This window comes from Oncorhynchus nerka, unplaced genomic scaffold (genome assembly GCF_034236695.1).
Source record: "Oncorhynchus nerka isolate Pitt River unplaced genomic scaffold, Oner_Uvic_2.0 unplaced_scaffold_1226, whole genome shotgun sequence".
Lineage (NCBI taxonomy): Eukaryota > Metazoa > Chordata > Actinopteri > Salmoniformes > Salmonidae > Oncorhynchus > Oncorhynchus nerka.
In genome coordinates, this window is record NW_027040108.1 from 1 (window position 1) to 70,382 (window position 70,382).

Below are 70,382 nucleotides of genomic sequence, written 5' to 3' on the forward strand. Positions count from 1 at the left end.
ACCTGTCCCATCCTGACTGGTAGAGACTGGTCACCTGTCCCATCCTGACTGGTAGAACTAGTCACCTGTCCCATCCTGACTGGTAGAACTAGTCACCTGTCCCATCCTGACTGGTAGAACTAGTCACCTGTCCCATCCTGACCGGTAGAACTAGTCACCTGTACCATCCTGACTAGTAGAACTAGTCACCTGACCTCTTAAGTGTTTAAAACCACACCCCTGAGTCTTCACTGGGTTAATTGGTGTTTAAAAACCACACCCCCTGGAGGTCTTCACTGGGTTAATTGGTGTTTAAAAACCACACCCCCTGGAGGTCTTCACTGGGTTAATTGGTGTTTAAAAACCACACACCCTGGAGGTCTTCACTGGGTTAATTGGTGTTTAAAACCACACCCCCTGGAGGTCTTCACTGGGTTAATTGGTGTTTAAAACCACACCCCTGGAGGTCTTCACTGGGTTAATTGGTGTTTAAAAACCACACCCCCCTGGAGGTCTTCACTGGAGTTAATTGGTGTTTAAAAGCCACACACCCCTGGAGGTCTTCACTGGGTTGGTGGTGTTTAAAAACCACACCCCTGGAGGGTCTTCACTGGGTTGGTGGTGTTTAAAAACCACACCCCTGGAGGTCTTCACTGGGTTAATTGGTGTTTAAAACCACACCCCCTGGAGGTCTTCACTGGGTTAGTGGTGTTTAAAACCACACACCCCTGGAGAGGTCTTCACTGGGTTAATTGGTGTTTAAAAACCACACCCCCTGGAGGTCTTCACCGGGTTAATTGTTGCCGCTACAAATGAATTCAACAGCAGTTCTTGTCTCTGTCGTGATTCATCTTGTTTTTAAGTGTTTCCCCTACCTCCTGTCAGGACCTGACCGAGTGGAAGCTCCGGCGGCACAGGTCTACCTGTGACCTGCGGAGGAAGATGCAGGAGAGGGATAACATCGTCCTGATGGCCAACGCAGGGGTCGGTACAGTCGGGACGTTCAAGAGTCTGCAAGAGGACCGGTAAGGGGACGGACATGGAAGACAGACTTAAAGAGGGATAACATCGTCCTGATGGCCAACACTTCCCACACTGCCCCTACTCGGATGGTATCGCGCCGTCCCAACCTTCGCTCTCTCTCCCCCGCTACTCTCTCCTCTTCCATCCTATCATCTCTTCCCTCTGCTCAAACCTTCTCCAACCTATCTCCTGATTCTGCCTCCTCAACCCTCCTCTCCTCCCTTTCTGCATCCTTTGACTCTCTATGTCCCTATCCTCCAGGCCGGCTCGGTCCTCCCTCCCGCTCCGTGGCTCGACGACTCATTGCGAGCTCACAGAACAGGGCTCGGGCAGCCGAGCGGAAATGGAGGAAACCCCGCCCTCCCTGCGGACCTGGCATCCTTTCACTCCCTCCTCTCTACATTTTCCTCTTCTGTCTCTGCTGCTAAAGCCACTTTCTACCACTCTAAATTCCAAGCATCAGCCTCTAACCCTAGGAAGCTCTTTGCCACCTTCTCCTCACTCCTGAACCCCCCCCCCCTCTCTGCAGATGACTTCGTCAACCATTTTGAAAAGAAGGTCGACATCCGATCCTCGTTTGCTAAGTCCAAGCGACACCGCTGGTTCTGCTCACACTGCCCTACCCTGTGCTCTGACCTCTTTCTCCCCTCTCTCTCCAGATGAAATCTCGCGTCTTGTGACGGCCGACGCCCAACAACCTGCCCGCTTGACCCTATCCCCTCCTCTCTTCTCAGACCATTTCTGGAGACCTTCTCCCTTGCCTCACCTCGCTCATCAACTCATCCCTGACCGCTGGCTACGTCCCTTCCGTCTTCAAGAGAGCGAGAGTTGCACCCCTTCTGAAAAAAACCTACACTCGATCCTCCGATGTCAACAACTACAGACCAGTATCCTTCTTTCTTTTCTCTCCAAAACTCTTGAACGTGCCGTCCTTGGCCAGCTCTCCGCTATCTCTCAGAATGACCTTCTTGATCCAAATCAGTCAGGTTTCAAGACTAGTCATTCAACTGAGACTGCTTTCTTCTCTGTATCACGGAGGGCGCTCCGCACTGCTAAAGCTAACTCTCTCTCCTCTGCTCTCATCCTTCTAGACCTATCGGCTGCCTTCGATACTGTGAACCATCAGATCCTCCTCTCCACCCTCTCCAGTTGGGCATCTCCGGCGGCCCGGCCCACGCTTGGATTGCGTCCTACCTGACAGGTCGCTCCTACCAGGTGGCGTGGCGAGAATCTGTCTCCTCACCACGTGCTCTCACCACTGGCGTCCCCCAGGGCTCTGTTCTAGGCCCTCTCCTATTCTGCTATACACCAAGTCACTTGGCTCTGTCATAACCTCACATGGTCTCTCCTATCATTGCTATGCAGACGACACACAATTAATCTTCTCCTTTCCCCCTTCTGACGACCAGGTGGCGAATCGCATCTCTGCATGTCTGGCAGACATATCCAGTGTGGATGACGGATCACCACCTCAAGCTGAACCTCGGCAAGACGGAGCTGCTCTTCCTCCCGGGGAAGGACTGCCCGTTCCATGATCTCGCCATCACGGTTGACAACTCCATTGTGTCCTCCTCCCAGAGCGCTAAGAACCTTGGCGTGATCCTGGACAACACCCTGTTGTTCTCAAATAACATCAAAGACGGTGGCCCGTTCCTGTAGGTTCATGCTCTACAACATCCGCGGAAATGCATCCCTGCCTCACAGGAAGCGCGCAGGTCTAATCCAGGCACTTGTCATCTCCCGTCTGGATTACTGCAACTCGCTGTTGGCTGGGCTCCCTGCCTGTGCCATTAAACCCTACAACTCATCCAGAACGCCGCAGCCCGTCTGGTGTTCAACCTTCCCAAGTTCTCTCACGTCACCCCGCTCCTCCGCTCCCTCCACTGGCTTCCAGTTGAAGCTCGCATCCGCTACAAGACCATGGTGCTTGCCTACGGAGCTGTGGGGAACGGCACCTCAGTACCTCCAGGCTCTGATCAGGCCCTACACCCAAACAAGGGCACTGCGTTCATCCACCTCTGGCCTGCTCGCCTCCCTACCACTGAGGAAGTACAGTTCCCGCTCAGCCCAGTCAAAACTGTTCGCTGCTCTGGCCTTTAATGGTGGAACAAACTCCCTCACGACGCCAGGACAGCGGAGTCAATCACACCACCTTCCGGAGTACCTGAAACCCCACCTCTTTAAGGAATACCTAGGATAGGATAAAGTAATCCCTCTCACCCCCTCCCCTGAAAAGATTTAGATGCACTATTGTAAAGTGGCAGTTCCACTGGATGTCATAAGGTGAACGCACCAATTTGTAAGTCGCTCTGGATAAGAGCGTCTGCTAAATGACTTAAATGTAAATGTTAAATCACTTTATAGTAGTGTGTATGTGGGTGTGTGTGTGTGGGTGTATGTGGATGTGTGTGTGTGTGTGTGTGTGTGTGTGTGTGTGGATGCCCACCCATTCTGCTGTGACATGATCATCACTATTCATATGTTTCCTCTCTTCATCTGGTATCACAGGGAAGAGGATGAGGAGTCCCTATGCAGCAATGGCCACAAGGTCTCTCCGTCCAGCTCGTTCAAGGAGGGTTCCCTGGTGCTACGACCCCACACCAGAGCTCCGCTGGCCCTCAGCTCCTCCGTGGAGTCACCCTATAGCCCCGTAGCGTCGGAACCCTTCACCGCCCCCAGCGTAACCCTCCAGGGACCCCGGAGCCGTGCCCCAATCAGAGCCCCTCGTCCCTAGGGAGGAGTCACACCGTAGAGCCAGACGGAGCTGGAGGATTGGTCACTTTCCCCAACTCTGCCTCTCCCATCTCCTCCCAGACCAGACCATCTCTAGCCCAGCTCTCTTCATCTCCACTGGACGAGACCACAGCGTCTCCTTGCTCAAACGGGATCCCGACGACCCTCCCTGGATCTAGCTCCAGTCTTACTATTGGTACCAGTTCTTCTCTAACTACCTCTGACCTGGTGAACGGTACCGGCTCTAACTAACCAGCGGTACAGGCTCTAACCTAACCAGCGGTACCGGCTCTAACCCTAACCAGCGGAACCGGCCCCTGTGCCTCCATGGACATCCCAGACCCACCCTCCTCTCTACTGTAGGAGTCCCTGACCTCGGTGGGAGCCCGGGTCATGTCTCCAGCTCCCCAGCAGCAGAAGCTTCCCTCTACAGGTACAGCTCCAGGGCTCCGGGAGGAAGAGGAAGGGGAGGGGCATCCTCTCTCCCAGGGGATACCGCCGGTCTGAGGGCTCTTCGTCCTGCCTCTCTGCCGGCTTCACCCCCCCGCCGTTTGAGCCAAGTCCTCCAGAGTGTCCTCGCTACCCAGGCTCTACAATGTGAGGAATGCCTCTGGCCCCCACCCTCCCCGTCTCTCCCTCTTTCTGTCTCTGTGTGACTAATGCCCCCTTCATCTGTACAGTGTTTCAGTACCTCTGTCCCCCCTCCCTCTGTCCCCCCTCCCTCTGTCTCTGTGTGACTAATGCCCCCTCCCTCTGTCTCTCCCTCTCTCTCTGTGACTAATGCCCCCTTCATTTGTACAGTGTGTTTCAGTACCTCTGTCCCCCTCCCTCTGTCCCCCCTCCCTCTGTCTCTGTGTGACTAATGCCCCCTCCCTCTGTCTCTCCCTCCTCTGTCTCTGTGACCTAATGCCCCTTTAATTTGTACAGTGTGTTTCAGTACCTCTGTCCCTCCCTCCCTCTGTCCCTCCCTCCCTCTGTCTCTCTGTGATTAATGCCCCCTTCATTTGTACAGTGTGTTTCAGTACCTCTGTCCCCCCTCCCTCTGTCTCTCTGTGACTAATGCCCCCTCCCTCTGTCCCTCCCCTCCCTCTGTCCCCCTCCCTCTGTCTCTGTGACTAATGCCCCTTCATTTGTACAGTGTGTTTCAGTATTATTCAGTTCTTCTGCAGGTTGTACACTGCGTCTCTTGTGATTGGATGCTCCGTGTTCACTGTCTGTATCTAAATACTACTGCCTCCCTTCAATGTGTGCTTGGTGCCTGTAGTTCTCCTTGGTAGTAAGTGGAGGGAGGTGTTTGTGGTCTTTGTACTTGTAGTTCTCCCTGGTAGTGTGTGGGTGGTCTTGGTACTTGTAGTTCTTCTTGGTAGTAGGTGGAGGGGAGAATTGTGTGTGTCTTGGTACTTGTAGTTCTCCTTGGTAGTATGTAGAGGGAGAGGTGTGTGTGGTCTTGTTACCGTGTGCTTCCTGATCCTCTTCCATCTCCTATGAATAATGCAGTAGTATAACAGACTGCTGCCTGACTCACTGCCCAGCCCTGAGGCCCAATGGCACCTAATCCCTATAGGGGCGGCAGGTAGCCTAGTGGTTAGAGGGCGGCAGGTAGCCTAGTGGTTAGAGGGGCGGCAGGTGGCCTGGTGGTTGGGGCGGCAGGTAGCCTGAGTGGTTAGAGGGGCGGCAGGTAGCTGAGTGGTTGGGGGGCGGCGGTGCAACCCTAGTGGTTAGGGGGGGCGGCAGGTAGCCTGGTGGTTAGAGGGGGCGGCAGGGTAGCCTAGTGGTTGGGGGGCGGCAGGTAGCCTGTGGTTGGGGGGCGGCAGGTGGCCCTAGTGGTTAGAGCGTTGGGCCAGCAGCCTCTTTCCTGTATAGGGGCGGCAGGGTGGCCTAGTGGTTAGAGCGTTGGGCCTGCCCTGTTCCCTATATAGAGGCGGCAGGTAGCCTGAGTGGTTAGAGGGGGGCGGCAGGTAGCCTAGTGGTTAGGGGCGGCAGGTAGCCCTAGTGGTTAGAGGGGCGGCAGGTAGCCTGTTCCCTATATATGGGGACGCAGGTAGCCTAGTGGTTAGAGCGTTGGGCCTGCCCTGTTCCTATATAGGGCCGCAGGTAGCCTAGTGGTTAGAGGGGCCGGCAGGTAGCCTAGTGGTTAGAGGGCCGGCAGGTAGCCTAGCGGTTAGGGGGCGGCAGGTAGCCTGCGGTTAGAGGGGCCGGCAGGTAGCCTAGCGGTTAGGGGGGCCGGCAGGTAACCTAGCGGTTAGAGGGCAGGTAGCCTGCGCGGTTAGAGGGGGCCGCAGGTAGCCTAGCGGTTAGAGGGGACGCAGGTAGCCCTAAGCGGTTAGAGGGCCGCAGGTAGCCCTAGCGGTTAGAGGGGGCCGCAGGTAGCCTAGCGGTTAGAGGGCGCAGGTAGCCCTAGCGGTTAGAGAGCCGCAGGTAGCCTAGCGGTTAGAGGGGGCCGCCCAGGTAGCCTAGCGGTTAGGGGGCCGCAGGTAGCCTAGCGGTTAGAGGGCCGCAGGTAGCCTAGCGGTTAGAGGGGGCAGGTAGCCTAGCGGTTAGAGGGCCGCAGGTAGCCCTAGCGGTTAGAGGGGGCCGCAGGTAGCCTAGCGGTTAGAGGGGCGCAGGTAGCCTAGCGGTTAGAGGGGCGGCAGGTAGCCTAGCGGTTAGAGGGCGGCAGGTAGCCTAGCGGTTAGAGCGTTGGGCCCAGCACCCTGTTCCCTATATAGGGCGGCAGGTAGCCTAGCGGTTAGAGCGTTGGTCAGCACCCTGTTCCCTATATGGGCGGCAGGTAACCTAGTGGTTGGGCGTTGTGCTAGTGACAGGTAGCCCCTGATGGTTAGAGCGTTGGGCCAGCACCTGTTCCCTATAGGGCCGCAGGTAGCCTAGTGGTTAGAGCGTTGGGCCAGCAGCCTGTTCCCTATAGGGCGGCAGGTAGCCTGGTGGTTAGAGGCGGCAGGTAGCCTGGTGGTTAGAGCGTTGGGCCCAGCACCCTGTTCCCTATATAGGGCGAGCAGGCCTTCCTAGTGGTTAGAGCGTTGGGCCTGCAGCCTGTTTCCTATATAGGGCGGCAGGTAGCCTAGTGGTTAGAGGGGCGGCAGGTAGCCCTGGCGGTTAGGGGGCCGGCCAGGTAGCCCTAGCGGTTAGAGGGGGCCGGCAGGTAGCCACAAGCGGTTAGAGGGGCCGGCAGGTAGCCTAGCGGTTAGAGGGCCGGCAGGTAGCTAGCGGTTAGAGGGGGCCGGCAGGTAGCCTAGCGGTTAGAGGGGCCGACAGGTAGCCTAGCGGTTAGAGGGCGGCAGGTAGCCTAGCAGTTAGAGGGCGGCAGGTAGCCTAGCGGTTAGAGGGGGCGGCAGGTAGCCTAGCGGTTAGAGGGCGACAGGTAGCCTAGCGGTTAGAGGGGGCGGCAGGTAGCCTGGCGGTTAGAGCGTTGGGCCGGTAACCGAAGGTCGCTGGTGTAATACCCGAGCAGACCAGGTGAAAAACCTGTCAATGTGCCCTTGAGCAAAGCACTTCATCCTAATTTTCTCCAGGGACACAACACATTACACTGCACCTATCATACTACTATGACTGACCCCTGTAAAACAACACCTGTCATACTACTATGACTGACCCTGTAAAACAACACCCTATCGTACTACTGACTGACCCTGTAAAACTCTGCCCTGTCTTCTACCTACACAGTTGGAAGACTGCTCCCCTCCGCCCCCAGAAAATGGTCACTATCTCAGAGGTGTGTCAGGGCTCAGCCCTGGGCCACAGCCAATCAGAGCAGTGTGAACCAGGAAGTAGAGGACGGTGGGGGTCAGACCCAGCCCTCCATCCTGAAGAACAGAGGGTTCCTGGACCTGCCACCCACCCCAAACCCCTTACCCCCTTCTCTCCTGCCCAGCCTCCTGTCTCAGTCAGACAGAATGGCTCTGTCAGGTGAGCTCAACAGTCTGTTACCTGTGTAACACATCATCTGTACCTGCCCGTCTCTCTCTGAGCACGTCCTGTCATAATTAGGGCCAGAGTTTTACCCAACTTTTTATTTCACCTTTTATTTAACCCAGGTAGGGCCAGTTGAGAACAAGTTCTCATTTTACAACTGCGACCTGGTCAAGATAAAGAAAAGCAGTGCGATACAGAAGTAACACATTGAATAAACAAACGTAGTCAATAACACAATAGGAAAGTCAGTGTTTGCACATGAGGTAGGACAAGGGAGGAAGGCAATAAAAGAGGCCACTGTGGTGAAAAATTACAATATAGCAATTACACTGGGTGGTAGATGTTGCAGAAGATATATGTGCAAGTATTGAGATACTGGGGTGCAAAGGAGCATAATACAAATTTGGGGGATGAGGTAGTTGGTTGGGCTATTTACAGATTAGCTGTGTAGAGGTGAGCTGCTCTGACAGCTGATGCTTAAAGTTAGTGAGGGAGATATGAGTCTCCAGCTGCAGTGATTTTTTTGCAGTTCGTTCCAGTCATTGGCAGCAGAGAACTGGAAGGAAAGGCGGCCAAGGAGGAATTGGCTTTGGAGGTGACAGTGAGATATACCTGCTGGAGCGCGTGCTATGGTGACCAATGAGCTGAGATAAGGCGGGGCTTTACATAGCATGAACTTATAGATGACCTGGAGCCAGTGGGTTTGGTGACAAATATGTAGCGGGCCTGCCAGCGGGGCGTACAGGTCGCAGTGGTGTGTAGTATATGGGGCTTTGGTGACAAAACGGATGACATTGTGAAAGACTGCATCCAGTTTGCTGAGTAGAGTGTTGGAGGCTATTTTATAGATGACATCACCGAAGTCGAGGATCGGTAGGATGGTCAGTTGTACAAGGGTATGTTTGGCAGCATGAGTGTAGGATGCTTTGTTGCGAAATAGGAAGCCAATTCTAGATTTAATTTTGGATTGGAGATGTGTAAGATGTTTAATGTGAATCTGGAAGGAGAGTTTAGTCTAACCAGACATCTAGGTATTTGTAGTTGGTATTTGGTAGACATATATTTGTAGACATATTCTAAGTCCGAACGGTCCAGAGTAGTGATGCTAGACGGGCGGGCAGTGATCGGTTGAAGAGCATTCCCCTGAACTTTTTTTTTTTTTTTTCAGAGTTTGTGCTACAGGATGCTAATTTCTGTTAAAAGGCTAGCCTTTGCTTTCCTAACTGCCTGTGTATATTGGTTCCTAACTTCCCTGAAAAGTTGCATCTCGCGGGGGGCTATTCGATGCTAATGCAGTAAGCCACAGGATGTTTTTGTGCTGGTCGAGGGCAGTCAGGTCTGGAGTGAACCAAGGGCTATATCTGTTCCTAGTTTTACATTTTTTGAACGGGGCATGCTTATTTAAGTTGGTGAGTTAAGTATTTTAAAAGAATAACCAGGTATCCTCTATTGATGGGTTGAGGTCAATATCCTTACAGGAGACCCGGGCCAGGTCGATTAAAAAAACCTGCTCTCAGAAGTGTTTCAGAGTGTTTGACAGTGATGAGTGGAGGTCGCTTGACTGCAGACTCATTACGGATGCAGGCAATGAGGCAGTGGTCACGGAGATCCCTGGTTGAGTACAGTAGAGATGTATTTAGAGAGCAGGTTGGTCAGGATATCTATGAGGGTGCCCGTGTTTACGGTTTGGAGTTGCACCTTGTAGGGTAATTGATAATTTGTGTAAGATTGAAATTATCTAGTTTAGATTGCAGGACGTTCAGATTGTCCCAGTTTAGGTCACCTAACAGTACGAGCTCTGAAGATAGATGGGGAAATCAATTCACCTCTGGTGTCCAAAACAGCTGAGGCCCAGTTTAGGTCACCTAACAGTACGAGCTCTGAAGATAGATGGGGGAAATCAATTCACCTCTGGTGTCAGAGCACAGCTGGGGGCAGAAGGTGGTCTATATAGCAAGCAGCAACGGTGAGAGACTTTTTTTCTGAAAAGGTGGCGTTTTTAAAAGTAGAAGCTTGAATTGTTTGGGCACAGACCTGGATAGCATGACGGAACTCTAGGCTAGATCTGCAGTAGATTGCAACTCCGCCCCCTTTGGCAGTTCTATCTTGTTGGAAAATGTTGTTATAGTTAGGGATGGAAATTTCAGGGTTTTTGTCTTCCTAAGCCAGGATTGACACGGCTAGGACATCAGGGTGGGCAGAGTGTGCTGAAGCAGGGAATAAAACAAATTTAGGGGAGGAGGCTTCTGATGTTAACATGAACCAAAGGCTTTTACGGTTACAGAAGTTAACAGATGAGAGCACCTGGGGAATGGGAGTGGAGCTAGGGGCTGTAAGGCCTGGGTTAACCTCTACATCACTAGAGGAGGAGTAGGGTAAGGGTATGGCTAAAGGCTATAAGAACTGGTCGTCTAGTGTGTTCGGAACATAGTAAAAGGAGCAGGTTTCTGGGAGCTGAAGAATAGATTCAAGGCATAATATACAGACAAGGATGTTCAAGGATGTGAACACAATGGAGGTAAACCTAGGCATTGTGTGATGAGGTTTTGTCTCTAGAGACACCATTTAAACCAGGTGGGAGGTGGAACAGGGTTGAACCTGCCCGTGTGTAGTGCAGGGTTGAACCTGTGTGTGTGTGTGTGGGGGGGGTGCAGGGTTGAACCTGTGTGTGTGTGTGTGCAGGGTTGAACCTGTGTGTGTGTGTGTGTGTGTGGGGGGTGCAGGGTTGAACCTGTGTGTGCCAGGGGTGGGGGGTGGTCTGGTTTCGTGGCACATCGAATCTCCAGGTGTCACCTTCACCTTGTGTCTCCTCCTCAGGTACGTCACAGTGACAGAGTGGAGTCTCACCTTGAAGATTAACAGTCGACCACACTTTGGTTTCAACACTCACTGGGACTCGACAGGAGCAAGAGTCGGAGGCATCCAACCAGGTGAGAGTCCTCCTTCAGGGATGGATGGGGACACGTTATGTCCTGTGTACAGTGTTGTTGTTAGCATTAGTTGTAATCCAATAAGAGTTTAGTAGGTAAGATGTCAACAGAAATGTAGTTGTAATCCAATAAGAGCTTACCAAAGTAGGTAAGATGTCAAAAGAAATGTAGTTGTAATCCAATAAGAGCTTAGTAGGTAAGATGTCAACAGAAATGTAGTTGTAATCCAATAAGAGCTTAGTAGGTAAGATGTCAACAGAAATGTAGTTGTAATCCAATGAGAGCTTAGTAGGTAAGATGTCAACAGAAATGTAGTTGTAATCCAATAAGAGTTTAGTAGGTAAGATGTCAACAGAAATGTAGCAACAACAGTAAGTAATGGATGAATAGAAGTTTGAACAAACAGATTCATATTTATCTTTTGGGGGGGATATGTTTTAGTCTAAAGGTGTCTTGGTGCTAGAAACGGTTGAATTGACTGTGGCTGGGTCATTAGTGAGGACATAATGGTTGTTCCTTCGATGTCCATTACCTACAGTACAGGGAGATATTCATGAATGTTTAAACAGACCTGTGAGAGGTGTGACTTACCCTGCAACAGAGACCTAGTCAGAACCCCTCTGGATATCTGTAATCAGGAGATCTATAACCTTACTGTTCCTCGGTCAGGTGTGGCTGGAAATACCATCTACTACTGGCCTGTAGCTCCTCTCTCTCCTGCTGTCCTGTAGCTCCTCTCTCTCTCTACTACTGTCCTGTAGCTCCTCTCTCTCTACTGCTGTCCGGTAGCTCCTCTCTCTCTCCCTCTACTGCTGTCCTGTAGCTCCTCTCTCTCTCCCTCTGCTGCTGTCCTGTAGCCCCTCTCTCTCTCCTGCTGTCCTGTAGCTCCTCTCCCTCTCTCTACTGCTGTCCTGTAGCCCCTCTCTCTCTACTGCTGTCCTGTAGCTCCTCTCTCTCTCCCTCTACTGCTGTCCTGTAGCCCCTCTCTCTCTACTGCTGTCCTGTAGCTCCTCTCTCTCTCTCTCTCTCTCTCTCCTGTAGCTCCTCTCTCTCTCTCCTGCTGTCCTGTAGCTCCTCTCTCTCTACTGCTGTCCTGTAGCTCCTCTCTACTGCTGTCCTGTAGCTCCTCTCTACTGCTGTCCTGTAGCCCCTCTCTCTCTACTGCTGTCCTGTAGCTCCTCTCTCTCTCTCTCTCTCTCTCTCTCTCCTGTAGCTCCTCTCTCTCTCTCTCTCTCCTGCTGGCCTGTAGCTCCTCTCTCTCTCTCTCTACTGCTGTCGTGTAGCTCCTGCTGGCCTGTAGCTCCTCTCTCTACTACTGTCCTGTAGCTCCTCTCTCTCTCTCTACTGCTGTCCTGTAGCTCCTCTCTCTCTCTACTACTGTCTGTAGCTCTCTCTCTCTACTACTGTCCTGTAGCTCCTCTCTCTCTACTACTGTCCTGTAGCTCCTCTCTCTCTCTACTACTGTCCTGTAGCTCCTCTCTCTCTCTACTACTGTCCTGTAGCTCCTCTCTCTCTACTACTGTCCTGTAGCTCCTCTCTCTCTCTACTACTGTCCTGTCTCGTCCTGTAGCTCCTCTCTCTCTCTACTGCCGGTGCTCCTCTCTCTCTCTACTGCTGTCCTGTAGCTCCTCTCTCTCTCTCTACTGCTGTCCTGTAGCTCCTCTCTCTCTCTCTACTGCTGTCCTGTAGCTCCTCTCTCTCTCTCTACTGCTGTCCTGTAGCTCCTCTCTCTCTCTCTACTGCTGTCCTGTAGCTCCTCTCTCTCTCTCTACTGCTGTCCTGTAGCTCCTCTCTCTCTCTCTACTGCTGTCCTGTAGCTCCTCTCTCTCTCTACTGCTGTCCTGTAGCTCCTCTCTCTCTCTACTGCTGTCCTGTAGCTCCTCTCTCTCTCTACTGCTGTCCTGTAGCTCCTCTCTCTCTCTACTGCTGTCCTGTAGCTCCTCTCTCTCTCTCTACTGCTGTCCTGTAGCTCCTCTCTCTCTCTCTCTCCTGCTGGCCTGTAGCTCCTCTCTCTCTCCCTCTACTGCTGTCCTGTAGCTCCTCTCTCTCTCCCTCTACTGCTGTCCTGTAGCCCCTCTCTCTCTCCTGCTGTCCTGTAGCTCCTCTCCCTCTCTCTACTGCTGTCCTGTAGCTCCTCTCTCTCTCCCTTTACTGCTGTCCTGTAGCCCCTCTCTCTCTACTGCTGTCCTGTAGCTCCTCTCTCTCTCTCTCTCTCTCCTGTAGCTCCTCTCTCTCTCTCTCTCTCTCCTGCTGTCCTGTAGCTCCTCTCTCTACTGCTGTCCTGTAGCTCCTCTCTACTGCTGTCCTGTAGCTCCTCTCTCTCTCTCTCTCCTGCTGGCCTGCTCCTCTCTCTCTCTCTCTACTGCTGTCGTGTAGCTCCCCTGCTGCTGTAGCTCCTCTCTCTACTACTGTCCTGTAGCTCTCTCTCTCTCTCTCTCTACTGCTGTCCTGTAGCTCCTCTCTCTCTACTACTGTCCTGTAGCTCCTCTCTCTCTCTACTACTGTCCTGTAGCTCCTCTCTCTCTCTACTACTGTCCTGTAGCTCCTCTCTCTCTCTACTACTGTCCTGTAGCTCCTCTCTCTCTCTACTGCTGTCCGGTAGCTCCTCTCTCTCTCTACTGCTGTCCTGTAGCTCCTCTCTCTCTCTCTACTGCTGTCCTGTGGCTCTCTCTCTCTCTCTACTGCTGTCCTGTAGCTCCTCTCTCTCTCTCTACTGCTGTCCTGTAGCTCCTCTCTCTCTCTACTGCTGTCCTGTAGCTCCTCTCTCTCTCTACTGCTGTCCTGTAGCTCCTCTCTCTCTCTACTGCTGTCCTGTAGCTCCTCTCTCTCTCTACTGCTGTCCTGTAGCTCCTCTCTCTCTCTACTGCTGTCCTGTAGCTCCTCTCTCTCTCTCTCTACTGCTGTCCTGTAGCTCCTCTCTCTCTCTCTCTCTGCTGTCCCTGTGGCTCTCTCTCTCTCCCTCTACTGCTGTCCTGTAGCTCCTCTCTCTCTCCCTCTACTGCTGTCCTGTAGCCCCTCTCTCTCTCCTGCTGTCCTGTAGCTCCTCTCCCTCTCTACTGCTGTCCTGTAGCCCCTCTCTCTCTACTGCTGTCCTGTAGCTCCTCTCTCTCTCCTTTACTGCTGTCCTGTAGCCTCTCTCTCTACTGCTGTCCTGTGGCTCCTCTCTCTCTCTCTCTCTCTCTCTCTCTCTCCTGTAGCCTCTCTCTCTCTCTCTCTCTCCTGCTGTCCCTGTGGCTCCTCTCTCTCTACTGCTGTCCTGCAGCTCCCTCTCTCTCTCTCTCTCCTGCTGGCCTGTGGCTCCTCTCTCTCTCTACTGCTGTCGTGTAGCTCCTGCTGGCCTGTAGCTCCTCTCTCTACTGCTGTCCTGTGGCTCCTCTCTCTCTCTACTGCTGTCCTGTAGCTCTCTCTCTCTCTACTACTGTCACTGTGCTCCTCTCTCTCTCTCTACTGCTGTCCTGTAGCTCCTCTCTCTCTCTCTACTACTGTCCTGTAGCTCCTCTCTCTCTCTACTACTGTCCTGTAGCTCCTCTCTCTCTACTACTGTCCTGTAGCTCCTCTCTCTCTACTACTGTCCTGTGGCTCCTCTCTCTCTACTGCTGTCCCAGTAGCTCCTCTCTCTCTCCCTCTACTGCTGTCCTGTAGCTCCTCTCTCTCTCCCTCTGCTGCTGTCCTGTAGCCCCTCTCTCTCCTGCTGTCCTGTAGCTCACTCTCCCTCTCTCTACTGCTGTCCCACTGTAGCCCCTCTCTCTCTACTGCTGTCCTGTAGCTCCTCTCTCTCTCCCTCTACTGCTGTCCTGTAGCCCCTCTCTCTCTACTGCTGTCCTGTAGCTCCTCTCTCTCTCTCTCTCTCTCTCTCTCTCCTGTAGCTCCTCTCTCTCTCTCTCTCTCCTGCTGTCCTGTAGCTCCTCTCTCTCTACTGCTGTCCTGTAGCTCCTCTCTACTGCTGTCCTGTAGCTCCTCTCTACTGCTGTCCTGTAGCTCCTCTCTACTGCTGTCCTGTAGCTCCTCTCTACTGCTGTCCTGTAGCTCCTCTCTCTCTCTACTACTGTCCTGTAGCTCCTCTCTCTCTACTACTGTCCTGTAGCTCCTCTCTCTCTACTACTGTCCTGTAGCTCCTCTCTCTCTCTACTACTGTCCTGTAGCTCCTCTCTCTCTCTACTACTGTCCTGTAGCTCCTCTCTCTCTACTACTGTCCTGTAGCTCCTCTCTCTCTCTCTGCTGTCCTGTAGCTCCTCTCTCTCTACTACTGTCCTGTAGCTCCTCTCTCTCTCTACTACTGTCCTGTAGCTCCTCTCTCTCTCTACTGCTGTCCTGTAGCTCCTCTCTCTCTCTCTACTGCTGTCCTGTAGCTCCTCTCTCTCTCTCTCCTGCTGTCCTGTAGCTCCTCTCTCTCTCTCTCTACTGCTGTCCTGTAGCTCCTCTCTCTCTCTACTGCTGTCCTGTAGCTCCTCTCTCTCTCTCTACTGCTGTCCTGTGCTCCTCTCTCTCTCTACTGCTGTCCTGTAGCTCCTCTCTCTCTCTACTGCTGTCCTGTAGCTCCTCTCTCTCTCTACTGCTGTCCTGTAGCTCCTCTCTCTCTCCTGCTGTCCTGTAGCTCCTCTCTCTCTCTACTGCTGTCCTGTAGCTCCTCTCTCTCTCTCTCTACTGCTGTCCTGTAGCTCCTCTCTCTCTCTCTCTCTGCTGGCCTGTGGCTCCTCTCTCTCCCCTACTGCTGTCCTGTAGCTCTCTCTCTCCCTCTACTGCTGTCCTGTGGCCCTCTCTCTCTCTGCTGTCCTGTAGCTCTCTCCCTCTCTCTACTGCTGTCCTGTAGCCCCTCTCTCTCTGCTGCTGTCCTGTAGCTCCTCTCTCTCTCCTTTACTGCTGTCCTGTAGCCCCTCTCTACTGCTGTCCTGGTGGCTCCTCTCTCTCTCTCTCTCTCTCCTGCTGTCCTGTAGCTCCTCTCTCTCTCTCTCTCTCTGCTGTCCTGTAGCTCCTCTCTACTGCTGTCCTGTGGCTCCTCTCTCTCTCTCTCCTGCTGGCCTGTGGCTCCTCTCTCTCTCTCTCTCTGCTGTCCTGTAGCTCCTGCTGGCCTGTGGCTCCTCTCTCTACTACTGTCCTGTGGCCTCTCTCTCTCTCTCTACTGCTGTCCTGTGGCTCCTCTCTCTTTCTCTACTGTCCTGTAGCTCCTCTCTCTCTCTACTACTGTCCTGTAGCTCTCTCTCTCTCTACTACTGTCCTGTAGCTCCTCTCTCTCTACTACTGTCCTGTAGCTCCTCTCTCTCTCTACTACTGTCCTGTAGCTCCTCTCTCTCTACTACTGCTGTAGCTCCTCTCTCTCTCTACTACTGTCCTGTAGCTCCTCTCTCTCTACTACTGTCCTGTAGCTCCCTCTCTCTCTACTGCTGCCTGTAGCTCCTCTCTCTCTCTCTACTGCTGTCCTGTAGCTCCTCTCTCTCTCTCTACTGCTGTCCTGTAGCTCCTCTCTCTCTCTACTGCTGGCCTGTAGCTCCTCTCTCTCTCTCTACTGCTGTCCTGTAGCTCCTCTCTCTCTCTCTACTGCTGTCCTGTAGCTCCTCTCTCTCTCTACTGCTGTCCTGTAGCTCCTCTCTCTCTCTACTGCTGTCCTGTAGCTCCTCTCTCTCTCTACTGCTGTCCTGTAGCTCCTCTCTCTCTCTACTGCTGTCCTGTAGCTCCTCTCTCTCTCTACTGCTGTCCTGTAGCTCCTCTCTCTCTCTCTCTACTGCTGTCCTGTAGCTCCTCTCTCTCTCCCTCTACTGCTGTCCTGTAGCTCCTCTCTCTCTCCCTCTACTGCTGTCCTGTAGCCCCTCTCTCTCTCCTGCTGTCCTGTAGCTCCTCTCCCTCTCTACTGCTGTCCTGTAGCCCCTCTCTCTCTACTGCTGTCCTGTAGCTCCTCTCTCTCTCCCTTTACTGCTGTCCTGTAGCCCCTCTCTCTCTACTGCTGTCCTGTAGCTCCTCTCTCTCTCTCTCTCTCTCTCTCCTGTAGCTCCTCTCTCTCTCTCTCTCTCTCCTGCTGTCCTGTAGCTCCTCTCTCTCTACTGCTGTCCTGTAGCTCCTCTCTCTCTCTCTCTCCTGCTGGCCTGTAGCTCCTCTCTCTCTCTCTACTGCTGTCGTGTAGCTCCTGCTGGCCTGTAGCTCTCTCTCTACTGCTGTCCTGTAGCTCCTCTCTCTCTCTACTGCTGTCCTGTAGCTCCTCTCTCTCTCTACTGTCCTCTCCTCTCTCTCTCTACTGCTGGCCTGTAGCTCCTCTCTCTCTCTACTACTGTCCTGTAGCTCCTCTCTCTCTCTACTACTGTCCTGCTCCTCTCTCTCTCTACTGTCCTGTAGCTCCTCTCTCTCTACTACTGTCCTGTAGCTCCTCTCTCTCTCTCTACTACTGTCCTGTAGCTCCTCTCTCTCTCTCTACTACTGTCCTGTAGCTCCTCTCTCTCTCTCTACTACTGTCCTGTAGCTCCTCTCTCTCTCTCTCTACTGCCTCCTCTCTCTCTCTACTGCTGTCCCTCCTCTCTCTACTGCTGTCCTGTAGCTCCTCTCTCTCTCTCTACTGCTGTCCGGTAGCTCCTCTCTCTACTGCTGTCCTGTAGCTCCTCTCTCTCTCTCTACTGCTGTCCTGTAGCTCCTCTCTCTCTCGCTGTCCTGTAGCTCCTCTCTCTCTCGCTACTGCTGTCCTGTAGCTCCTCTCTCTCTCTCTACTGCTGTCCTGTAGCTCCTCTCTACTGCTGTCCTGTAGCTCCTCTCTACTGCTGTCCTGTAGCTCCTCTCTCTCTCTCTCTCCTGCTGTCGTGTAGCTCCTCTCTCTCTCTCTCTACTGCTGTCGTGTAGCTCCTGCTGGCCTGTAGCTCCTCTCTCTACTACTGTCCTGTAGCTCCTCTCTCTCTCTACTGCTGTCCTGTAGCTCCTCTCTCTCTCTACTACTGTCCTGTAGCTCCTCTCTCTCTCTACTACTGTCCTGTAGCTCCTCTCTCTCTCTACTACTGTCCTGTAGCTCCTCTCTCTCTACTACTGTCCTGTAGCTCCTCTCTCTCTACTACTGCTGTCCTGTAGCTCCTCTCTCTCTCTCTCTCCTGCTGTCGTGTAGCTCCTCTCTCTCTCTCTCTACTGCTGTCCTGTAGCTCCTGCTGGCTCTCCTCTCTACTGCTGTCCTGTAGCTCCTCTCTCTCTCTCTACTGCTGTCCTGTACTCCTCTCTCTCTCTACTGTCCTGTAGCTCCTCTCTCTCTCTACTCTGTCTGTGCTGTCCTGTAGCTCCTCTCTCTCTCTACTACTGTCCTGTAGCTCCTCTCTCTCTCTACTGCTGTCCTGTAGCTCCTCTCTCTCTCTACTACTGTCCTGTAGCTCCTCTCTCTCTACTACTGTCCTGTAGCTCCTCTCTCTCTCTACTCTGTAGCTCCTCTCTCTCTACTACTGTCCTGTAGCTCCTCTCTCTCTCTCTACTACTGTCCTGTAGCTCCTCTCTCTCTCTCTACTACTGTCCTGTAGCTCCTCTCTCTCTCTACTACTGTCCTGTAGCTCCTCTCTCTCTCTACTACTGGCCGGTAGCTCCTCTCTCTCTCTCTACTGCTGTCCGCTCCTCTCTCTACTGCTGTCCTGTAGCTCCTCTCTCTCTCTCTACTGCTGTCCGGTGGCTCCTCTCTCTGCTGTCCTGTAGCTCCTCTCTCTCTCTCTGCTGTCCTGTAGCTCCTCTCTCTCTCGCTGTCCTGTAGCTCCTCTCTCTCTCGCTACTGCTGTCCTGTAGCTCCTCTCTCTCTCGCTACTGCTGTCCTGTAGCTCCTCTCTCTCTCTCTACTGCTGTCCTGTAGCTCCTCTCTACTGCTGTCCTGTAGCTCCTCTCTACTGCTGTCCTGTAGCTCCTCTCTCTCTCTCCTGCTGTCCTGTAGCTCCTCTCTCTCTCTCTCTCTACTGCTGTCCTCCTGTAGCTCCTCTCTCTACTACTGTCCTGTAGCTCCTCTCTCTCTCTCTACTGCTGTCCTGTAGCTCCTCTCTCTCTCTACTACTGTCCTGTAGCTCCTCTCTCTCTCTACTACTGTCCTGTAGCTCCTCTCTCTCTCTACTACTGTCCTGTAGCTCCTCTCTCTCTCTACTACTGTCCTGTAGCTCCTCTCTCTCTACTACTGTCCTGTAGCTCCTCTCTCTCTCTACTACTGTCCTGTAGCTCCTCTCTCTCTACTACTGTCCTGTAGCTCCTCTCTCTCTCTCTACTACTGTCCTGTAGCTCCTCTCTCTCCCTCTACTGCTGTCCTGTAGCCCCTCTCTCTCTACTGCTGTCCTGTAGCTCCTCTCTCTCTCTACTGCTGTCCTGTAGCTCCTCTCTCTCTCTCTCTACTGCTGTCTCTCTCTAGCTCCTGTAGCTCCTCTCTCTCTCTACTGCTGTCCTGTAGCTCCTCTCTCTCTCTACTGCTGTCGTGTAGCTCCTGCTGGCCTGTAGCTTGCCGCAACATAGTGAAAGCCTCTCCTCTCCCTCCAGGTAGTCCTGCAGAGTTGTGCCAGCTCCGTGCAGGTGATAAGATCGTGTCTGTTGGTGGGCACAGGGTGGCAGAGATGAGCCACAGCCAGTGGAAGGGCATGATGACCTCTGCCCTGCAGAAAGGAAGTCTCACCATGGATGTACAGCGCTATGGTAACAACGGTGTGCGAAACAGACTCCCCCCTGACCTGCTGGGAGCTCTGTTTGTCCCTCACCACTTCCCCCCTGACCTGCTGGGAGCTCTGTTTGTCCCTCACCACTTCCCCCTGACCTGCTGGGAGCTCTGTTTGTCCCTCACCCCCACTCCCCCCTGACCTGCTGGGAGCTCTGTTTGTCTCTCACCACTTCCCCCCTGACTTGCTGGGAGCTCTGTTTGTCCCTCACCACTTCCCCCTGACCTGCTGGGAGCTCTGTTTGTCCCTCACCACTCCCCTGACCAGCTGGGAGCTCTGTTTGTCCCTCACCACTCCCCCCTGACCTGCTGGGAGCTCTGTTTGTCCCCCTGACCTGCTGGGAGGTCTCTTTGTCCCTCACCACTTCCCCCCCCGACCTGCTGGGAGGTCTCTGTCCTCACCACTTCCCCCCTGACCTGCTGGGAGGTCTCTTTGTCCCTCACCACTTCCCCCCTGACCTGCTGGGAGCTCTGTTTGTCTCTCACCACCCCCCGACCTGCTGGGAGCTCTGTCTGTCCCTCCCCACTCCCCCCGACCTGCTGGGAGCTCTGTTTGTCCCTCACCACTTCCCCCCTGACCTGCTGGGAGCTCTGTTTGTCCCTCACCCCCGACCTGCTGGGAGCTCTGTCTGTCCCCCCCCCGACCTGCTGGGAGCTCTGTTTGTCTCTCACCACTTCCCCCCTGACTTGCTGGGAACTCTGTTTGTCCCTCACCACTTCCCCCCTGACCAGCTGGGAGCTCTGTTTGTCCCTCACCACTCCCCCCTGACCTGCTGGGAGCTCTGTTTGTCCCTCACCCCCCCTGACCTGCTGGGAGGTCTTTGTCCCTCACCACTTCCCCCCCGACCTGCTGGGAGGTCTCTTTGTCCTCACCACTTCCCCCCTGACCTGCTGGGAGGTCTCTTTGTCCCTCACCACTCCCCCCTGACCTGCTGGGAGCTCTGTTTGTCTCTCACCACCCCCCGACCTGCTGGGAGCTCTGTTTGTCCCTCACCACTCCCCCCTGACCTGCTGGGAGCTCTGTTTGTCCCTCACCACTCCCCCCTGACCTGCTGGGAACTCTGTTTGTCCCTCACCACTCCCCCCTGACCTGCTGGGAGCTCTGTTTGTCCCTCACCACTTCCCCTGACCTGCTGGGAGCTCTGTTTGTCCCTCACCACTCCCCCCTGACCTGCTGGGAGCTCTGTTTGTCCCTCACCACTCCCCCTGACCTGCTGGGAACTCTGTTTGTCCCTCACCACTCCCCCCTGACCTGCTGGGAGCTCTGTTTGTCCCTCACCACTTCCCCCTGACCTGCTGGGAGCTCTGTTTGTCCCTCACCACTCCCCCTGACCTGCTGGGAGCTCTGTTTGTCCTCACCACTTCCCCCTGACCTGCTGGGAGCTCTGTTTGTCCCTCACCACCCCCCCCTGACCTGCTGGGAGCTCTGTTTGTCCCTCACCCTTTCCCCCCCTGACCTGCTGGGAGCTCTGTTTGTCCCTCACCACTTCCCCCTGACCTGCTGGGAGCTCTGTTTGTCCCTCACCACTCCCCCCTGACCTGCTGGGAGCTCTGTTTGTCCCTCACCACTTCCCCCCCCGACCTGCTGGGAGCTCTGTCTGTCCTCCCCACTCCCCCGACCTGCTGGGAGCTCTGTTTGTCCTCACCACTTCCCCCTGACCTGCTGGGAGCTCTGTTTGTCCCTCCACCCCCCGACCTGCTGGGAGCTCTGTCTGTCCTCCCCACTCCCCCCGACCTGCTGGGAGCTCTGTTTGTCCCTCACCCCCCCCGACCTGCTGGGAGCTCTGTCTGTCCCTCCCCCTCCCCCTGACCTGCTGGGAACTCTGTTTGTCCCTCACCACTTCCCCCGACCTGCTGGGAGCTCTGTTTGTCTCTCACCACTTCCCCCCTGACTTGCTGGGAACTCTGTTTGTCCCTCACCACTTCCCCCCTGACCAGCTGGGAGCTCTGTTTGTCCCTCACCACTCCCCCTGACCTGCTGGGAGCTCTGTTTGTCCCTCACCACTCCCCCTGACCTGCTGGGAGGTCTTTGTCCCTCACCACTTCCCCCCGACCTGCTGGGAGGTCTCTTTGTCCCTCACCACTTCCCCCCTGACCTGCTGGGAGGTCTCTTTGTCCCTCACCACTCCCCTGACCTGCTGGGAGCTCTGTTTGTCTCTCACCACCCCCCGACCTGCTGGGAGCTCTGTCTGTCCCTCCCCACTCCCCCCCGACCTGCTGGGAGCTCTGTTTGTCCCTCACCACTTCCCCCCTGACCTGCTGGGAGCTCTGTTTGTCCCTCACCACTCCCCCCTGACCTGCTGGGAACTCTGTTTGTCCCTCACCACTCCCCCCTGACCTGCTGGGAGCTCTGTTTGTCCCTCACCACTTCCCCCTGACCTGCTGGGAGCTCTGTTTGTCCCTCACCACTCCCCCCTGACCTGCTGGGAGCTCTGTTTGTCCCTCACCACTCCCCTGACCTGCTGGGAGCTCTGTTTGTCCCTCACCACTCCCCCCTGACCTGCTGGGAACTCTGTTTGTCCCTCACCCTCTCCCCCTGACCTGCTGGGAGCTCTGTTTGTCCCTCACCACTTCCCCCCTGACCTGCTGGGAGCTCTGTTTGTCCCTCACCACTCCCCCCTGACCTGCTGGGAGCTCTGTTTGTCCCTCACCACTTCCCCCTGACCTGCTGGGAGCTCTGTTTGTCCCTCACCACTTCCCCCCTGACCTGCTGGGAGCTCTGTTTGTCCCTCACCACTTCCCCCCTGACCTGCTGGGAGCTCTGTTTGTCCCTCACCACTTCCCCCTGACCTGCTGGGAGCTCTGTTTGTCCCTCACCACTTCCCCCCTGACCTGCTGGGAGCTCTGTTTGTCCCTCACCACTTCCCCCCTGACCTGCTGGGAGCTCTGTTTGTCCCTCACCACTCCCCCTGACCTGCTGGGAGCTCTGTTTGTCCCTCACCACTTCCCCCCTGACCTGCTGGGAGCTCTGTTTGTCCCTCACCACTCCCCCCTGACCTGCTGGGAGCTCTGTTTGTCCCTCACCACTTCCCCCCCTGACCTGCTGGGAGCTCTGTTTGTCCCTCACCACTTCCCCCTGACCTGCTGGGAGCTCTGTTTGTCCCTCACCACTTTCCCCCCTGACCTGCTGGGAGCTCTGTTTGTCCCTCACCACTTCCCCCCTGACCTGCTGGGAGCTCTGTTTGTCCTCACCACTTCCCCCCTGACCTGCTGGGAGCTCTGTTTGTCCCTCACCACTTGCCGTCCTGTAGTGTGTCTACTGATTTTGTGAATCAATGTTTGTAAACCCTTTGTGGGACCGGGGACCGTGTTGTGACGGACTGGGTCAGAGGCCCTGTGGGACCGGGCCTGTGTTGTGACGGACTGGGTCAGAGGCCCTGTGGGACCGGGGCCTGTGTTGTGACGGACTGGGTCAGAGGCCCTGTGGGACCGGGGCCTGTGTTGTGACGGACTGGGTCAGAGCCCTGTGGGACCGGGGCCCGTGTTGTGACGGACTGGGTCAGAGGCCCTGTGGGACCGGGCCTGTGTTGTGACGGACTGGGTCAGAGCCCTGTGGGACCGGGGACCGTGTTGTGACGGACTGGGTCAGAGGCCCTGTGGGACCGGGGACCGTGTTGTGACGGACTGGGTCAGAGCCCTGTGGGACCCGGGGCCTGTGTTGTGACGGACTGGGTCAGAGGCCCTGTGGGACCGGGGCCTGTGTTGTGACGGACTGGGTCAGAGGCCCTGTGGGACCGGGGCCTGTGTTGTGACGGACTGGGTCAGAGGCCCTGTGGGACCGGGGCCTGTGTTGTGACGGACTGGGTCAGAGGCCCTGTGGGACCGGGGCCCGATTTGTGACGGACTGGGTCAGAGGCCCTGTGGGACCGGGGCCTGTGTTGTGACGGACTGGGTCAGAGGCCCTGTGGGACCGGGGCCTGTCTTGTGACGGACTGGTTCAGAGGCCCTGTGAAACCGGGCCTCGATCATCCATCTGACCAGTGGTGCTCTGACACTTACAGGTCCAACTGATACCAGCGGAGATGCAACGATGGTGAAACTGGCCCAGATCAACGGACAAGAGGTCAATGTGTGACATTTCTTTTCTTTTTTTTTCGTCATACGACCAGTATTGACATCTCTTAATGCATTTACTGACATGATATGAGTGATGAAGGAAACAGGTTACAAACGAATGTAAATCTCTTGGTGTCTTTTCCCTTCTCTTAGGTGGTGACCTCTAAGAGCAGGAAGGGAGGTTTTCAGGACGATCCTCTGACTGTCCGAAGTAAAGGTAATGAATGAATGGACTGGGACTTGACAGTGCCTTCAGTGTGTGTAGCCTTGGCTGTGTGTTCCTACTGGCAGTCCACATGAATCCCATCTTTGGGAAAGGACCAATCAAATGAAGAGGACAGGTTGTGATCTATCCTGCTTGACAGTGTCTTCAGGAAGTATTCACACCCCTTGACTTTGTCCACATTTTGTGAGTCTGAATTTAAAATGGATAAAATGGAGGTTTTATGTCACTGGCCTTACACAACATCCCATAATGTCGGTGTAATTATGTTTTGAGATTTTTTTTTGTTTTTTGAGAAATTCATAAAATAAATTAATTGCTGAAGTGACTTTGGTCAATAACTATTCGATCCTTTTGTTATGGTCTAAATAAGTTCAGGAGCAAAAAATATTCTCTCACTATGTGCGATTTATAGTGTTTTTCGTAACATTGAACATTAAATAAATAATCACCACCTTTTCCAACCACAAAGACCAGGGAGGTTTTCCAACCACAAAGACCAGGGAGGTTTTCCAACCACAAAGACCAGGGAGGTTTTCCAACCACAAAGACCAGGGAGGTTTTCCAACCACAAAGACCAGGGAGGTTTTCCAACCACAAAGACCAGGGAGGTTTTCCAACCACAAAGACCAGGGAGGTTTTCCAACCACAAAGACCAGGGAGGTTTTCCAACCACAAAGACCAGGGAGGTTTTCCAACCACAAAGACCAGGGAGGTTTTCCAACCACAAAGACCAGGGAGGTTTTCCAACCACAAAGACCAGGAGGTTTTCCAACCACAAAGACCAGGGAGGTTTTCCAACCACAAAGACCAGGGAGGTTTTCCAACCACAAAGACCAGGAGGTTTTCCAACCACAAAGACCAGGAGGTTTTCCAACCACAAAGACCAGGGAGGTTTCCAACCACAAAGACCAGGAGGTTTTCCAACCACAAAGACCAGGAGGTTTCCAACCACAAAGACCAGGAGGTTTTCCAACCACAAAGACCAGGGAGGTTTTCCAACCACAAAGACCAGGGAGGTTTTCCAACCACAAAGACCAGGGAGGTTTTCCAACCACAAAGACCAGGGAGGTTTTCCAACCACAAAGACCAGGGAGGTTTTCCAACCACAAAGACCAGGAGGTTTTCCAACCACAAAGACCAGGAGGTTTTCCAACCACAAAGACCAGGAGGTTTTCCAACCACAAAGACCAGGGAGGTTTCCAACCACAAAGACCAGGGAGGTTTCCAACCACAAAGACCAGGGAGGTTTTCCAACCACAAAGACCAGGAGGTTTTCCAACCACAAAGACCAGACCAGGAGGTTTCCAACCACAAAGACCAGGGAGGTTTTCCAACCACAAAGACCAGGGAGGTTTTCCAACCACAAAGACCAGGAGGTTTTCCAACCACAAAGACCAGGGAGGTTTTCCAACCACAAAGACCAGGAGGTTTCCAACCACAAAGACCAGGGAGGTTTCCAACCACAAAGACCAGGAGGTTTCCAACCACAAAGACCAGGAGGTTTTCCAACCACAAAGACCAGGGAGGTTTTCCAACCACAAAGACCAGGGAGGTTTTCCAACCACAAAGACCAGGGAGACCAGGGAGGTTTCCAACCACAAAGACCAGGGAGGTTTTCCAACCACAAAGACCAGGGAGGTTTTCCAACCACAAAGACAAGGTTTTCCAACCACAAAGACCAGGGAGGTTTTCCAACCACAAAGACCAGGAGGTTTCCAACCACAAAGACCAGGGAGGTTTTCCAACCACAAAGACCAGGAGGTTTTCCAACCACAAAGACCAGGAGGTTTTCCAACCACAAAGACCAGGGAGGTTTCCAACCACAAAGACCAGGAGGTTTTCCAACCACAAAGACCAGGGAGGTTTTCCAACCACAAAGACCAGGAGGTTTCCAACCACAAAGACCAGGAGGTTTTCCAACCACAAAGACCAGGAGGTTTTCCAACCACAAAGACCAGGAGGTTTTCCAACCACAAAGACCAGGGAGGTTTTCCAACCACAAAGACCAGGGAGGTTTTCCAACCACAAAGACCAGGAGGTTTTCCAACCACAAAGACCAGGAGGTTTTCCAACCACAAAGACCAGGAGGTTTTCCAACCACAAAGACCAGGGAGGTTTCCAACCACAAAGACCAGGGAGGTTTTCCAACCACAAAGACCAGGAGGTTTTCCAACCACAAAGACCAGGAGGTTTTCCAACCACAAAGACCAGGGAGGTTTTCCAACCACAAAGACCAGGGAGGTTTTCCAACCACAAAGACCAGGGAGGTTTTCCAACCACAAAGACCAGGAGGTTTTCCAACCACAAAGACCAGGAGGTTTTCCAACCACAAAGACCAGGAGGTTTTCCAACCACAAAGACCAGGAGGTTTTCCAACCACAAAGACCAGGGAGGTTTTCCAACCACAAAGACCAGGGAGGTTTTCCAACCACAAAGACCAGGAGGTTTTCCAACCACAAAGACCAGGAGGTTTTCCAACCACAAAGACCAGGAGGTTTTCCAACCACAAAGACCAGGGAGGTTTTCCAACCACAAAGACCAGGGAGGTTTTCCAACCACAAAGACCAGGAGGTTTTCCAACCACAAAGACCAGGGAGGTTTTCCAACCACAAAGACCAGGGAGGTTTTCCAACCACAAAGACCAGGGAGGTTTTCCAACCACAAAGACCAGGGAGGTTTCCAACCACAAAGACCAGGGAGGTTTCCAACCACAAAGACCAGGGAGGTTTTCCAACCACAAAGACCAGGAGGTTTCCAACCACAAAGACCAGGGAGGTTTTCCAACCACAAAGACCAGGGAGGTTTCCAACCAAAGACCAGGGAGGTTTTCCAACCACAAAGACCAGGGAGGTTTTCCAACCACAAAGACCAGGGAGGTTTTCCAACCACAAAGACCAGGGAGGTTTTCCAACCAGGGAGGTTTTCAAACAAAGACCAGGAGGTTTTCCAACCACAAAGACCAGGGAGGTTTCCAACCACAAAGACCAGGGAGGTTTCCAACCACAAAGACCAGGGAGGTTTTCCAACCACAAAGACCAGGAGGTTTTCCAACCACAAAGACCAGGGAGGTTTTCCAACCACAAAGACCAGGGAGGTTTTCCAACCACAAAGACCAGGAGGTTTTCCAACCACAAAGACCAGGGAGGTTTTCCAACCACAAAGACCAGGGAGGTTTTCCAACCACAAAGACCAGGGAGGTTTTCCAACCACAAAGACCAGGAGGTTTTCCAACCACAAAGACCAGGAGGTTTCCAACCACAAAGACCAGGTTTTCCAACCACAAAGACCAGGGAGGTTTTCCCACAAAGACCAGGAGGTTTTCCAACCACAAAGACCAGGGAGGTTTTCCAACCACAAAGACCAGGGAGGTTTTCCAACCACAAAGACCAGACCAACCACAAAGACCAGGAGGTTTTCCAACCACAAAGACCAGGGAGGTTTTCCAACCACAAAGACCAGGAGGTTTTCCAACCACAAAGACCAGGAGGTTTTCCAACCACAAAGACCAGGGAGGTTTTCCAACCACAAAGACCAGGAGGTTTTCCAACCACAAAGACCAGGGAGGTTTCAACCACAAAGACCAGGAGGTTTTCCAACCACAAAGACCAGGACCAGACCAGGAGGTTTTCCAACCACAAAGACCAGGAGGTTTCCAACCACAAAGACCAGGGAGGTTTCCAACCACAAAGACCAGGGAGGTTTTCCAACCACAAAGACCAGGAGGTTTTCCAACCACAAAGACCAGGGAGGTTTTCCAACCACAAAGACCAGGGAGGTTTTCCAACCACAAAGACCAGGGAGGTTTTCCAACCACAAAGACCAGGGAGGTTTTCCAACCACAAAGACCAGGAGGTTTCCAACCACAAAGACCAGGGAGGTTTCCAACCACAAAGACCAGGGAGGTTTTCCAACCACAAAGACCAGGGAGGTTTTCCAACCACAAAGACCAGGGAGGTTTTCCAACCACAAAGACCAGGGAGGTTTTCCAACCACAAAGACCAGGAGGTTTTCCAACCACAAAGACCAGGAGGTTTTCCAACCACAAAGACCAGGGAGGTTTTCCAACCACAAAGACCAGGGAGGTTTTCCAACCACAAAGACCAGGGAGGTTTCCAACCACAAAGACCAGGAGGTTTTCCAACCACAAAGACCAGGGAGGTTTTCCAACCACAAAGACCAGGAGGTTTCCAACCACAAAGACCAGGGAGGTTTCCAACCACAAAGACCAGGGAGGTTTTCCAACCACAAAGACCAGGGAGGTTTTCCAACCACAAAGACCAGGGAGGTTTTCCAACCACAAAGACCAGGGAGGTTTTCCAACCACAAAGACCAGGGAGGTTTCCAACCACAAAGACCAGGAGGTTTTCCAACCACAAAGACCAGGAGGTTTTCCAACCACAAAGACCAGGAGGTTTTCCAACCACAAAGACCAGGGAGGTTTTCCAACCACAAAGACCAGGGAGGTTTTCCAACCACAAAGACCAGGGAGGTTTTCCAACCACAAAGGGAGGTTTTCCAACCACAAAGACCAGGAGGTTTTCCAACCACAAAGACCAGGAGGTTTTCCAACCACAAAGACCAGGGAGGTTTTCAACCAAAAGACCAGGGAGGTTTTCCAACCACAAAGACCAGGGAGGTTTTCCAACCACAAAGACCAGGAGGTTTTCCAACCACAAAGACCAGGGAGGTTTTCCAACCACAAAGACCAGGGAGGTTTTCCAACCACAAAGACCAGGAGGTTTTCCAACCACAAAGACCAGGGAGGTTTTCCAACCACAAAGACCAGGGGAGGTTTTCCAACCACAAAGACCAGGGAGGTTTTCCAACCACAAAGACCAGGGAGGTTTCCAACCACAAAGACCAGGGAGGTTTTCCAACCACAAAGACCAGGGAGGTTTTCCAACCACAAAGACCAGGAGGTTTTCCAGACCAGGGAGGTTTTCCAACCACAAAGACCAGGAGGTTTTCCAACCACAAAGACCAGGAGGTTTTCCAACCACAAAGACCAGGAGGTTTTCCAACCACAAAGACCAGGGAGGTTTTCCAACCACAAAGACCAGGGAGGTTTTCCAACCACAAAGACCAGGAGGTTTTCCAACCACAAAGACCAGGAGGTTTTCCAACCACAAAGACCAGGGAGGTTTTCCAACCACAAAGACCAGGGAGGTTTTCCAACCACAAAGACCAGGGAGGTTTTCCAACCACAAAGACCAGGGAGGTTTTCCAACCACAAAGACCAGGGAGGTTTTCCAACCACAAAGACCAGGGAGGTTTTCCAACCACAAAGACCAGGGAGGTTTTCCAACCACAAAGACCAGGGAGGTTTTCCAACCACAAAGACCAGGGAGGTTTTCCAACCACAAAGACCAGGGAGGTTTTCCAACCACAAAGACCAGGGAGGTTTTCCAACCACAAAGACCAGGAGGTTTTCCAACCACAAAGACCAGGGAGGTTTCCAACCACAAAGACCAGGGAGGTTTTCCAACCACAAAGACCAGGAGGTTTTCCAACCACAAAGACCAGGGAGGTTTTCCAACCACAAAGACCAGGGAGGTTTTCCAACCACAAAGACCAGGGAGGTTTTCCAACCACAAAGACCAGGAGGTTTTCCAACCACAAAGACCAGGGAGGTTTTCCAACCACAAAGACCAGGAGGTTTTCCAACCACAAAGACCAGGGAGGTTTTCCAACCACAAAGACCAGGGAGGTTTCCAAAAAGACCAGGAGGTTTTCCAACCACAAAGACCAGGGAGGTTTTCCAACCACAAAGACCAGGGAGGTTTTCCAACCACAAAGACCAGGGAGGTTTTCCAACCACAAAGACCAGGGAGGTTTTCCAACCACAAAGACCAGGGAGGTTTTCCAACCACAAAGACCAGGGAGGTTTTCCAACCACAAAGACCAGGGAGGTTTTCCAACCACAAAGACCAGGAGGTTTCCAACCACAAAGACCAGGGAGGTTTTCCAACCACAAAGACCAGGGAGGTTTTCCAACCACAAAGACCAGGAGGTTTTCCAACCACAAAGACCAGGAGGTTTTCCAACCACAAAGACCAGGGAGGTTTTCCAACCACAAAGACCAGGGAGGTTTTCCAACCACAAAGACCAGGGAGGTTTTCCAACCACAAAGACCAGGGAGGTTTTCCAACCACAAAGACCAGGGAGGTTTTCCAACCACAAAGACCAGGGAGGTTTTCCAACCACAAAGACCAGGAGGTTTTCCAACCACAAAGACCAGGGAGGTTTTCCAACCACAAAGACCAGGAGGTTTCCAACCACAAAGACCAGGGAGGTTTTCCAACCACAAAGACCAGGAGGTTTTCCAACCACAAAGACCAGGGAGGTTTTCCAACCACAAAGACCAGGAGGTTTCCAACCACAAAGACCAGGGAGGTTTTCCAACCACAAAGACCAGGAGGTTTTCCAACCACAAAGACCAGGGAGGTTTTCCAACCACAAAGACCAGGGAGGTTTTCCAACCACAAAGACCAGGGAGGTTTTCCAACCACAAAGACCAGGGAGGTTTTCCAACCACAAAGACCAGGAGGTTTTCCAACCACAAAGACCAGGGAGGTTTTCCAACCACAAAGACCAGGGGTTTTCCAACCACAAAGACCAGGGAGGTTTTCCAACCACAAAGACCAGGGAGGTTTTCCAACCACAAAGACCAGGGAGGTTTTCCAACCACAAAGACCAGGAGGTTTTCCAACCACAAAGACCAGGGAGGTTTTCCAACCACAAAGACCAGGAGGTTTTCCAACCACAAAGACCAGGGAGGTTTTCCAACCACAAAGACCAGGAGGTTTCCAACCACAAAGACCAGGAGGTTTTCCAACCACAAAGACCAGGAGGTTTTCCAACCACAAAGACCAGGGAGGTTTTCCAACCACAAAGACCAGGAGGTTTTCCAACCACAAAGACCAGGGAGGTTTTCCAACCACAAAGACCAGGGAGGTTTTCCAACCACAAAGACCAGGAGGTTTTCCAACCACAAAGACCAGGAGGTTTTCCAACCACAAAGACCAGGAGGTTTTCCAACCACAAAGACCAGGAGGTTTTCCAACCACAAAGACCAGGGAGGTTTTCCAACCACAAAGACCAGGGAGGTTTTCCAACCACAAAGACCAGGGAGGTTTTCCAACCACAAAGACCAGGGAGGTTTTCCAACCACAAAGACCAGGGAGGTTTCCAACCACAAAGACCAGGGAGGTTTTCCAACCACAAAGACCAGGAGGTTTTCCAACCACAAAGACCAGGGAGGTTTTCCAACCACAAAGACCAGGAGGTTTCCAACCACAAAGACCAGGGAGGTTTTCCAACCACAAAGACCAGGGAGGTTTTCCAACCACAAAGACCAGGGAGGTTTTCCAACCACAAAGACCAGGAGGTTTCCAACCACAAAGACCAGGGAGGTTTTCCAACCACAAAGACCAGGAGGTTTTCCAACCACAAAGACCAGGGAGGTTTTCCAACCACAAAGACCAGGAGGTTTTCCAACCACAAAGACCAGGAGGTTTCCAACCACAAAGACCAGGAGGTTTTCCAACCACAAAGACCAGGGAGGTTTTCCAACCACAAAGACCAGGAGGTTTTTCCAACCACAAAGACCAGGGAGGTTTCCAACCACAAAGACCAGGAGGTTTTCCAACCACAAAGACCAGGAGGTTTTCCAACCACAAAGACCAGGGAGGTTTTCCAACCACAAAGACCAGGAGGTTTTCCAACCACAAAGGGACCAACCACAAAAACCAGGAGGTTTTCCAACCACAAAGACCAGGGAGGTTTCCAACCACAAAGACCAGGAGGTTTTCCAACCACAAAGACCAGGGAGGTTTTCCAACCACAAAGACCAGGAGGTTTTCCAACCACAACCAGGAGGTTTCCAACCACAAAGACCAGGAGGTTTTCCAACCACAAAGACCAGGGAGGTTTTCCAACCACAAAGACCAGGGAGGTTTTCCAACAAAGACCAGGAGGTTTCAAAGACCAGGAGGTTTTCCAACCACAAAGACCAGGGAGGTTTTCCAACCACAAAGACCAGGGAGGTTTTCCAACCACAAAGACCAGGGAGGTTTTCCAACCACAAAGACCAGGGAGGTTTCCAACCACAAAGACCAGGAGGTTTTCCAACCACAAAGACCAGGGAGGTTTTCCAACCACAAAGACCAGGGAGGTTTTCCAACCACAAAGACCAGGGAGGTTTTCCAACCACAAAGACCAGGGAGGTTTTCCAACCACAAAGACCAGGGAGGTTTTCCAACCACAAAGACCAGGGAGGTTTTCCAACCACAAAGACCAGGGAGGTTTTCCAACCACAAAGACCAGGGAGGTTTTCCAACCACAAAGACCAGGGAGGTTTTCCAACCACAAAGACCAGGGAGGTTTTCCAACCACAAAGACCAGGGAGGTTTTCCAACCACAAAGACCAGGGAGGTTTTCCAACCACAAAGACCAGGGAGGTTTTCCAACCACAAAGACCAGGAGGTTTCCAACCACAAAGACCAGGGAGGTTTTCCAACCACAAAGACCAGGAGGTTTTCCAACCACAAAGACCAGGAGGTTTTCCAACCACAAAGACCAGGGAGGTTTTCCAACCACAAAGACCAGGGAGGTTTTCCAACCACAAAGACCAGGGAGGTTTTCCAACCACAAAGACCAGGGAGGTTTTCCAACCACAAAGACCAGGAGGTTTTCCAACCACAAAGACCAGGGAACCACAAAGACCAGGGAGGTTTTCCAACCACAAAGACCAGGAGGTTTTCCAACCACAAAGACCAGGGAGGTTTTCCAACCACAAAGACCAGGAGGTTTTCCAACCACAAAGACCAGGGAGGTTTTCCAACCACAAAGACCAGGAGGTTTTCCAACCACAAAGACCAGGGAGGTTTTCCAACCACAAAGACCAGGAGGTTTTCCAGCCACAAAGACCAGGGAGGTTTTCCAACCACAAAACCAGGGAGGTTTTCCACCACAAAGACCAGGAGGTTTTCCAACCACAAAGACCAGGGAGGTTTTCCAACCACAAAGACCAGGGAGGTTTTCCAACCACAAAGACCAGGGAGGTTTTCCAACCACAAAGACCAGGGAGGTTTTCCAACCACAAAGACCAGGGAGGTTTTCCAGCCACAAAGACCAGGAGGTTTTCCAACCACAAAGACCAGGAGGTTTTCCAACCACAAAGACCAGGGAGGTTTTCCAACCAAAGACCAGGGAGGTTTTCCAGCACAAAGACCAGGGAGGTTTTCCAACCACAAAGACCAGGAGGTTTTCCAACCACAAAGACCAGGAGACCAGGGAGGTTTTCCAACCACAAAGACCAGGGAGGTTTTCCAACCACAAAGACCAGGGAGGTTTTCCAACCACAAAGACCAGGGAGGTTTTCCAACCACAAAGACCAGGGAGGTTTTCCAACCACAAAGACCAGGGAGGTTTTCCAACCACAAAGACCAGGGAGGTTTCCAACCACAAAGACCAGGAGGTTTCCAACCACAAAGACCAGGGAGGTTTTCCAACCACAAAGACCAGGGAGGTTTTCCAACCACAAAGACCAGGGAGGTTTTCCAACCACAAAGACCAGGGAGGTTTTCCAATGCTTCGCAAACAAAGGCCACCTATTGGTAGATGGGTAGAAATAAATAAAAAGTAGACATTGAATATCCCTTTGAGGAAAGTGAAGTTATTAATCACACTTTGGATGGTGTATCAATACATCCAGTCACTACAAAGATACAGGCGTCCTTCCTAACTCAGTTGCCGAAGAGGAAGGAAACCACTCAGGGATTTCACCATGCCGCCAATGGTGACTTTAAAACAGTTCGAGTTTAATGGCTGTGATAGGAGAGAACTGAGGATGGATCAACATGGTTGTTACTCCACAATACTAACCAGTAAATGACGGAGCAAAGAGAAGGAAGTCTGTATAGAATAAAAAAAAAAATCTAAAACATGCAACAAAAATGACGACAAATAATGAATTTATTGTCCTGAAAAGTTAATGTTTGGGACACATCAGACTTCCGCTCTCCATATGTTCAACCATAGAGGGGGCTGCATCATGTTATGGGTATGCTTGTCATCAGCACAGGCAAAATCCGAGAGGGACAGCTTCCACCAGACACTGGGAGAGGAACAAGTTTCCACATGACTATAACCTAAGGCCAAATGTAGACTGGAGTTGCTTACCAAGACGGAATGTTCCGGACTAGCTTAAAGTTTTCACTTAAAATCAGCTGGAAAATATATGGCAGGACTTAAATGATTGTCTAGCAATGATCAACAAGAGAGAGAGAGAGGGGGGAATTTAAATAATGTAGATATATATATTGTGAAATCCAAGTGTGTAAATCTCTTAGACTCACAGCTGTGATCGCTGCCAAAGGTGACTCTCTAACATGAATTGACTCAGGGGGTGTGAATACTTACGGAAATTAGATTTCTACATTACATTTACAAACATTTATAAAAACACTTTGTCATTATGGGGTTGTGTGTGTGTGTGTGTGTGATCTATTTAGTCAATTTTGAATTCAGGCTGTAACACAACAAAATGTGGAATAAGTCCAGGAGTATGAACACTTTGAAGACGATGTATCTTTGAAATGACTGTGAAGATTATTTTTTTCAGTTTCCTGGTCGTTCCCGGATGTTACTCTACGGAAACTCAGTTACTCTCTCACTTCCTCTTCTCTTTCACACTTCCTGTTTCCCCTCTGTGTAGAACACGATCTGATTGTTTTGAAAACCCAGAAAAGGAGAGCAGAGTTCTTTAATCAGGAAGGTAACAGTCAATGTTAATGTCTGTCGCCAGGCTTTGTTGTTGGCTGGGGCTTGTTGCTTTTATATTCCATTAGTCATTAAAGCCATTTATGCATTTTTGCTTTGTTGATTAAATCAACTCGGGTGATTTGCTTGTTTGTCCTCGAATCTGCTGCTCATATATATATATTAAACTCAAATATAAACGCAATGATTTTAGTTCATTTAAGTGAATCAAATTCATTAGGCCCTAATTGATGGATTTCACATGACTGGGAATACAAAGATGGTTTTGTTGGTCACATAGACCTCATCTATAGCTGGAGACGGGACCTCTCCTGGTTACCCAGTCTGTCCCTGGTGACCCAGTCTGTCCCTGGTGACCCAGTCTGTCCCTGGTGACCCAGTCTGTCCCTGGTGACCCAGTCTGTCCCTGGTGACCCAGTCTGTCCCTGGTGACCCAGTCTGTCCCTGTAGCTGGCAGCGTCATAATGCAGTTCTTTCTCCTCAGCCTCACCAGGAGTCAGCTCTATGGTCTACCTGTGTGGTGAGTGTGTGTGTGCAGTGCTCTGAAGTTGAAGCAACAACATTCCAGTATCTGGACCATCACTCCCAAGCAGCTCTGTGATTCGTTGATTACTACGTAGTCAGTGTGTGTGAATGTCAGCTGATTGGAGCTGTGGTTTGAGATCATTCAGAAGGCTCTATTGGACCCTTGGTTTGCAGTGCTTCCTGATACACCCAGAAGGCTCTATTGGGTCCTTGGTTTGCAGTGCTCTGATTCACCCAGAAGGCTCTATTGGACCCTTGGTTTGCGGTGCGCTCTGTTTCATTCAGAAGGCTCTATTGGACCCTTGGTTTGCGGTGCGCTCTGTTTCATTCAGAAGGCTCTATTGGACCCTTGGTTTGCATTGCTTCCTGATTAAATCATAAATAGAATGATGATAGATGTGGTGATATTATAAGTGAGCCCGATTTGGGCAAACATTTATTCTCACATTGGCTGACTGTTAACACACACTCTCTCCCCCCCTTTTCTCCTCGCTCTCTCTCTCTCTCCCCCTCTCTCTCTCTCTCTCTCTCTCTCCCCCTCTCTCTCTCTCTCTCTCTCTCTCTCTCTCCCCCTCTCTCTCTCTCTCTCTCTCCCCTCTCTCTCTCTCTCTCTCCCCCTCTCTCTCTCTCTCTCTCTCTCTCTCTCTCTCTCCCCCTCTCTCTCTCTCTCTCCCTCTCTCTCTCTCTCTCTCTCCCCCTCTCTCTCTCTCTCTCTCTCTCTCTCTCTCTCTCTCTCCCCCTCTCTCTCTCTCTCCCCCCTCTCTCTCTCTCTCTCCCCCTCTCTCACTCTCTCTCCCCCTCTCTCACTCTCTCTCCCCCTCTCTCACTCTCTCTCCCCCTCTCACTCTCTCTCCCCCTCTCTCACTCTCTCTCCCCCCTCTCTCACTCTGTTAGGAGGATCGGCGTCGGCAATATCTGATGTAAGTCATAGGAACAAGATGGGGGAACACTGGCTCTTAAGGGTGTGTGTTGTGACTGAGTATTGGGGGGGTGGTGTGTGAAGGGTAATATTCTGGGATGTCCTCCAGCTCCAGGTGCCGTCCCTCAGCACCTCCCCCTCCAGTTGGTCCTGGGACCCCGAGGAAGAGAGGAGGAGGCAGGAGAAGTGGCAGGAGGAGCAGGAGCGCCTCCTACAGGTCAGGAAGACATACATCCCGCTTAGCCTGGAACCACACTGAGCAAAGCCCTCTTAGCCTGGAACCACACTGAGTAAAGCCCTCTTAGCCTGGAACCACACTGAGCAAAGCCCGCTTAGCCTGGAACCACACTGAGCAAAGCCCGCTTAGCCTGGAACCACACTGAGCAAAGCCCGCTTAGCCTGGAACCACACTGAGCAAAGCCCGCTTAGCCTGGAACCACACTGAGCAAAGCCCGCTTAGCCTGGAACCACACTGAGTAAAGCCCGCTTAGCCTGGAACCACACTGAGTAAAGCCCGCTTAGCCTGGAACCACACTGAGTAAAGCCCACTTAGCCTAGAACCACACTGAGCAAATGCCACTGATCTTTGACTTCAGTGATTCAGTGTGGAACTGCTTCCATTGGACCTGTTCGTGCCCCATGTCTGTTATGATAAATAACCAATTCTGGGCTAAACTTACCCGTAGTCTGAGGAAGCTGATTGGACAGTTGTCTTGTGTGATGTTGTACAGGAGAAGTACCGTCAGGACCAAGAGAGACTGGATGCTGAGTGGCAACAGGCCCAGGAGGAGGCAGGGGTGGAGGTATACAGGCAGGCTGAGGTGACTCTGATCCTCTACCGTCCAGATGCATCGTGGGATACGTAGTCCCTTGTGTCAAATCATCCACACGAACATGGAGAGTTCAGGAGAGATGACCAATGGGATCGCTAGCCTTGCCAGTCCTCAGCCAGCCTTGAGCCAGCCCATGCCCTCTGTTGCCCATGTGGCATCCAATCAAAAGGTTGTTTTTGACGGGAGAAGGGAGGAGCCTCGTCCTCAAGGAGGAAGCTGGAAGAGGAGACTGAAGTGACAGAAGGAGATAATTGGTGAGGAAGACCACATTATTTAGTTCTGGTGATGTTTTAAAGCGTCCCTCTGCCCAGTGCATTGTGGGTTGAAAGAAGGAGAAGGAGATAATTGGTGAGGAAGACCACATTATTTAGTTCTGGTGATGTTTTAAAGGCGTCCCTCTGCCCAGTGGCACTACTGCTCAAGAGAAACAATTCCTTGATGCATTGTGGGTAAATTGTGACTGACTTATCTACAAATAATGACTAGTTTATGATTTCAAGGTGATTTGTGGACCAGTCAGTCACAACCTAGCTGGTTGCTGTCTAACAAGCTGTCTGCTGTCTGCAAATTGACTCTGCTGTGAATGTCCTCTCGCCCTGTCCTCTCACCCTGCCATTTGTGCCCTGTCCTCTCGCCCTGTCCTCTCGCCCTGCCATTTGTGCTCTGTCCTCTCGCCCTGTCCTCTCGCCCTGTCCTCTCGCCCTGCCATTTGCGCCCTGTCCTCTCGCCCTGTCCTCTCACCCTGTCCTCTCACCCTGCCATTTGTGCTCTGTCCTCTCACCCTGTCCTCTCACCCTGCCATTTGTGCTCTGTCCTCTCACCCTGTCCTCTCGCCCTGTCCTCTCGCCCTGCCATTTGTGCCCTGTCCTCTCGCCCTGCCATTTGTGCTCTGTCCTCTCACCCTGTCCTCTCGCCCTGCCATTTGTGCTCTGTCCTCTCGCTCTGTCCTCTCACCCTGCCATTTGCGCCCTGTCCTCTCGCCCTGTCCTCTCGCCCTGCCATTTGTGCCCTGTCCTCTCGCCCTGTCCTCTCGCCCTGTCCTCTCACCCTGCCATTTGTGCTCTGTCCCTCGCTCTGTCCCTCGCTCTGTCCCTCGCTCTGTCCCTCGCTCTGTCCTCTCGCTCTGTCCTCTCACCCTGCCATTTGTGCTCTGTCCTCTCGCCCTGTCCTCTCGCCCTGCCATTTGTGCCCTGTCCTCTCGCCCTGTCCTCTCGCCCTGTCCTCTCGCCCTGTCCTCTCGCCCTGTCCTCTCGCCCTGCCCTCTCGCCCTGTCCTCTCGCCCTGCCATTTGTGCCCTGTCCTCTCGCCCTGCCATTTGTGCCCTGTCCTCTCGCCCTGCCATTTGTGCCCTGTCCTCTCGCCCTGCCATTTGTGCCCTGTCCTCTCGCCCTGCCATTTGTGCCCTGTCCTCTCGCCCTGCCCTCTCGCCCTGTCCTCTCGCCCTGCCATTTGTGCTCTGTCCTCTCACCCTGCCATTTGTGTTCTGTCCTCTCTCCCTGTCCTGGCTGCCTCCTCTGCTGCCTCTGCCTCCAGGTCTGGGTACTCCTATGGTTTCACCCAGCTATCTATAGCTGACAGGTCAGTCAGTACTAGAGACTCCTATGGTTTCACCAAGCTAGGGGGCTTGGGAGTGCACCTTTGTGATGACAAACTGTCAATGAATTGTGTGATATTCGTATGACTAGTTGTGCTCAGTGTTTGTATGTGTGAGTACTGCAGGGTGTTGTCTTGTATAACCTGACAGACTTGTGTGTGAGTACTGCAGGGTGTTGTCTTGTATAACCTGACAGACTTGTGTGTGAGTACTGCAGGGTGTTGTCTTGTATAACCTGACAGACTTGTGTGAGTATTGCAGGGTGTTGTCTTGTATAACCTGACAGACTTGTGTGAGTATTGCAGGGTGTTGTCTTGTATAACCTGACAGACTTGTGTGTGAGTACTGCAGGGTGTTGTCTTGTGTGTGAGTACTGCAGGGTGTTGTCTTGTGTGTGAGTACTGCAGGGTGTGGTCTTGTGTGTGAGTACTGCAGGGTGTGGTCTTGTGTGTGAGTACTGCAGGGTGTGGTCTTGTGTGTGAGTACTGCAGGGTGTGGTCTTGTGTGTGAGTACTGCAGGGTGTGGTCTTGTGTGTGAGTACTGCAGGGTGTTGTCTTGTGTGTGAGTACTGCAGGGTGTGGTCTTGTGTGAGTACTGCAGGGTGTGGTCTTGTGTGTGAGTACTGCAGGGTGTTGTCTTGTGTGTGAGTACTGCAGGGTGTGGTCTTGTGTGTGAGTACTGCAGGGTGTGGTCTTGTGTGTAGTACTGCAGGGTGTGGTCTTGTGTGTGAGTACTGCAGGGTGTGGTCTTGTGTGTGAGTACTGCAGGGTGTGGTCTTGTGTGTGAGTACTGCAGGGTGTGGTCTTGTGTGTGAGTACTGCAGGGTGTTGTCTTGTGTGAGTACTGCAGGTGTGGTCTTGTGTGAGTACTGCAGGGTGTGGTCTTGTGTGTGAGTACTGCAGGGTGTGGTCTTGTGTGTGAGTACTGCAGGGTGTTGTATAACCTGACAGACTTGTGTGTTTGTTGATCAGGATGAAATCCAAGTCCTCCCCATCGCTGGAGGTTTCCACAGACAGGAGGTGAAAGGTCAGACTCTGCTGTTGACTGTCCCTCTGTTTAATGAGTGGGTTCCCCATTCCAAACCCAGCCTTGATGTTGATGCACTTTACACCATGTTGGTCAAATCTAACCAGGCCTCATTTACCCTAGGCCCAGGGAGACAGGGGTGGGGTGGGTAATGACCCTAACCAGTCCTCTCATTTAGCCGAGGCCCAGGGGGTGGGGTGGGTAGTGACTCTAACCAGTCCTCTCATTCAGCTGAGGCCCAGGGAGACGGGGGTGGGGTGGGTAATGACTCTATCCAGTCCTCTCATTTAGCCGAGGCCCAGGGGGTGGGGTGGGTAATGACTCTAACCAGTCCTCTCATTTAGCCGAGGCCCAGGGGGTGGGGTGGGGAATGACTAACCAGTCCTCTCATTTAGCTGAGGCCCAGGGAGACAGGGGTGGGGTGGGTAATGACTCTATCCAGTCCTCTCATTTAGCCGAGGCCCAGGGGTGGGGTGGGTAATGACTCTAACCAGTCCTCTCATTTAGCTGAGGCCCAGGGAGACAGGGGTGGGGTGGGTAATGACTAACCAGTCCTCTCATTTAGCCCAGGCCCAGGGAGACAGGGTGGGGTGGGTAATGACCCTAACCAGTTCTCTCATTGCTAGCCCAGGCCCAGGGAGACAGGGGTGGGGTGGGTAATGACTCTAACCAGTCCTCTCATTTAGCTGAGGCTCAGGAGACAGGGTGGGTAATGACTCTAACCGGTCCTCTCATTTAGCTGAGGCCCAGGAGACAGGGGGTGGGGTGGGCAATGACTCTAACCAGTCCTCTCATTTAGCTGAGGCCCAGGAGACAGGGGTGGGTAAAATGACTCTAACCAGTCCTCTCATTTAGCCGAGGCCCAGGGAGACTGGGTGGGTAATGACTCTAACCAGTCCTCTCATTTAGCCGAGGCCCAGGGGAGACAGGGTGGGGTGGGTAATGACTCTAACCAGTCCTCTCATTTAGCTGAGGCCCAGGGAGACAGGGGTGGGGTGGGTAATGACTCTAACCAGTCCTCTCATTTGCCGAGGCCCAGGGAGACTGGGTGGGTAATAACTCTAACCAGTCCTCTCATTTAGCCGAGGCCCAGGAGACAGGGGTGGGTAATAACTCTAACCAGTCCTCTCATTTAGCCGAGGCCCAGGGAGACAGGGGTGGGTAATAACTCTAACCAGTCCTCTCATTTAGCCGAGGCCCAGGGAGACTGGGTGGGTAATGACTCTAAGCAGTCCTCTCATTTAGCCGAGGCCCAGGGAGACAGGGGTGGGTAATGACTCTAACCAGTCCTCTCATTTAGCCGAGGACCAGGGTAATGACTCCTCACCTTTCTGTAATGTGATAGAGGGATTTGTTTTCACCTATTGGTTGTTGGAATAATATTGTTGGACATTGGACATTGCTCAAATGACTGTCCTTTTTATTGGTCTTTCTGCATGGACTATGATTGGTTATACCGTCGTGACTCTGCTCTCTGGTTGGTTATTAGGCGCTACCAGGGAGGTCGCTAGGAGGAAGCCTCCTCAGAGCATGTCGTTAGTAGAGGCTGAGAGGCAACAGATCCTGGACGAGATGAGGAAGAGGACCGCTCTGCTGACCGACAACAGCTGGATACGACAACGCTCCACCTCTGACAACAAACAACCAGCTAACCGGCGAGGCCTTTGAGGAGGTAGGGGTTGGCAACCCAGTAACCGGCGAGGGCCTATGAGGAGATAGGAGGGTGTGCCATTTGGACCGTACCTCTCTCTACGTGACCTGTTATTTGACCTCTCCATCTGTCCTCTCGGCAGGTACGACTCTCTGGACAACCTTCCCTCTTCTTCCACCCTGCTCTCCAACCCCCAACGCCCCCACTCCTCCCTGGGTTTCTCCGCCCCGTGCCGCACCCCTCCTCCCGGCACAGCATGGGTGTGGCCCTGGGGGGTTACTCCAACGGGACCCAGAAGCACAGCCCTACCTGGCCCCGCCCCTTCAGCACATCTTCCCCCCCGCCCAACACCGGAGAGGAACCCGCCACCGGCGAATCACGACCCGTCTCACAGCAACACCACCGGTAATGGACCAATCAGGACTTGTGTTTGTATGTTTAAAATGTACAGTGCATTTTGAAAGCGTTCAGAGCCCTTGACTTTGTTACATTACAGCCTTGTTCAAAAATGGATTAAATCATTTTTTCCCCCCTCATCAATCTACACACAATACCCCATAATGACATCACAATACCCTCATCAATCTACACACAATACCCCATAATGACATCACAATACCCCATAATGACATCACAATACCCCATAATGACAAACATTTTTTTTCCACTTTTATTAAAGATTACTCATTTACTTAAGTATTCAGACCCTTTAATCAGGACTTTGTTGAAGGCATCTGTGGCAGCGATTACAGCCTCGAGTCTTCTTGGATATGACGAGAGAGCTGTCCCGAAGCCACTGCTGTGTTGTCTTGGCTGTGTGAACTTTCACTCCAGTCAGAGGTCCTGAGCACTTCGCTCCGTTCATCTTTCCCTCGATCCAGACTAGTCTCTCAGTCCCTGCCGTTGAAAAACATCCCCTCAGCATGATGCTGCCACCACCATGCTTCACCGTAGAGATGGTGCCAGGTTTCCTACAGACGTGATGCTGCCACCACCATGCTTCGCCGTAGGGACGGTGCCAGGTTTCCTACAGATGTGATGTTGCCACAACCTGGCACCGTCCCTACGGCGAAGCTTGGTGGTGGCAACATCACATCTGTAGGAAACCTGGCACCGTCCCTACGGCGAAGACAGGTGGTGGCAGCATCACGTCTGTAGGAAACCTGGCACCGTCACTACGGCGAAGCTTGGTGTTCTCCAGACGTGATGCTGCCACCACCAAGCTTCACCGTAGGGACGGTGCCAGGTTTCCTACAGATGTGATGCTTGGCATTCAGGCCAAATAGTTCAATCTTGGTTTCATCAGACCAGAGAATCTTGTTTCTCACGGTCTGAGTGTCCTTAGGTGCCTTTTGGCAAACTCAGGCTGTCATGTGTCTTACTGAGGAGTAGCTTCTGTCTGGCCACTCTACCATAAAGGCCTGATTGGTGGAGTGCGGCAGAGATGGTTGTCCTTCTGGAAGGTTCTCTCATCTCCACAGAGGAACTCTGGAGCTCTGTCAGTGACCATCTGGTTCTTGGTCACCTCCCCTGGCCAAGGCCCTTTTCCCCCGATTGCTCAGTTTGGCCAGGCAGCCAGATATAGGAAGAGTCTTGGTGGTTCCAAACTTCTACCATTTAAGAAACGATGGAGGCCACTGTGTTCTTGGGGTACTTCAATGCTGCAGAATTTGTGGGTACCCTTTCCCCAGATCTGTGCCTCGACACAATCCTGTCTCAGAGCTCTACGGACAATTCCTTTGACCTCATGGCTTGGTTTTTTGCTCTGACCTTATAGACAGGTGTCTTTCCAAATCATGTCCAATCTATTTAATTTACCACAGGTGAACTTCCAATCAACTTGTAGACAGATCTTTAGGATGATCAATTTCAAGTCTCATAGCAAATTGTCTGAATACTTCTGTAAATAAGGTGTTTCTGTTTTTTTGTAAGGTGTCTAAAAACTTGTATTCACTATGTCACTATGGGGTCTTGATGTCACTATGGGGTCTTGATGTCACTATGGGGTCTTGATGTCACTATGGGGTCTTGATGTCACTATGGGGTCTTGATGTCACTATGGGGTCTTGATGTCACTATGGGGTCTTGATGTCACTATGGGGTCTTGATGTCACTATGGGGTCTTGTGATGTCACTATGGGGTCTTGTGTTTAGATTGAGGAAGAAATCATGTTGGCAGGCTTTTATCGGGCTTTAATGTAACAGAATGTGGATGAAGTCAAGGGGTGTGAACACTTTCCAAATCTTTTTGTTTCAGTGATGTAGTCTCCTCATAGTCTGATCCCAGAGAGGAGATTAGAGAGGTGACTAGTCATTAGTAACGAGGATGAATGCATGATAAACAGTCTCTGGAACAGAGAACGGGCTTCATGCAAATTACAATAAGTCATAGGGCTGGTAGTCATAATACATTAGACACAACTGAAATTGGGTTTTATTTTCTGCGTCCTTATCTTCCTGGTGAACTTGAAACTCATCGTCCAGCCGTATACCAAGGCTTTCAATGGATGTTCCCCCAGACCTTGTGGATCAGTCAGTCATCCCCCTCTCATCCTACCCCCAGACCTTGTGGATCAGTCAGTCATCCCCCTCTCTCATCTTACCCCAGACCTTGTGGATCAGTCAACCCCTCTCTCTCATCTTACCCCAGACCTTGTGGATCAGTCAGTCATCCCCTCTCATCTTACCCCAGACCTTGTGGATCAGTCGGTCATCCCCCTCTCATCTTACCCCAGACCTTGTGGATCAGTCGGTCATCCCCCTCTCATCTTACCCCCAGACCTTGTGGATCAGTCGGTCATCCCCCTCTCTCATCTTACCCCCAGACCTTGTGGATCAGTCGGTCATCCCCCTCTCTCTCATCTTACCCCCAGACCTTGTGGATCAGTCGGTCATCCCCCTCTCTCTCATCTTACCCCCAGACCTTGTGGATCAGTCGGTCATCCCCCTCTCTCTCATCTTACCCCAGACCTTGTGGATCAGTCGGTCATCCCCTCTCTCTCATCTTACCCCCAGACCTTGTGGATCAGTCGGTCATCTCTCATCTTACCCCCAGACCTTGTGGATCAGTCGGTCATCCCCCTCTCATCCTGTTTGTTTCTTCCTGTGTGTCCCCGTCCCCTCTCTCCCTCCAGAGTGCTGACTTCTCGTCAGGTGTGTTCAGTGTGTGTGTGTCCTATGGGCAGAGGGGCTGCCATGGTCATTGAGACCCTGAACCTCTGCTTCCACCTGGCCTGTTTTCAGGTGAGAGTCTGGTCTGGACCTCCATTCACCTGGTTGGAGGAGAGGTCCTCTACTAAACCTGTCAGCACATCACCTTTCACAGCATGAGCTAATGGGCACTGTAGCAGACTGACTGACTGGCTTCACCTGGGCTCTGTAGCAGACTGACTGACTGGCTTCACCTGGGCACTGTAGCAGACTGACTGACTGGCTTCACCTGGGCTCTGTAGCAGACTGACTGACTGGCTTCACCTGGGCACTGTAGCAGACTGACTCGCTTCACCTGGGCACTGTAGCAGACTGACTGACTGGCTTCACCTGGGCACTGTAGCAGACTGACTGACTGGCTTCACCTGGGCACTGTAGCAGACTGACTGACTGGCTTCACCTGGGCACTGTAGCAGACTGACTGACTGGCTTCACCTGGTAGGGCTGGTAATGCTAACTCTCTCCCCACACGGTGGTAGGGCTGGTAATGCTAACTCTCTCTCCCCACACGGTGGTAGGGCTGGTAATGCTAACTCTCTCCCCCACACGGTGGTAGGGCTGAGTAATGCTAACTCTCTCCCCACACGGTGGTAGGGCTGGTAATGGTAACTCTTTCTCCCCACACGGTGGTAGGGCTGGTAATGCTAACTCTCTCTCTCCACACGGTGGTAGGGCTGGTAATGCTAACTCTCTCTCTCCACACGGTGGTAGGGCTGGTAATGCTAACTCTCTCTCCCCACACGGTGGTAGGGCTGGTAATGCTAACTCTCTCTCTCACACGGTGGTAGGGCTGGTAATGCTAACTCTCTCTCACACGGTGGTAGGGCTGGTAATGCTAACTCTCTCCTCACACGGTGGTAGGGCTGGTAATGCTAACTCTCTCTCCCCACGGTGGTAGGGCTGGTAATGCTAACTCTCCACACGGTGGTAGGGCTGGTAATGCTAACTCTCTCTCCACACGGTGGTAGGGGCTGGTAATGCTAACTCTCTCTCCACACGGTGGTAGGGCTGGTAATGCTAACTCTCTCTCACACGGTGGTAGGGCTGGTAATGCTAACTCTCCTCTCCACGGTGGTAGGGCTGGTAATGCTAACTCTCCCCTCCACGGTGGTAGGGCTGGTAATGCTAACTCTCCTCTCCACGGTGGTAGGGCTGGTAATGCTAACTCTCGCCCACGGTGGTAGGGCTGGTAATCACTGGTTGAATGATGCTAATCAGTGTTTTAGTTGATTCTCCTGATTCACAGTCCATCTTCTCCTCTCCCTCAGTGTGTGGACTGCAGGTGCCGACTTGGAGGGTCAGAGGTCAGAGCCCAGATCAGAATCAGCAACGGGAAGCCTTACTGTGACCCCTGCTACATCCGACTCAAGTGTAAGTCATTTCTACAGAACATAAAGGAGTCCGATAAGAATCTCCCTCCTCCCAATGTATCCAAGTCATTTTACTCTGCTGGCCCGTTCTACTGGTCCACCTGCTCGGTCCCTGCACCTCATTTTACTCTGCTGGCCCGTTCTACTGGTCCACCTGCTCTGTCGGTCGTTGCACCTCATTTTACCCTGCTGGCCCGTTCTACTGGTCCACCTGCTCGGTCCCTGCACCTCATTTTACTCTGCTGGCCCGTTCTACTGGTCCACCTGCTCGGTCCCTGCACCTCATTTTACTCTGCTGGCCCGTTCTACTGGTCCACCTGCTCTCACTGCACCTCATTTTACTCTGCTGGCCCGTTCTATTGGTCCACCTGCTCTCACTGCACCTCATTTTACTCTGCTGGCCCGTTCTACTGGTCCACCTGCTCGGTCCCTGCACCTCATTTTACTCTGCTGGCCCGTTCTACTGGTCCACCTGCTCTCACTGCACCTCATTTTACTCTGCTGGCCCGTTCTACTGGTCCACCTGCTCTCACTGCACCTCATTTTACTCTGCTGGCCCGTTCTACTGGTCCACCTGCTCTCACTGCACCTCATTTTACTCTGCTGGCCCGTTCTACTGATCCACCTGCTCGGTCCCTGCACCTCATTTTACTCTGCTGGCCCGTTCTACTGGTCCACCTGCTCGGTCCCTGCACCTCATTTTACTCTGCTGGCCCGTTCTACTGGTCCACCTCTGTCGGTCGTTGCACCTCATTTTACTCTGCTGGCCCGTTCTACTGGTCCACCTGCTCTCACTGCACCTCATTTTACTCTGCTGGCCCGTTCTACTGGTCCACCTGCTCGGTCCCTGCACCTCATTTTACTCTGCTGGCCCGTTCTACTGGTCCACCTGCTCTCACTGCACCTCATTTTACTCTGCTGGCCCGTTCTACTGGTCCACCTGCTCTCACTGCACCTCATTTTACTCTGCTGGCCCGTTCTACTGGTCCACCTGCTCGGTCCCTGCACCTCATTTTACTCTGCTGGCCCGTTCTACTGGTCCACCTCTGTCGGTCGTTGCACCTCATTTTACTCTGCTGGCCCGTTCTATTGGTGCACCTGCTTTCACTGCACTTCATTTTACTCTGCTGGCCCGTTCTACTGGTCCACCTGCTCGGTCCCTGCACCTCATTTTACTCTGCTGGCCCGTTCTACTGGTCCACCTGCTCTCACTGCACCTCATTTTACTCTGCTGGCCCGTTCTACTGGTCCACCTGCTCTCACTGCACCTCATTTTACTCTGCTGGCCCGTTCTATTGGTCCACCTGCTCTCACTGCACCTCATTTTACTCTGCTGGCCCGTTCTACTGGTCCACCTGCTCTCACTGCACCTCATTTTACTCTGCTGGCCCGTTCTACTGGTCCACCTGCTCGGTCCCTGCACCTCATTTTACTCTGCTGGCCCGTTCTACTGGTCCACCTCTGTCGGTCGTTGCACCTCATTTTACTCTGCTGGCCCGTTCTATTGGTCCACCTGCTTTCACTGCACTTCATTTTACTCTGCTGGCCCGTTCTATTGGTCCACCTGCTCGGTCCCTGCAACTTTTTAATGAGAACATACCTGACATGAATATGGTGAATGTCTATTTAGAGAAGGTGGGACTGCCATTTTGGAAGTACTGTCCAAGGTCTCTGTAATTAGATGTGTCATTACTACATCAGATGTTTTATTAGATCAGACATAATCAGATGTCCTCTTATCAACCTTTCAGCCCACCTTGCCACCTCCCTGTGACCAGAATGCATTGCAGCAGATTGAGGAAGAGACGACGACGACGACATCAACCTCAAACACGACGATGGAGATCTTGACACTGACCTCGTGTTGACCTTGTATTTAGAGCTGGGTTGACCTTTCTTTTAGGGAACAATGTACCGATTTATACTATTGGCTGTGACTCAAATGGCTTCCTATTCCCTACATAGTGCACTACTACCCATAGGGCTCTGGTCAAAAGTAGTGCACTATGTAGGGAATAGGGGGCAGTTTGGGACATGTCTCAAAGATGCAGTTTTGGCGTTCTTCCTAGTTCATTAACTACTGTACTTGTCCGTAGCTTTTAATATGCAATCGATGGCTATCCACAACAATAAGCTGGACACGTGTAGTTAAGAGCTATAGGGAGTTTTAAATCACAATTGTACTTGGGATTTGTTTTTTCTTGTTGATGAAGTAAATTGATAAATGAGGCCCTAATAAATGAATCTAATAAATGAGAGTGTTGTATTGGAGATACTTCTCTATTGTTTTTTTCTTTGTCGACAAATTTCTACCTTAAAAAACAAGAAGTTAAAATGTTATTCTTTTGTTTGTTGAAATATGTGAAGATTTATTTATTTATTTTTTTTTCATTTTTTGAGATGTCTAAAATATTAGTAGCTCAAACGGGTGTTTAGAAAAAGGACTTCTCACATGTTGATGGTCACTGAAACTCTGCGGTTGGTTTTACTAACTTTTTCTAACACGTGGACCCTGGAAGCAGGGAGGCTTCATGTATGACTCACTGATGTATAAAGGGGCCTCGTTTAAAAGGAATTTACCCTCTAAACTGTTTAATGTTTGTAAATAAAAAACATCAGCATTTAATCTGTGTCTAAATACAGACAGTGACTATCAGACAGCCAAGTGGTTAGAGTGTAGAGGAGGTAGGTAACCTAGTGGTTAGAGGGTAGAGGAGGTAGGTAACCTAGTGGTTAGAGGGTAGAGGAGGTAGGTAACCTAGTGGTTAGAGGGTAGAGGAGGTAGGTAGCCTAGTGGTTAGAGTGTAGAGGAGGCAGGTAGCCTAGTGGTTAGAGGGTAGAGGAGGCAGGTAGTCTAGTGGTTAGAGGGTAGAGGAGGCATGTAGTCTAGTGGTTAGAGGGTAGAGGAGGTAGGTAGCCTAGTGGTTAGAGTGTAGACGAGGCATGTAGTCTAGTGGTTAGAGGGTAGAGGAGGCGGGTAGCCTAGTGGTTAGAGGAGGCGGGTAGCCTAGTGGTTAGAGGAGGCGGGTAGCCTAGTGGTTAGAGGAGGCGGGTAGCCTAGTGGTTAGAGGAGGCGGGTAGCCTAGTGGTTAGAGGAGGCGGGTAGCCTAGTGGTTAGAGGAGGCGGGTAGCCTAGTGGTTAGAGGAGGGGGGTAGCCTAGTGGTTAGAGGAGGCGGGTAGCCTAGTGGTTAGAGGAGGCGGGTAGCCTAGTGGTTAGAGGAGGCGGGTAGCCTAGTGGTTAGAGGAGGCGGGTAGCCTAGTGGTTAGAGGAGGCGGGTAGCCTAGTGGAGGCGGGTAGCCTAGTGGAGGCGGGTAGCCTAGTGGAGGCGGGTAGCCTAGAGGGGCGGGTAGCCTAGAGGGGCGGGTAGCCTAGAGGGGCGGGTAGCCTAGAGGGGCGGGTAGCCTAGTGGTTAGAGGGGGCGGGTAGCCTAGTGGTTAGAGGGGCGGGTAGCCTAGTGGTTAGAGGGGGGGGTAGCCTAGTGGTTAGAGGAGGCGGGTAGCCTAGTGGTTAGAGGAGGCGGGTAGCCTAGAGGGGGCGGGTAGCCTAGAGGGGCGGGTAGCCTAGAGGGGGCAGGTAGCCTAGTGGTTAGAGGGGGCAGGTAGCCTAGTGGTTAGAGTGTAGAGGTGGGTTAACTGTCAGGGACAGAACAACCGGGTTAGACCCCGTCTGGTCTATAGTAGTGGACCGCTACCCCGTCTGGTCTATAGTAGTGGACCGCTACCCCGTCTGGTCTGGTCTATAGTAGTGGACCGCTACCCCGTCTGGTCTATAGTAGTGGACCGCTACCCCGTCTGGTCTATAGTAGTGGACCGCTACCCCGTCTGGTCTGTAGTAGTGGACCGCTACCCCGTCTGGTCTGGTCTATAGTAGTGGACCGCTACCCCGTCTGGTCTGGTCTATAGTAGTGGACCGCTACCCCGTCTGGTCTGGTCTATAGTAGTGGACCGCTACCCCGTCTGGTCTGGTCTATAGTAGTGGACCGCTACCCCGTCTGGTCTGGTCTATAGTAGTGGACCGCTACCCCGTCTGGTCTATAGTAGTGGACCGCTACCCCGTCTGGTCTATAGTAGTGGACCGCTACCCCGTCTGGTCTATAGTAGTGGACCGCTACCCCGTCTGGTCTGGTCTATAGTAGTGGACCGCTACCCCGTCTGGTCTGTAGTAGTGGACCGCTACCCCGTCTGGTCTGTAGTAGTGGACCGCTACCCCGTCTGGTCTGGTCTATAGTAGTGGACCGCTACCCCGTCTGGTCTGGTCTATAGTAGTGGACCGCTACCCCTGGTCTGGTCTGGGTCTATAGTAGTGGACCGCTACCCCGTCTGGTCTGGTCTATAGTAGTGGACCGCTACCCCGTCTGGTCTGGTCTATAGTAGTGGACCGCTACCCCGTCTGGTCTGGTCTATAGTAGTGGACCGCTACCCCGTCTGGTCTGGTCTATAGTAGTGGACCGCTACCCCGTCTGGTCTGGTCTATAGTAGTGGACCGCTACCCCGGTCTATAGTAGTGGACCGCTACCCCGTCTGGTCTATAGTAGTGGACCGCTACCCCGTATAGTAGTGGACCGCTACCCCTGGTCTGGTCTATAGTAGTGGACCGCTACCCCGTCTGGTCTGGTCTATAGTAGTGGACCGCTACCCCGTCTGGTCTATAGTAGTGGACCGCTACCCCGTCTGGTCTGGTCTATAGTAGTTGACCGCTACCCCGTCTGGTCTATAGTAGTGGACCGCTACCCCGTCTGGTCTATAGTAGTGGACCGCTACCCCGTCTGGTCTGTAGTAGTGGACCGCTACCCCGTCTGGTCTGGTCTATAGTAGTGGACCGCTACCCCGTCTGGTCTGGTCTATAGTAGTGGACCGCTACCCCGTCTGGTCTGTAGTAGTGGACCGCTACCCCGTCTGGTCTGGTCTGTAGTAGTGGACCGCTACCCCGTCTGGTCTGGTCTATAGTAGTGGACCGCTACCCCGTCTGGTCTGGTCTATAGTAGTGGACCGCTACCCCGTCTGGTCTATAGTAGTGGACCTCTACCCCGTCTGGTCTGTAGTAGTGGACCGCTACCCCGTCTGGTCTGGTCTATAGTAGTGGACCGCTACCCCGTCTGGTCTATAGTAGTGGACCGCTACCCCGTCTGGTCTGGTCTATAGTAGTGGACCGCTACCCCGTCTGGTCTGGTCTGTAGTAGTGGACCGCTACCCCGTCTGGTCTGGTCTGTAGTAGTGGACCGCTACCCCGTCTGGTCTGGTCTATAGTAGTGGACCGCTACCCCGTCTGGTCTATAGTAGTGGACCGCTACCCCGTCTGGTCTATAGTAGTGGACCGCTACCCCGTCTGGTCTGTAGTAGTGGACCGCTACCCCGTCTGGTCTGGTCTGTAGTAGTGGACCGCTACCCCGTCTGGTCTGGTCTGTAGTAGTGGACCGCTACCCCGTCTGGTCTGTAGTAGTGGACCGCTACCCCGTCTGGTCTGGTCTGTAGTAGTGGACCGCTACCCCGTCTGGTCTGGTCTGTAGTAGTGGACCGCTACCCCGTCTGGTCTGGTCTGTAGTAGTGGACCGCTACCCCGTCTGGTCTATAGTAGTGGACCGCTACCCCGTCTGGTCTATAGTAGTGGACCGCTACCCCGTCTGGTCTGGTCTATAGTAGTGGACCGCTACCCCGTCTGGTCTGGTCTATAGTAGTGGACCGCTACCCCGTCTGGTCTGGTCTATAGTAGTGGACCGCTACCCCGTCTGGTCTGGTCTATAGTAGTGGACCGCTACCCCGTCTGGTCTGGTCTATAGTAGTGGACCGCTACCCCGTCTGGTCTGGTCTATAGTAGTGGACCGCTACCCCGTCTGTTCTGGTCTATAGTAGTGGACCGCTACCCCGTCTGGTCTGGTCTATAGTAGTGGACCGCTACCCCGTCTGGTCTATCGTAGTGGACCGCTACCCCGTCTGGTCTGGTCTATAGTAGTGGACCGCTACCCCGTCTGGTCTGGTCTATAGTAGTGGACCGCTACCCCGTCTGGTCTGGTCTATAGTAGTGGACCGCTACCCCGTCTGGTCTGGTCTATAGTAGTGGACCGCTACCCCGTCTGGTCTGGTCTATAGTAGTGGACCGCTACCCCGTCTGGTCTGGTCTATAGTGGTGGACCTCTACCCCGTCTGGTCTATAGTAGTGGACCGCTACCCTGTCTGGTCTGGTCTATAGTAGTGGACCGCTACCCCGTCTGGTCTATAGTAGTGGACCGCTACCCCGTCTGGTCTATAGTAGTGGACCGCTACCCCGTCTGGTCTATAGTAGTGGACCGCTACCCCGTCTGGTCTATAGTAGTGGACCGCTACCCGTCTGGTCTGGTCTATAGTAGTGGACCGCTATCCCGTCTGGTCTATAGTAGTGGACCGCTATCCCGTCTGGTCTATAGTAGTGGACCGCTACCCCGTCTGGTCTGGTCTATAGTAGTGGACCGCTACCCCGTCTGGTCTGGTCTATAGTAGTGGACCGCTACCCCGTCTGGTCTGGTCTATAGTAGTGGACCGCTACCCCGTCTGGTCTATAGTAGTGGACCGCTACCCCGTCTGGTCTGGTCTATAGTAGTGGACCGCTACCCCGTCTGGTCTATAGTAGTGGACCGCTACCCCGTCTGGTCTATAGTAGTGGACCGCTACCCGTCTGGTCTATAGTAGTGGACCGCTACCCCGTCTGGTCTATAGTAGTGGACCGCTACCCCGTCTGGTCTATAGTAGTGGACCGCTACCCCGTCTGGTCTATAGTAGTGGACCGCTACCCCGTCTGGTCTATAGTAGTGGACCGCTACCCCGTCTGGTCTATAGTAGTGGACCGCTACCCCGTCTGGTCTGGTCTATAGTAGTGGACCGCTATCCCGTCTGGTCTATAGTAGTGGACCGCTACCCCGTCTGGTCTATAGTAGTGGACCGCTACCCCGTCTGGTCTGTAGTAGTGGACCGCTACCCCGTCTGGTCTGTAGTAGTGGACCGCTACCCCGTCTGGTCTGTAGTAGTGGACCGCTACCCCGTCTGGTCTGTAGTAGTGGACCGCTACCCCGTCTGGTCTGGTCTGTAGTAGTGGACCGCTACCCCGTCTGGTCTGGTCTATAGTAGTGGACCGCTACCCCGTCTGGTCTGGTCTATAGTAGTGGACCGCTACCCCGTCTGGTCTATAGTAGTGGACCTCTACCCCGTCTGGTCTATAGTAGTGGACCGCTACCCTGTCTGGTCTGGTCTATAGTAGTGGACCGCTACCCCGTCTGGTCTATAGTAGTGGACCGCTACCCCGTCTGGTCTATAGTAGTGGACCGCTACCCCGTCTGGTCTATAGTAGTGGACCGCTACCCCGTCTGGTCTATAGTAGTGGACCGCTACCCCGTCTGGTCTATAGTAGTGGACCGCTACCCCGTCTGGTCTATAGTAGTGGACCGCTACCCCGTCTGGTCTGGTCTATAGTAGTGGACCGCTACCCCGTCTGGTCTATAGTAGTGGACCGCTATCCCGTCTGGTCTATAGTAGTGGACCGCTATCCCGTCTGGTCTATAGTAGTGGACCGCTACCCCGTCTGGTCTATAGTAGTGGACCGCTACCCCGTCTGGTCTATAGTAGTGGACCGCTACCCCGTCTGGTCTGGTCTATAGTAGTGGACCGCTATCCCGTCTGGTCTGGTCTGTAGTAGTGGACCGCTACCCCGTCTGGACTGGTCTGTAGTAGTGGACCGCTACCCCTTCTGGTCTGGTCTGTAGTAGTGGACCGCTACCCCTTCTGGTCTGGTCTGTAGTAGTGGACCGCTACCCCGTCTGGTCTATAGTAGTGGACCGCTACCCCGTCTGGTCTATAGTAGTGGACCGCTACCCCGTCTGGTCTATAGTAGTGGACCGCTATCCCGTCTGGTCTATAGTAGTGGACCGCTACCCCGTCTGGTCTATAGTAGTGGACCGCTACCCCGTCTGGTCTATAGTAGTGGACCGCTACCCCGTCTGGTCTGTAGTAGTGGACCGCTATCCCGTCTGGTCTGGTCTGTAGTAGTGGACCGCTACCCCGTCTGGTCTGGTCTGTAGTAGTGGACCGCTACCCCTTCTGGTCTGGTCTGTAGTAGTGGACCGCTACCCCTTCTGGTCTGGTCTGTAGTAGTGGACCGCTACCCCTTCTGGTCTGGTCTGTAGTAGTGGACCGCTACCCCGTCTGGTCTATAGTAGTGGACCGCTACCCCGTCTGGTCTATAGTAGTGGACCGCTACCCCGTCTGGTCTATAGTAGTGGACCGCTACCCCGTCTGGTCTATAGTAGTGGACCGCTACCCCGTCTGGTCTATAGTAGTGGACCGCTATCCCGTCTGGTCTATAGTAGTGGACCGCTACCCCGTCTGGTCTATAGTAGTGGACCGCTACCCCGTCTGGTCTATAGTAGTGGACCGCTACCCGTCTGGTCTATAGTAGTGGACCGCTACCCCGTCTGGTCTATAGTAGTGGACCGCTACCCCGTCTGGTCTGGTCTATAGTAGTGGACCGCTACCCCGTCTGGTCTGGTCTATAGTAGTGGACCGCTACCCCGTCTGGTCTATAGTAGTGGACCGCTACCCCGTCTGGTCTGGTCTATAGTAGTGGACCGCTACCCCGTCTGGTCTGGTCTATAGTAGTGGACCGCTACCCCGTCTGGTCTGGTCTATAGTAGTGGACCGCTACCCCGTCTGGTCTGGTCTATAGTAGTGGACCGCTACCCCGTCTGGTCTGGTCTATAGTAGTGGACCGCTACCCCGTCTGGTCTATAGTAGTGGACCGCTATTCCGTCTGGTCTGGTCTATAGTAGTGGACCGCTACCCCGTCTGGTCTGGTCTATAGTAGTGGACCGCTACCCCGTCTGGTCTGGTCTATAGTAGTGGACCGCTACCCCGTCTGGTCTATAGTAGTGGACCGCTACCCCGTCTGGTCTGGTCTATAGTAGTGGACCGCTATCCCGTCTGGTCTATAGTAGTGGACCGCTATCCCGTCTGGTCTATAGTAGTGGACCGCTACCCCGTCTGGTCTGGTCTATAGTAGTGGACCGCTACCCCGTCTGGTCTGGTCTATAGTAGTGGACCGCTACCCCGTCTGGTCTGGTCTATAGTAGTGGACCGCTACCCCGTCTGGTCTATAGTAGTGGACCGCTACCCCGTCTGGTCTGGTCTATAGTAGTGGACCGCTACCCCGTCTGGTCTATAGTAGTGGACCGCTACCCCGTCTGGTCTATAGTAGTGGACCGCTACCCCGTCTGGTCTATAGTAGTGGACCGCTACCCCGTCTGGTCTATAGTAGTGGACCGCTACCCCGTCTGGTCTATAGTAGTGACCGCTACCCCGTCTGGTCTATAGTAGTGGACCGCTACCCCGTCCTGGTCTATAGTAGTGGACCGCTACCCGTCTGGTCTGGTCTATAGTAGTGGACCGCTATCCCGTCTGGTCTATAGTAGTGGACCGCTACCCCGTCTGGTCTATAGTAGTGGACCGCTACCCCGTCTGGTCTATAGTAGTGGACCGCTACCCCGTCTGGTCTGTAGTAGTGGACCGCTACCCCGTCTGGTCTGTAGTAGTGGACCGCTACCCCGTCTGGTCTGGTCTGTAGTAGTGGACCGCTACCCCGTCTGGTCTGGTCTGTAGTAGTGGACCGCTACCCCGTCTGGTCTGGTCTATAGTAGTGGACCGCTACCCCGTCTGGTCTGGTCTATAGTAGTGGACCGCTACCCCGTCTGGTCTGGTCTATAGTAGTGGACCGCTACCCCGTCTGGTCTGGTCTATAGTAGTGGACCGCTACCCCGTCTGGTCTATAGTAGTGGACCGCTACCCCGTCTGGTCTATAGTAGTGGACCGCTACCCCGTCTGGTCTATAGTAGTGGACCGCTACCCCGTCTGGTCTGGTCTATAGTAGTGGACCGCTACCCCGTCTGGTCTGGTCTATAGTAGTGGACCGCTACCCCCTGGTCTGGTCTATAGTAGTGGACCGCTACCCCGTCTGGTCTGGTCTATAGTAGTGGACCGCTACCCCGTCTGGTCTGGTCTATAGTAGTGGACCGCTACCCCGTCTGGTCTGGTCTATAGTAGTGACCGCTACCCCGTCTGGTCTATAGTAGTGACCTCTACCCCGTCTGGTCTATAGTAGTGGACCGCTACCCTGTCTGGTCTGGTCTATAGTAGTGGACCGCTACCCCGTCTGGTCTATAGTAGTGGACCGCTACCCCGTCTGGTCTATAGTAGTGGACCGCTACCCCGTCTGGTCTATAGTAGTGGACCGCTACCCCGTCTGGTCTATAGTAGTGGACCGCTACCCCGTCTGGTCTATAGTAGTGACCGCTACCCGTCTGGTCTATAGTAGTGGACCGCTACCCGTCTGGTCTGGTCTATAGTAGTGGACCGCTATCCCGTCTGGTCTATAGTAGTGACCGCTATCCCGTCTGGTCTATAGTAGTGGACCGCTATCCCGTCTGGTCTATAGTAGTGGACCGCTACCCCGTCTGGTCTATAGTAGTGGACCGCTACCCCGTCTGGTCTATAGTAGTGGACCGCTACCCCGTCTGGTCTATAGTAGTGGACCGCTACCCCGTCTGGTCTGTAGTAGTGGACCGCTATCCCGTCTGGTCTGGTCTGTAGTAGTGGACCGCTACCTGGTCTGGTCTGTAGTAGTGGACCGCTACCCCTTCTGGTCTGGTCTGTAGTAGTGGACCGCTACCCCTTCTGGTCTGGTCTGTAGTAGTGGACCGCTACCCCTTCTGGTCTGGTCTGTAGTAGTGGACCGCTACCCCGTCTGGTCTATAGTAGTGGACCGCTACCCCGTCTGGTCTATAGTAGTGGACCGCTACCCCGTCTGGTCTATAGTAGTGACCGCTACCCGTCTGGTCTATAGTAGTGGACCGCTACCCGTCTGGTCTATAGTAGTGGACCGCTATCCCGTCTGGTCTATAGTAGTGGACCGCTACCCCGTCTGGTCTATAGTAGTGGACCGCTACCCCGTCTGGTCTATAGTAGTGGACCGCTACCCCGTCTGGTCTATAGTAGTGGACCGCTACCCCGTCTGGTCTATAGTAGTGGACCGCTACCCCGTCTGGTCTGGTCTATAGTAGTGGACCGCTACCCCGTCTGGTCTGGTCTATAGTAGTGGACCGCTACCCCGTCTGGTCTATAGTAGTGGACCGCTACCCCCTGGTCTGGTCTATAGTAGTGGACCGCTACCCCGTCTGGTCTGGTCTATAGTAGTGGACCGCTACCCGTCTGGTCTGGTCTATAGTAGTGGACCGCTACCCCGTCTGGTCTGGTCTATAGTAGTGGACCGCTACCCCGTCTGGTCTATAGTAGTGGACCGCTATTCCGTCTGGTCTGGTCTATAGTAGTGGACCGCTACCCCGTCTGGTCTGGTCTATAGTAGTGGACCGCTACCCCGTCTGGTCTGGTCTATAGTAGTGACCGCTACCCGTCTGGTCTATAGTAGTGGACCGCTACCCCGTCTGGTCTGGTCTATAGTAGTGGACCGCTACCCCGTCTGGTCTGGTCTGTAGTAGTGGACCGCTACCCCGTCTGGTCTGTAGTAGTGGACCGCTACCCCGTCTGGTCTGTAGTAGTGGACCGCTACCCCGTCTGGTCTGGTCTGTAGTAGTGGACCGCTACCCCGTCTGGTCTGGTCTGTAGTAGTGGACCGCTACCCCGTCTGGTCTATAGTAGTGGACCGCTACCACGTCTGGTCTGTAGTAGTGACTGACTTGCTGAGTTAAATAAAGGTAAAATTGGATAGGAGAGGGAGGTAGAGGCGCCATCTAGAGGGATGGAGGTAGAGGAGCCATCTAGAGGGAGAGGGAGGTAGAGGAGCCATCTAGAGTGAGGTGGTCGAGGGAGGTAGAGGAGCCATCTAGAGGGAGGTGGTCGAGGGAGGTAGAGGAGCCATCTAGAGGCAGGTGGTCGAGGGAGGTGGTAGAGGAGCCATCTAGAGGGAGGTGGTCGAGGGAGGTGGTCGAGGAGCCATCTAGAGGGAGGTGGTCGAGGGAGGTGGTCGAGGAGCCATCTAGAGGGAGGTGGTCGAGGGAGGTAGAGGAGCCATCTAGAGGGAGGTGGTCGAGGGAGGTAGAGGAGCCATCTAGAGGGAGGTGGTCGAGGAGGTAGAGGAGCCATCTAGAGGGAGGTGGTCGAAGGAGGTAGTCGAGGGAGGTAGAGGAGCCATCTAGAGGGAGGTGGTCGAGGGAGGTGAGGAGCCATCTAGAGGGAGGTGGTCGAGGGAGGTAGAGGAGCCATCTAGAGGGAGGTGGTCGAGGGAGGTAGAGGAGCCATCTAGAGGGAGGTGGTCGAGGGAGGTAGAGGAGCCATCTAGAGGGAGGTGGTCGAGGGAGGTAGAGGAGCCATCTAGAGGGAGGTGGTCGAGGGAGGTAGAGGAGCCATCTAGAGGGAGGTGGTCGAGGGAGGTGGTCGAGGGAGGTAGAGGAGCCATCTAGAGGGAGGTGGTCGAGGGAGGTAGAGGAGCCATCTAGAGGGAGGTGGTCGAGGGAGGTAGAGGAGCCATCTAGAGGGAGGTGGTCGAGGGAGGTAGAGGAGCCATCTAGAGGGAGGTGGTCGAGGGAGGTAGAGGAGCCATCTAGAGGGAGGTGGTCGAAGGAGGTAGTCGAGGGAGGTAGAGGAGCCATCTAGAGGGAGGTGGTCGAGGGAGGTAGAGGAGCCATCTAGAGGGAGGTGGTCGAGGGAGGTAGAGGAGCCATCTAGAGGGAGGTGGTCGAGGGAGGTAGAGGAGCCATCTAGAGGGAGGTGGTCGAGGGAGGTAGAGGAGCCATCTAGAGGGAGGTGGTCGAGGGAGGTAGAGGAGACATCTAGAGGGAGGTGGTCAAGGAGCCATCTAGAGGGAGGTGGTCGAGGAGCCATCTAGAGGGAGGTGGTCGAGGAAGGTAGAGGAGCCATCTAGAGGGAGGTGGTCGAGGGAGGTAGAGGAGCCATCTAGTGGGAGGTAGAGGAGCCATCTAGAGGGAGGTAGAGGAGCCATCTAGAGGGAGGTAGAGGAGCCATCTAGAGGGAGGTAGAGGAGCCATCTAGAGGGAGGTAGAGGAGCCATCTAGAGGGAGGTGGTCTAGGGAGGTAGAGGAGCCATCTAGAGGGAGGTGGTCGAGGGAGGTAGAGGAGCAATCTAGAGGGAGGTAGAGGAGCAATCTAGAGGGAGGTAGAGGAGCCATCTAGAGGGAGGTAGAGGAGCCATCTAGAGGGAGGTAGAGGAGCCATCTAGAGGGAGGTAGAGGAGCCATCTAGAGGGAGGTAGAGGAGCCATCTAGAGGGAGGTAGAGGAGCCATCTAGAGGGAGGTAGAGGAGCCATCTAGAGGGAGGTAGAGGAGCCATCTAGAGGAGGTAGAGGAGCCATCTAGAGGGAGGTAGAGGAGCCATCTAGAGGGAGGTAGAGGAGCCATCTAGAGGGAGGTAGAGGAGCCATCTAGAGGGAGGTAGAGGAGCCATCTAGAGGGAGGTAGAGGAGCCATCTAGAGGGAGGTAGAGGAGCCATCTAGAGGAGGTAGAGGAGCCATCTAGAGGGAGGTAGAGGAGCCATCTAGAGGGAGGTAGAGGAGCCATCTAAAGGGAGGTAGAGGAGCCATCTAGAGGAGGTAGAGGAGCCATCTAGAGGAGGTAGAGGAGCCATCTAGAGGGGAGTAGAGGAGCCATCTAGAGGAGGTAGAGGAGCCATCTAGAGGGAGGTAGAGGAGCCATCTAGAGGGAGGTAGAGGAGCCATCTAGAGGGAGGTAGAGGAGCCATCTAGAGGGAGGTAGAGGAGCCATCTAGAGGGAGGTAGAGGAGCCATCTAGAGGGAGGTGGAGGAGCCATCTAGAGGGAGGTGGAGGAGCCATCTAGAGGGAGGTGGTCTAGGGAGGTAGAGGAGCCATCTAGAGGGAGGTGGTCTAGGGAGGTAGAGGAGCCATCTAGAGGGAGGTGGTCTAGGGAGGTAGAGGAGCCATCTAGAGGGAGGTGGTCGAGGGAGGTAGAGGAGCCATCTAGAGGGAGGTAGAGGAGCCATCTAGAGGGAGGTAGAGGAGCCATCTAGAGGGAGGTAGAGGAGCCATCTAGAGGGAGGTAGAGGAGCCATCTAGAGGGAGGTGGTCTAGGGAGGTAGAGGAGCCATCTAGAGGGAGGTGGTCTAGGGAGGTAGAGGAGCCATCTAGAGGGAGGTGGTCTAGGGAGGTAGAGGAGCCATCTAGAGGGAGGTGGTCTAGGGAGGTAGAGTAGCCAGCTAGAGGGAGGTGGTCTAGGGAGGTAGAGGAGCCATCTAGAGGGAGGTGGTCGAGGGAGGTAGAGGAGCCATCTAGAGGGAGGTAGTCGAGGGAGGTAGAGGAGCCATCTAGAGGGAGGTAGAGGAGCCATCTAGAGGGAGGTAGAGGAGCCATCTAGAGGGAGGTAGAGGAGCCATCTAGAGGGAGGTAGAGGAGCCATCTAGAGGGAGGTAGAGGAGCCATCTAGAGGGAGGTGGTCTAGGGAGGTAGAGTAGCCATCTAGAGGGAGGTGGTCGAGGGAGGTAGAGGAGCCATCTAGAGGGAGGTGGTCGAGGGAGGTAGAGGAGCCATCTAGATGGAGGTGGTCGAGGGAGGTAGATGAGCCATCTAGAGGGAGGTGGTCAAGGGAGGTAGAAGAGCCATCTAGAGGGAGAGTGAGCGGAGGAGGAAGGGGGAGAGATATGTACAGAGAGAGGGATGGAGCGAGCGAGAGGTAGAGTGGGAGGAGGAGGAAGGTGGAGAGGGAGGGAGGGAAGGAGGGAGGTGGTGGAGAGGGAGGTGGTGGAGAGGGAGGTGGTGGAGAGGGAGGGAGGGAAGGAGGGAGGTGATGGAGAGGGAGGGAAGGAGGGAGGTGGTGGAGAGGGAGGGAAGGAGGGAGGAGGTCTCTCCTCATCTCACTCTCCTCTCTGAAACTCCTCTCTGAAACAGTCCCCACCATCTCCATCTAGGCCTCTGTCTGAAACAGAGGACTATATGGAGTGGAGACCATGAGGAGGTCTGTAACAGAGGACTAGGTAGAGTGGGGACCATGAGGTCTGAAACAGAGGACTAGACAGAGTGGGGACCATGAGGTCTGAAACAGAGGACTAGATAGAGTGGGGACCATGAGGAGGTCTGTAACAGAGGACTAGACAGAGTGGGGACCATGAGGAGGTCTGTAACAGAGGAGTAGATAGAGTGGGGGCCATGAGGAGGTCTGAAACAGAGGACTAGATAGTGGGGACCATGAGGTCTGAAACAGAGGACTAGATAGTGGGGACCATGAGGAGGTCTGTAACAGAGGACTAGACAGAGTGGGGACCACGAGGTCTGAAACAGAGGACTAGATAGTGGGGACCATGAGGTCTGAAACAGAGGACTAGATAGTGGGGACCATGAGGTCTGAAACAGAGGACTAGATAGAGTGGGGAGCATGAGGAGGTCTGAAACAGAGTACTAGATAGAGTTGGGGACCACGAGGAGGTCTGTAACAGAGGACTAGGTAGAGTGGGGACCATGAGGTCTGAAACAGAGGACTAGATAGTGGAGACCATGAAGTCTGAAACAGAGGACTAGATAGTGGAGACCATGAAGTCTGAAACAGAGGACTAGGTAGAGTTGGGGACCATGAGGTCTGAAACAGAGGACTAGATAGTGGAGACCATGAAGTCTGAAACAGAGGACTAGATAGTGGAGACCATGAAGTCTGAAACAGAGGACTAGGTAGAGTTGGGGACCATGAGGTCTGAAACAGAGGACTAGATAGTGGAGACCATGAAGTCTGAAACAGAGGACTAGGTAGAGTTGGGGACCATGAGGTCTGAAACAGAGGACTAGATAGTGGAGACCATGAAGTCTGAACCAGAGGACTAGATAGAGTTGGGGACCATGAGGTCTGAAACAGGACTAGACAGAGAGGGGACCATGAGGTCTGAAAAAGAGGACTAGACAGAGTGGGGACCATGAGGTCTGAAACAGAGGACTAGATAGAGTGGGCGTGTATGAGGAGGTCTGTAACAGAGGACTAGATAGAGTGGGGATCATGAGGAGGTCTGAAACAGAGGACTAGACAGAGTGGGGACCATGAGGAGGTCTGTAACAGAGGCCTAGATAGTGGGGACCATGAGGAGGTCTGAAACAGAGGACTAGACAGAGTGGGGATCATGAGGAGGTCTGAAACAGAGGACTAGACAGAGTGGGGACCATGAGGAGGTCTGTAACAGAGGACTAGACAGAGTGGGGATCATGAGGTCTGAAACAGAAGACTAGACAGAGTTGGGGCCATGAGGTCTGTAACAGAGGACTAGGTAGAGTGGGGACCATGAGGTCTGTAACAGGACTAGACAGAGTGGGGACCATGAGGTCTGAAACAGGACTAGACAGAGTGGGGACCATGAGGTCTGAAACAGAGGACTAGACAGAGTGGGGCCCACGAGGAGGTCTGTAACAGGACTAGACAGAGTGGGGACCATGAGGACTGAAACGGAGGAGTAGATAGAGTGGGGGCCATGAGGATGTCTGAAACAGAGGACTAGGTAGAGTGGGGACCATGAGGAGGTCTGAAACAAAGGACTAGATAGTGGGGACCATGAGGTCTGAAACAGAAGACTAGACAGAGTGGGGACCATGAGGAGGTCTGAAACAGAGGGCTAGGTAGGGTGGGGAGCATGAGGAGGTCTGATACAGAGGACTAGGTAGAGTGGGGACCATTCCGCTTCCGGGTTGGAGCGAGCGGTCGCATCTGCACTCGGTCCGCAGGTAGTATTACATTTCATTATAGTACAACGGTTTGATTTGTCTAATCTTAGCAATTTTTCTTCTTAGCTAGCTACATAGCCGTCTTTGTATCATAGATAATTATGCATTATCGTATTTCGTCGTCCTAACGCAGTCTACACCGCCCTGCAGCTAGCTAGCTAGCTAACGTCTACCGATTAGCAGCACAACTTACACTCAACTGAACGACTTGATTAGCTAGCTACATAGTTGTCTTTGCTGTCTTCGTATCCAAGATAATTGTGTAGTTTAGAGTGTGTAGTTTTAGAGTGATTATCTTAATTTACCGAGGTTAGCTAGCCAGCTATTCGTCGTCCTTAACGTAACAGAACTTCCGCACTCAACAATCCGGTCGCATTTCGCTTCGCTCCACAGGTAGTATCACATTTTTCATTTCATTACAGTACAACGGCTTGATTTGTTTGATCGTAGCTAGCTACATAGCTAGCTACATAGCCGTCTTTGTATCAAAGATAATTGTGTAGTCTTGAGCGATTTCCTAGGTTAGCTAGCCAGCTATTGTCGTTCTTTTAGCAACGTAACGTAAATCAACACTGCTAGCTAGCCAGCTAGCCCCGAATAGCAGCACAGTAGCACAGTAGAAACCATTACACTCAACGGAACGACTTGATTAGTGTAGTGTCAACAACGCAGACACTGCCAGCTAGCCTACATAGTCAACAACGCAGCCTCTGCCAGCTAGCCTACTTCAGCAGTACTGTATCATTTTAATCATTTTTGTCAATAAGATTCTTGCTACGTAAACAACTTTCTGAACACTCGTGACGTGTAGTCCACTTGTCATTCCAATCTCCTTTGCATTAGCGTAGCCTCTTGTGTAGCCTGTCAACTATGTGTCTGTCTATCCCTGTTCTCTCCTCTCTGCACAGACCATACAAACGCTCCACACCGCGTGGCCGCGGCCACCCTAATCTGGTGGTCCCAGCGCGCACGACCCACGTGGAGTTCCAGGTCTCCGGTAGCCTCTGGAACTGCCGATCTGCGGCCAACAAGGCAGAGTTCATCTCAGCCTATGCCTCCCCTCCAGTCCCTCGACTTCTTGGCACTGACGGAAACATGGATCACCACAGACAACACTGCTACTCCTACTGCTCTCTCTTCGTCTGCCCACGTGTTCTCGCACACCCCGAGAGCTTCTGGTCAGCGGGTGGTGGCACCGGGATCCTCATCTCTCCCAAGTGGTCATTCTCTCTTTCTCCCCTTACCCATCTGTCTATCGCCTCCTTTGAATTCCATGCTGTCACAGTTACCAGCCCTTTCAAGCTTAACATCCTTATCATTTATCGCCCAGGTTCCCTCGGAGAGTTCATCAATGAGCTTGATGCCTTGATAAGCTCCTTTCCTGAGGACGGCTCACCTCTCACAGTTCTGGGCGACTTTAACCTCCCCACGTCTACCTTTGACTCATTCCTCTCTGCCTCCTTCTTTCCACTCCTCTCCTCTTTTGACCTCACCCTCTCACCTTCCCCCTACTCACAAGGCAGGAAATACGCTCGACCTCATCTTTACTAGATGCTGTTCTTCCACTAACCTCATTGCAACTCCCCTCCAAGTCTCCGACCACTACCTTGTATCCTTCTCCCTCTCGCTCTCATCCAACACTTCCCACACTGCCCCTACTCGGATGGTATCGCGCCGTCCCAACCTTCGCTCTCTCTCCCCCGCTACTCTCTCCTCTTCCATCCTATCATCTCTTCCCTCTGCTCAACCCTTCTCCAACCTATCTCCTGATTCTGCCTCCTCAACCCTCCTCTCCTCCCTTTCTGCATCCTTTGACTCTCTATGTCCCCTATCCTCCAGGCCGGCTCGGTCCTCCCTCCCGCTCCGTGGCTCAACGACTCATTGCGAGCTCACAGAACAGGGCTCCGGGCAGCCGAGCGGAAATGGAGGAAAACTCGCCTCCCTGCGGACCTGACATCCTTTCACTCCCTCCTCTCTACATTTTCCTCTTCTCTCTCTGCTGCTAAAGCCACTTTCTACCACTCTAAATTCCAAGCATCTGCCTCTAACCCTAGGAAGCTCTTTGCAACCTTCTCCTCCCTCCTGAATCCTCCTCCCCCTCCTCCCTCTCTGCAGATGACTTCGTCAACCATTTTGAAAAGAAGGTCGACGACATCCGATCCTCGTTTGCTAAGTCAAAACGACACCGCTGGTTCTGCTCACACTGCCCTACCCTGTGCTCTGACCTCTTTCTCCCCCTCTCTCCAGATGAAATCTCGCGTCTTGTGACGGCCGGCCGCCCAACAACCTGCCCGCTTGACCCTATCCCCTCCTCTCTTCTCAGACCATTTCCGGAGACCTTCTCCCTTACCTCACCTCGCTCATCAACTCATCCCTGACCGCTGGCTACGTCCCTTCCGTCTTCAAGAGAGCGAGAGTTGCACCCCCTTCTGAAAAAACCTACACTCGATCCCTCCGATGTCAACAACTACAGACCAGTATCCCTTCTTTCTTTTCTCTCCAAAACTCTTGAACGTGCCGTCCTTGGCCAGCTCTCCCGCTATCTCTCTCAGAATGACCTTCTTGATCCAAATCAGTCAGGTTTCAAGACTAGTCATTCAACTGAGACTGCTCTTCTCTGTATCACGGAGGCGCTCCGCACTGCTAAAGCTAACTCTCTCTCCTCTGCTCTCATCCTTCTAGACCTATCGGCTGCCTTCGATACTGTGAACCATCAGATCCTCCTCTCCACCCTCTCCGAGTTGGGCATCTCCGGCGCGGCCCACGCTTGGATTGCGTCCTACCTGACAGGTCGCTCCTACCAGGTGGCGTGGCGAGAATCCGTCTCCACACCACGTGCTCTCACCACTGGTGTCCCCCAGGGCTCTGTTCTAGGCCCTCTCTATTCTCGCTATACACCAAGTCACTTGGCTCTGTCATAACCTCACATGGTCTCTCCTATCATTGCTATGCAGACGACACACAATTAATCTTCTCCTTTCCCCCTTCTGATGATCAGGTGGCGAATCGCATCTCTGCATGTCTGGCAGACATATCAGTGTGGATGACGGATCACCACCTCAAGCTGAACCTCGGCAAGACGGAGCTGCTCTTCCTCCCGGGGAAGGACTGCCCGTTCCATGATCTCGCCATCACGGTTGACAACTCCATTGTGTCCTCCTCCCAGAGCGCTAAGAACCTTGGCGTGATCCTGGACAACACCCTGTCGTTCTCAACTAACATCAAGGCGGTGGCCCGTTCCTGTAGGTTCATGCTCTACAACATCCGCAGAGTACGACCCTGCCTCACACAGGAAGCGGCGCAGGTCCTAATCCAGGCACTCGTCATCTCCGTCTGGATTACTGCAACTCGCTGTTGGCTGGGCTCCCTGCCTGTGCCATTAAACCCCTACAACTCATCCAGAACGCCGCAGCCCGTCTGGTGTTCAACCTTCCCAAGTTCTCTCACGTCACCCCCGCTCCTCCGCTCTCTCCACTGGCTTCCAGTTGAAGCTCGCATCCGCTACAAGACCATGGTGCTTGCCTACGGAGCTGTGAGGGGAACGGCACCTCAGTACCTCCAGACTCTGATCAGGCCCTACACCCAAACAAGGGCACTGCGTTCATCCACCTCTGGCCTGCTCGCCTCCCTACCACTGAGAAGTACAGTTCCCGCTCAGCCCAGTCAAAACTGTTCGCTGCTCTGGCCCCCAATGGTGGAACAAACTCCCTCACGACGCCAGGACAGCGGAGTCAATCACCACCTTCCGGAGACACCTGAAACCCCACCTCTTTAAGGAATACCTAGGATAGGATAAAGTAATCCTTCTCCCCCCCCCCCTTAAAAGACCTAGATGCACTATTGTAAAGTGGCTGCTCCACTGGATGTCATAAGGTGAATGCACCAATTTGTAAGTCGCTCTGGATAAGAGCGTCTGCTAAATGACTTAAATGTAAATGTAAATGTAAATGAGGTCTGAAACAGAGGACTAGATAGTGGGGACCATGAGGAGGTCTGAAACAGAGGACTAGACAGAGTGGGGACTATGAGGAGGTCTGTAACAGGACTAGACAGAGTGGAGACCATGAGGAGGTCTGTAACAGAGGACTAGACAGAGTGGGGTTCATGAGGTCTGAAACAGAGGACTAGACAGAGTGGGGACCATGAGGTCTGTAACAGAGGACTAGACAGAGTGGGGACCATGAGGTCTGAAACAGAGGACTAGATAGATGCAGGTTAGAACCACATTCCCTCCCCTTTAAGTCATGGGGGTTAGGGTCCAATCTCCATGGGGCTTAAGGTCTAATCTCCATGGGGGTTAGGGTCTAATCTCCATGGGGGTTAAGGTCTAATCTCCATGGGGGTTAAGGTCCAATCTCCATGGGGGTTAAGGTCCAATCTCCATGGGGGTTAAGGTCCAATCTCCATGGGGGTTATGGTCCAGCCTCCATGGGGGTTAGGGTCTAATCTCCATGGGGGTTATGGTCCAGCCTCCATGGGGGTTATGGTCCAGCCTCCATGGGGGTTAAGGTCCATCCTCCATGGGGGTTAGGGTCTAATCTCCATGGGGGTTAGGGTCCAATCTCCATGGTGGTTAAGGTCCAGCCTCCATGGGGGTTAGGGTCTAATCTCCATGGGGGTTAAGGTCCATCCTCCATGGGGGTTAGGGTCCAGCCTCCATGGGGGTTAGGGTCCAATCTCCATGGTGGTTAAGGTCCAATCTCTATGGGGGTTAAGGTCCAATCTCTATGGGGGTTAAGGTGCAATCTCCATGGGGGTTAAGGTCCAATCTCCATGGGGCTTAGGGTCCAATTTCCATGGGGGTTAGGGACCAATCTCCATGGGGGTTAGGGTCTAATCTCCATGGGGGTTAGTGTCCAATCTCCATGGGGGTTAGGGTCCAAACTCCATGGGGGTTAGGGTCTAATCTCCATGGGGGTTAGGGTCCAATCTCCATGGGGGTTAAGGTCCAATCTCCATGGGGGTTAGGCTCCAATCTCCATGGGGGTTAGGGTCCAGCCTCCATGGGGGTTAAGGTCCATCCTCCATGGGGGTTAGTGTCCAATCTCCATGGGGGTTAGGGTCCAGCCTCCATGGGGGTTAGGGTCTAATCTCCATGGGGGTTAAGGTCCATCCTCCATGGGGGTTAAGGTCTAATCTCCATGGGGGTTAGGGTCCAATCTCCATGGGGGTTAGGGTCCAATCTCCATGGGGGTTAGGGTCCAATCTCCATGGGGGTTATGGTCCAATCTCCATGGGGTTTAAGGTCCAATCTCCATGGGGGTTTAAGGTCCAATCTCCATGGGGGTTAGGGTCCAATCTCCATGGGGGTTAAGGTCCAATCTCCATGGGGGTTAGGGTCTAATCTCCATGGGGGAAGGGTCCAATCTCCATGGGGGTTAGGGTCCAAACTCCATGGGGGTTAGGGTCTAATCTCCATGGGGGTTAGGGTCCAATCTCCATGGGGGTTAGGGTCCAATCTCCATGGGGGTTAGGCTCCAATCTCCATGGGGGTTAGGGTCCAGCCTCCATGGGGGTTAAGGTCCATCCTCCATGGGGGTTAGGGTCCAGCCTCCATGGGGGTTAGGGTCCAATCTCCATGGGGGTTAAGGTCCAATCTCCATGGGGTTAGGGTCTAATCTCCATGGGGGTTAGGGGTCCAATCTCCATGGGGTTAGGGTCCAATCTCCATGGGGTTAGGGTCCAATCTCCATGGGGGGGTTAGGTCCAATCTCCATGGGGGTTAGGGTTCAATCTCCATGGGGGTCAAGGTCCAATCTCCATGGGGGGTTAAGGTCCAATCTCCATGGGGTTAAGGTCCATCGTCCATGGGGGTTAGGGTCCATCCTCCATGGGGGTTAGGGTCTAATCTCCATGGGGGTTAGGGTCCAATCTCCATGGGGGTTAGGGTCCAATCTCCATGGGGGTTAGGGTTCAATCTCCATGGGGGTCAAGGTCCAATCTCCATGGGGGTTAAGGTCCAATCTCCATGGGGGTTAGGGTCCAATCTCCATGGGGGTTAGGGTCCAATCTCCATGGGGGTTAAGGTCCAATCTCCATGGGGGTTAAGGTCCAATCTCCATGGGGCTTAGGGTCCAATCTCCATGGGGGTTAGGGTCCAATCTCCATGGGGGTTTATGTCCAATCTCCATGGGGGTTTATGTCCAATCTCCATGGGGCTTAAGGTCCATCCTCCATGGGGGTTTGGGTCCGATCTCCATGGGGGTTAGGGTCCAGCCTCCATGGGGGTTTAAGGTCCAGCCTCCATGGGGGTTAGGGTCCAGCCTCCATGGGGGTTTAAGGTCCAACCTCCATGGGGGTTAGGGTCCAGTCTCCATGGGGGTTAGGGTCCAGCCTCCATGGGGGTTTAAGGTCCAGCCTCCATGGGGGTTTAAGGTCCAGCCTCCATGGGGGTTAGGGTCCAGCCTTCATGGGGGTTTAAGGTCCAGCCTCCATGGGGGTTAGGGTCCAGCCTCCATGGGGGTTTAAGGTCCAACCTCCATGGGGGTTAGGGTCCAGTCTCCATGGGGGTTAGGGTCCAGCCTCCATGGGGGTTTAAGGTCCAGCCTCCATGGGGGTTTAAGGTCCAGCCTCCATGGGGGTTAGGGTCCAGCCTCCATGGGGGTTTAAGGTCCAGCCTCCATGGGGGTTAGGGTCCAGCCTCCATGGGGGTTAGGGTCCAATCTCCATGGCGGTTAAGGTCCAGCCTCCATGGGGGTTAAGGTATAATCTCCATGGGGGTTAAGGTATAATCTCCATGGGGGTTAAGGTCCAGCCTCCATGGGGGTTAGGGTCTAATCTCCATGGGGTTTTATGTCCAATCTCCATGGGGGTTTATGTCCAATCTCCATGGGGCTTAAGGTCCATCCTCCATGGGGGTTAGGGTCTAGCCTCCATGGGGGTTAGGGTCTAGCCTCCATGGGGGTTAGGGTCTAGCCTCCATGGGGGTTAGGGTCCAGCCTCCATGGGGGTTTAAGGTCCAGCCTCCATGGGGGTTAGGGTCCAGCCTCCATGGGGGTTTAAGGTCCAACCTCCATGGGGGTTAGGGTCCAGCCTCCATGGGGGTTAGGGTGCAGCCTCCATGGGGGTTAGGCTCCAGCCTCCATGGGGGTTAGGGTCCAATCTCCATGGGGGTTAGGGTCCAGCCTCCATGGGGGTTAGGGTCCAGCCTCCATGGGGGTTAGGGTCCAGCCTCCATGGGGGTTAGGGTCCAATCTCCATGGGGGTTAGGGTTCAATCTCCATGGGGGTTAAGGTCCAATCTCCATGGGGGTTAAGGTCCAATCTCCATGGGGCTTAGGGTCCAATCTCCATGGGGGTTTATGTCCAATCTCCATGGGGCTTAAGGTCCATCCTCCATGGGGGTTTGGGTCCGATCTCCATGGGGGTTAAGGTCCATCCTTCATGGGGGCTAGGGTCTAATCTGCATGGGGGTTAGGGTCTAGCCTCCATGGGGGTTAGTGTCTAGCCTCCATGGGGGTTAGTGTCTAGCCTCCATGGGGGTTAGGGTCTAGCCTCCATGGGGGTTAGGGTCCAGCCTTCATGGGGGTTTAAGGTCCAGCCTCCATGGGGGTTAGGGTCCAGCCTCCATGGGGGTTAGGGTCCAGCCTCCATGGGGGTTAGGGTGCAGCCTCCATGGGGGTTAGGCTCCAGCCTCCATGGGGGTTAGGGTCCAATCTCCATGGGGGTTAGGGTCCAGCCTCCATGGGGGTTAGGGTCCAGCCTCCATGGGGGTTAGGGTCCAGCCTCCATGGGGGTTAGGGTCCAATCTCCATGGGGGTTAGGGTTCAATCTCCATGGGGGTTAAGGTCCAATCTCCATGGGGGTTAAGGTCCAATCTCCATGGGGCTTAGGGTCCAATCTCCATGGGGGTTTATGTCCAATCTCCATGGGGCTTAAGGTCCATCCTCCATGGGGGTTTGGGTCCGATCTCCATGGGGGTTAAGGTCCATCCTTCATGGGGGCTAGGGTCTAATCTGCATGGGGGTTAGGGTCTAGCCTCCATGGGGGTTAGTGTCTAGCCTCCATGGGGGTTAGTGTCTAGCCTCCATGGGGGTTAGGGTCTAGCCTCCATGGGGGTTAGGGTCCAGCCTTCATGGGGGTTTAAGGTCCAGCCTCCATGGGGGTTAGGGTCCAGCCTCCATGGGGGTTTAAGGTCCAACCTCCATGGGGGTTAGGGTCCAGTCTCCATGGGGGTTAGGGTCCAGCCTCCATGGGGGTTTAAGGTCCAGTCTCCATGGGGGTTAGGGTCCAGCCTCCATGGGGGTTTAAGGTCCAGCCTCCATGGGGGTTAGGGTCCAGCCTC

At 53.4% G+C, this 70,382-nt stretch overlaps 1 pseudogene; it reads left to right on the forward strand.

The window, feature by feature from the left end:
• The first annotated feature begins 831 nt into the window (after window positions 1-831).
• On the forward strand, window positions 832-47,673 carry LOC135569062 (LIM domain only protein 7-like; annotated as a pseudogene).
• Window positions 47,674-70,382: the final 22,709 nt, after the last annotated feature.